General features: G+C 30.9%; 8 protein-coding genes, 1 long non-coding RNA gene and 1 pseudogene across 15 annotated transcripts in view; 6 read left to right on the top strand and 4 right to left on the bottom strand.

The window, feature by feature from the left end:
- Window positions 1-1080, top strand: part of LOC108824256 (vesicle transport v-SNARE 12) — a 1313-nt gene extending 233 nt beyond the window's left edge. The window contains exons 2-5 of the mRNA XM_018597643.2: window positions 124-182; window positions 266-454; window positions 532-702; window positions 776-1080. Coding sequence (XP_018453145.2) covers window positions 124-182; window positions 266-454; window positions 532-702; window positions 776-928 — 572 coding nt within the window. The 3' untranslated portion in view covers window positions 929-1080. The remainder of the gene's footprint in view (window positions 1-123; window positions 183-265; window positions 455-531; window positions 703-775) is intronic.
- A 15605-nt stretch (window positions 1081-16685) lies between these two features.
- LOC108843360 (expansin-A1) lies at window positions 16686-18260 on the top strand. Its single transcript, XM_018616545.2, has 3 exons — window positions 16686-16820; window positions 16908-17374; window positions 17495-18260. Exons 2-3 carry the CDS (start codon window positions 16932-16934, stop codon window positions 17799-17801), a joined length of 750 nt encoding a protein of 249 aa, XP_018472047.1. The 5' UTR covers window positions 16686-16820; window positions 16908-16931; the 3' UTR covers window positions 17802-18260.
- Window positions 18261-18837: 577 nt separating this feature from the next.
- On the bottom strand, window positions 18838-21549 carry LOC108843359 (uncharacterized). 5 transcript variants are annotated; one of them, XM_056997517.1, is made up of 12 exons: window positions 21396-21549; window positions 21151-21226; window positions 20941-21077; window positions 20773-20853; window positions 20541-20607; window positions 20310-20455; window positions 20030-20228; window positions 19787-19956; window positions 19601-19718; window positions 19381-19514; window positions 19236-19291; window positions 18838-19138 (listed from the first exon to the last, which is right to left on the bottom strand). In XM_056997517.1, exons 1-11 carry the CDS (start codon window positions 21398-21400, stop codon window positions 19276-19278), a joined length of 1149 nt encoding a protein of 382 aa, XP_056853497.1. In that variant the 5' UTR covers window positions 21401-21549; the 3' UTR covers window positions 18838-19138; window positions 19236-19275. The 5 variants fall into 5 exon arrangements, with proteins under 5 accessions (XP_056853497.1, XP_018472043.1, XP_056853500.1 ...); XM_018616541.2 differs by having other exon boundaries at window positions 18839-19138; window positions 19240-19291; XM_056997520.1 differs by having other exon boundaries at window positions 18840-19103.
- Window positions 21532-22868, top strand: LOC108832085 (expansin-A1). The gene is given in 4 exon segments (XM_057004018.1): window positions 21532-21542; window positions 21739-21968; window positions 21971-21992; window positions 22113-22868. Coding segments are annotated over 4 exon segments (570 nt in total). The 3' UTR covers window positions 22420-22868.
- A 1261-nt stretch (window positions 22869-24129) lies between these two features.
- LOC108832075 (agamous-like MADS-box protein AGL30) lies at window positions 24130-25469 on the bottom strand (annotated as a pseudogene).
- A 4112-nt stretch (window positions 25470-29581) lies between these two features.
- Window positions 29582-31302, top strand: LOC108840430 (uncharacterized). The gene is made up of 5 exons (XM_018613261.2): window positions 29582-29788; window positions 29854-30025; window positions 30090-30158; window positions 30766-30889; window positions 30964-31302. The coding sequence occupies exons 1-5, from the start codon at window positions 29632-29634 to the stop codon at window positions 31006-31008; spliced, it is 567 nt and encodes a 188-aa protein (XP_018468763.1). The 5' UTR covers window positions 29582-29631; the 3' UTR covers window positions 31009-31302.
- Window positions 31303-46111: 14809 nt separating this feature from the next.
- On the bottom strand, window positions 46112-46557 carry LOC130508439 (putative defensin-like protein 184). Its single transcript, XM_057003958.1, has 2 exons — window positions 46497-46557; window positions 46112-46363 (listed from the first exon to the last, which is right to left on the bottom strand). The coding sequence occupies exons 1-2, from the start codon at window positions 46555-46557 to the stop codon at window positions 46191-46193; spliced, it is 234 nt and encodes a 77-aa protein (XP_056859938.1). The 3' UTR covers window positions 46112-46190.
- Window positions 46558-47779: 1222 nt separating this feature from the next.
- On the top strand, window positions 47780-49905 carry LOC108820087 (carbamoyl-phosphate synthase small chain, chloroplastic). The gene is made up of 8 exons (XM_018593070.2): window positions 47780-47970; window positions 48049-48181; window positions 48255-48343; window positions 48430-48558; window positions 48630-48868; window positions 48930-49277; window positions 49450-49615; window positions 49729-49905. The coding sequence occupies exons 1-8, from the start codon at window positions 47847-47849 to the stop codon at window positions 49776-49778; spliced, it is 1278 nt and encodes a 425-aa protein (XP_018448572.1). The 5' UTR covers window positions 47780-47846; the 3' UTR covers window positions 49779-49905.
- A 5228-nt stretch (window positions 49906-55133) lies between these two features.
- Window positions 55134-57181, bottom strand: LOC108829296 (uncharacterized). 2 transcript variants are annotated; one of them, XR_001945938.2, is made up of 7 exons: window positions 56692-57181; window positions 56553-56582; window positions 56372-56463; window positions 56172-56287; window positions 55793-55906; window positions 55622-55699; window positions 55134-55549 (listed from the first exon to the last, which is right to left on the bottom strand). It is a non-coding gene; the product is annotated as an uncharacterized LOC108829296 (long non-coding RNA). The 2 variants fall into 2 exon arrangements; XR_001945937.2 differs by having other exon boundaries at window positions 55134-55464; window positions 56692-57172.
- Window positions 57182-68029: 10848 nt separating this feature from the next.
- Window positions 68030-69925, top strand: LOC108822453 (myb family transcription factor PHL8). 2 transcript variants are annotated; one of them, XM_018595534.2, is made up of 6 exons: window positions 68030-68506; window positions 68598-68674; window positions 68777-68825; window positions 68978-69074; window positions 69170-69239; window positions 69320-69925. In XM_018595534.2, exons 1-6 carry the CDS (start codon window positions 68362-68364, stop codon window positions 69866-69868), a joined length of 987 nt encoding a protein of 328 aa, XP_018451036.1. In that variant the 5' UTR covers window positions 68030-68361; the 3' UTR covers window positions 69869-69925. The 2 variants fall into 2 exon arrangements, with proteins under 2 accessions (XP_018451036.1, XP_018451046.1); XM_018595544.2 differs by having other exon boundaries at window positions 68372-68512.
- Window positions 69926-71193: the final 1268 nt, after the last annotated feature.

Raw genomic sequence — 71193 nt, 5'->3', positions numbered from 1 at the left:
GAATCACCAACCTTTTCACCTGGGCTTTTAGGGTTTCGTTTGTATTACCTTTGTTATCTAGAGATTTAGCTATATGAGATTCAAAGTTTACATCTTTAGATTGGTGATCAACTTTTTGTGCAGATGATAAGAAAGGGAAGCTTGGTGAGATCAAATCTGGAATTGATGAAGCTGATGTCTTGGTAATCTAACTACCCCTTTTTACTTCTCCTTTACACAAAGACTTGTGAGATAACATATAGGTTTCATCCTTTTTTTTTTAAAGATCAGAAAAATGGACCTTGAGGCGAGGAGTTTACAGCCGAGTGCTAAGGCTACCTGTCTTGCTAAACTCAGAGAATACAAATCTGACCTCAACCAACTCAAGAAGGAATTCAAGAGAGTTTCTTCTCCAGATGTTAATCAATCTGCACGTGAAGAGTTGATGGAATCTGGAATGGCAGATCCCCACTCGGTAATACATTTTTGATCCATTGCTCCTTTCTCTCTGCTCTTGATTGACTTAAGTTACTCTTTTTTTTTCCTGTCCAGGTTTCTACTGATCAAAGAGAGAGGTTGGCAATGTCCGTGGAGAGGCTTGATCAGTCTAGCGACAGAATCAGAGAGAGTAGAAGAACCATGATGGAGACCGAAGAGCTTGGTGTCTCCATTCTCCAAGATCTTAGTCAGCAGCGCCAAACTCTCCTTCACTCCCACAGCAAGGTACGGTCCTAGACATTTACAGCAATTGAAGTTAACCATGAAGTTCAGTACCTTTTTCTCTATTTGATTGCAGCTTCATGGTGTGGATGAAGCCATTGACAAGAGCAAGAAGGTCTTGACGGCAATGTCGAGAAGAATGACGAGGAACAAATGGATCGTTACTTCAGTGATCATTGCTCTCATTCTCGCCATCATCCTCATCATTTCATTCAAACTTTCTCATTGATATATGCTCTCAGCCGTTTGTGTATAAGATTGTTGGTACTTTCCTTTGTAATGGGCTGGGATCTCTTTGTCTCCCACAGGTTTCCACTTGTATGACCCAAAAATGTGTTATGACATGTTTTTACATATTACTATTACAAAGTGGTGCATGTCCTCCCTCTGCTTCTGAAACTGAAACATTTTCTATTTTGTAAACCATCAAATTAACCACCAAAACTAAACAAAAAACAAAACACATCTCCAACAAGGCAACAACCAACACATATGCATAAGATCAACATTGCTGAAAATATAAACTCAACAAGCCCAACACCACCATATCATAAAATTCTCCAGCTCAAACAGTTTCGCTATTGCAAGTCCCAAACTTAGAAACTTGTCATTACCGAGAGGTGCTTATTATGCCAATAACAGCAAAACATTAAAGCTTGATGCTTCTTCTAAACAAACGTCTTGTAACACACGTCTTCTATGAAACACACCAGAATGGATCTCCCTTAGTGCCAATTCGATGCATGTTCCTTGGGCCCTTTAAATAGTTATATGGTGTATCAACTTTCTGCCTTAGGAAAATGCAAAGCGCTGAAAAAAAAGAAACATTCAGACTCCACTCAAATGTTACATATTGAATTTAAAACAGAAACATTCCGCAACATCTTTTTATTTTCTTTTCCAGTTTTGAAAACAAAACAATTTCAGTAGATTTTTTTCTTAATATTGATGGTCCGGGGACTGGAGGAATCTAAAGTTAACTTGCTCTGAGAGCACTCAGTAACGCTATTACGCAACTGTCATTCAAGTTACAATATAGACGAACCAGACTAATCCTAAAGGTGAACTGACTAGATGAGAACGCCAATCCACCAAGTAAACAACTAGCTTTTTTGAGTAATTATGTTCGGTTTGTGAGCTCTTTTCAGCGTTTAATTCTCTAGACTATATATTGCCATGGAGATACATTGCCTCTCCTACGAGTAGATACGTGTATAACTATAGGTGATACACATTTCTAAAAAGGTTATCTTATCTTAGTAAACTCTCCACTTTTAAAATATCAAAAAGAAATGTCATTTTAAAAAGTGAAGAGTTTAAGGATTATCCCCTAAGAAAAGATAACAAAAAGCACCACTTCTCATTCTTCTCACAAGATATGAATGATGTGGCCTTCTTGCAGCCTGAAGCAACGGGAAGCAAGGAACAAAAGGTTAGGAACATGTTACATGTTCCCAAAGTTGCACATGAGAGTGAGTTTCACGTCGTTGTCCTTTCGACTATCCCACGACCACCCTTTAGTTTTCACGTATATACCAACGCTCCTACTTGTTCTTTTTTTTTTCTCTTTTTCACGTATATTACCAACGCGGTTTATATGTCATATTTCCTTTATTCAAAAAGTAAGTAAGGTCTACTATATATGTCATCTTTAGACTCTAGTAATAGACAAATACTGACCGATCAATTGATCTAAAAGGTATTTTACACAAAGTATTCTCTCAATATGTTAGTTAGAATAGTTAGTCGTCGACACTCTAACAAAACAATATGTTAGTTAGAATAGTTAGTCGTCGACACTCTAACAGCATATTGAAAACTTTTTTTTGTCAAAAAAACATACTGAAAACTTAATATATACTAGATTTTGACCCGCGCTTTAGAAGCGCGGAATATTTTACAATGAAAAATTTCACTAATAACTTAACAAATATTTTGGTAACTTTTAAAGAGTGTGTATTTAAAATATTTTTGCATTTAAATCAGTGTTTTTTTAATTCAACCCGATTGTGATTATACCGGTTAATCTGAGATCTGACAATTCAATTTAGGTTTTAAAAATATTCATATTAAAAAAATCATTAAAATTCGACATTAACCGATTGAACTGTTGGATGACCGATATGTAATCTAATTTGATTTAAATTGTAATAGTTTCATAATTTGTAATCTTATAATCCAAATTTTAAAGTTCATTATTTTGCAATTTATGAAATTATGACGTTTCTACAAAATTTTAAAGAGAAAATGATAGATATAAAATAACTAAGATTAATTATTGTATTGTTTGGAAACATTGATAGTAGTATAAAAATTTATTGTTTGGAAACATTGATAGTGGTATAAAGAAATAAGTATATTGTTTGGAAACATGAATAGTAGTATAAAAAAAGAAAGATTAGTGATTTAATGTATGTTAAACTATAAAGTATAAATGTGTATTTAATTTAAATACTTACAAAATAAATGTTAGGTTCAACAGAATGTTTCTGTTTTAATAAGATAGATGTACACACTAATTTACAATATATTGATCGATATCAATCTAAAAAGCCGCTTGATGAAAGGAATATGATTCTCTCCATTGATCTTTCAAATGGATAATGGGCCTAATTTGTTTCGAATATTACACAAAATCTTAGGAATCGAATATTAAAATATTACAAAATAGGATAACAATATTTACTAACGTCGTTTTTGCTATAAACGAAAGGATAATGGTTTAACATGTGATGATTTGATGAGAATGACTAGTTTGTGGCTCTCCCTACGAGAGAAAAAAATACATAATGTGTGGTTCCTTCTGTTCGTTCAAGTGTCAAGTGTTCCACGATATGTAGGGACCAATTTTACTTGATTCCACGTGACCTGTGTTGGCATGTGCACATCAGAACTATTTATATGAAATAAGAGATCACTGAAAATCCCTGTTCTAAAACTCGGTCTCGGCGCCCGTTTAATCGGCGTAAATACGTTCGACGGTGCTTCACCGAAACGAGTTGAGTCAATTCGGTTAAAAACGCGGAGGCTTGAAAAAAGATCTTTCTTATATTTTGTTTTGTTTAGAATCTAGTGCGTTTCCATTAGATTTATGAAATTGTGATAAAATCTTTAAAAGAAAGTGAAAGAAAATGATTTTTACGATGAAGAAAAATGAACGGCTGCACATTTTTAGGTTACAGGCCACATAGGTAAAAGATGAAGTAGAAAAGACGTGTTTATCTTTTATTGAAAACAAAAAAAAAAGCAAAAATTACCTTATTAATTATCGAACACGTGACCAAAATGTTGAAATAACATTGACGACCACTATACCAAAGTAAATATAACTGTCTACCTATAAAATATATACAATATAACTCTTAACACTATACAAAAGCCCTAAATTTACGCCCCGATTAATCCACGCATAATCCCCGATTATTTGATTCGGCGCTAGGCCCTATCCGACCGCACGCGTTACGCCTAGCGCAATCTTGAACATTGCTGAAAATGAATAAAGTAATATATTTTATTGAAAAGTATTAGACCTATTCGTGAAATATTTGTCCGAAAACATAGGCTTGGCTTATGGACTTCGCCTTAAGTCTCAAAGGAAACGATTAATATTTAGAACGTTAGTTAGAATCTTATCTAAGACTTTATGAAGAATCAAAATAATTGACATTTCAGTGTTCAGAAAAATTCATTGACATTTCATCAAAGAAAGAAAAATTGATGGAAACGCTTTTATTTAATTGGTCCCAGCTTATGTAGCCATGTTCGTAGGGTCATCCATCTTCGATTTTTTTTTCTCTCTTGGTTCAATTTAAGAGGTGACGAATATTCACATCACAAACGAAAAACAAAGATTTTCCGCAGATATTGTGTTAGAAGGAAAAAGAATATGGAAAGGAAAATTTTATTTTTGAGATACAGATTTTTGTGTTTAGCAGAAAAAAGATACATATTGGTGGCTTTTCAATTACAACACTTATATACATAAAAGTGGAGGTTGGAGAATTATATAAGTTGTAAGCCTATTGTGTGGAGTATTTAAACAATAGTAATTAAACCCCTCGATATAATAAATATTAACAAAATTAAAATTGATGATTCATTTTGTAAGAATTTTAGTTGAGAGTTATTTTTTAAGATTTATTTTAGTTGAAAGATTTAATTACTAAAACCCCTATAAATAAAAGGAATGGTGAAATGTTAATTTGATTATTCGTCTTTGACACAATAAAAACAATCTGATTATTATTTTCGACATTCACACGGATATAGACTTTTGCTTTAATTTTGATTCATTTGTAAATCTGGTGTGGAAAACCTATCCGTGAGTCATGTACCTCCCAAAAATTAGTATGGATCTGCTTAGACCTGAGATTTATTTATGAACTATATAAAAAAAAGCAAACAGAAAGTAAAAGGTACAATTAGGGTTTAAGCATTAATGTGTTGCGTCGCTATTGGAGGTGCAACTTGATTTTAACTTAGGCATGTGCCAACATAAGGCCAATATTTAAAGAGCCCTTTGAAAAGGAACCTCATTATAAACTAAAGACTACATCACTCAGAAAACGAAATTATGGATATACAGTTATTAATCGTTATCTGAACCTAACGTTCTCATCGATCTAAACCTTTTCTGCTTAGACCAAAACATTTTATATGAGAAAACTAAGTTCTATCTTATCAGGAAAAGAACAAACAAAAGCTAACCTAACTTTATGCTGTTACCGTTAATCAGATTTTGAATTAGTTAGGTTTTGATTGGCATTACAAATATTGTTACCGTTATGTCTAAAACAAAATTGTTTTGATTTGCATCTATTTAGTTAAGTTTAGTTTTATGTCTCTCCTTGAAAAAAACGTATTGTGTCTTGATCATTATCCAGAATTCCAAGTAGGTATGTGAAAGTAAAAGGAATGGAGCGGTAATATTCAATCCATTCGGATCATTGATACAGCAGCACTCAAGAGAGCCCGTCTTCACCACCATTCATCTCAAAAAGAAGTTTGACTAGTCAAAAACAGGGTTTGGTTGACATAACATTTGCAAAATCATGATGCCATTTATTTTTTCCATCGACAGTTATTAAAAAAAAACATTTACAATATGCTAATTTTCTACTAATGTTTTCTTTGCTCGATGTTTTTATATACAACTTTTTGCGTCACCACCATTCATATCAAAAGAAGTTTGGTTTTTCAAAGACAAGGCTTGATTGACAAAACATTTACAAAATCATTATGCTATTTATTTTCCCATTAACATACTATTTCTATATCATACTGTTTATACATCATCTCTACCAATTCGAGATAAATTTATATATACAAATAATTAAACAGATTTAGAGATACCTTCTTTTGTCTTCTCAAAAATATTACAGCCAATATCACAAAACATCAGAGTCAACTGAGAGATTAATTTATTTATCTTCCGTATATTTTAAAATATGAATCTATTTTTAATATTAATCTAATTTACCATTCGGTTTATCTTGGCGATTATCTGTGTAATAAATCATATATGTACATCAAAATGCCACTGTTACATGAATAAAACAAACACACACAGCCGAAATTTTGGGCAACCTCAATTAGGTGATGGCATTTTCTTTGGTGATAGCAAGCTGGATTCAGTTACTCAAATAGCTCTTTCGCTATTTCTTAGTTCTTTCTTCCATATATTTGTTCACATCTTCTATTTTGGGCGTTCTACAAGTTATATTGGTTTAGATTCACGTAATCGGATGGGTTAAAATGTCGAACAAACAAAAAACGGTATAATGCAAGATATGGATAAGAAAGTAGCCAGTGAACAGCCATCCTTACAAATTATTTAGAAAAGATAAAGTATAACTTACAGACCTACAGTTACAGTAACGAAAGTTAACACGAACTCGATGTAAAAAATTACTGGTTCGTGCAGCTTAACGAAGTAAGATTCATATGGGCTCAAACGTAGAAGGCCGGGTTAAAAAAAGAAGAACGAAGATATTATTCAAAAAAAATATTAGTCATAAAAAAGAAGAAGAGCGAAGATATGACTTTCGTTTTTTTAGTTTGGGTCGGGCATGAAGAAATGATAAGCGACGAGACCTAAAATTATTTACTGAAAGTAGGTATGGTTTGTGTTGCGATGTTAATGGTTTACATGTGATTTATGTGAGGCAGTGAGAGAGGGAAATTGGGTTAGTTGGGAATTGGTTTTGGGTTGTTAAACCAATTTAACTTATTAATTATTAGTATATTAAGGAGAGTAGCATCCATCCATATACACTGATATACGTACCTGTCTAATCCAAACTTTATGGTTATTTTTTTCTCTCTTACGATGGCCACTGTATAAAATTCGGTGAGCTATATTCAACTTTATATTATCCGATTAATACGATATTATTTATTTTAAATTTAAGAGGTTGACTGGCATAGATTTATTTTGGGGCTTCTTGCCAAAAAACCTCGACTAATAGAGTATTTTTTGTCTAATTATCCAATATGAAATTTAGTTTGATATTTCACATTCTTTTCCTCAAACTAAGGATCAAATTCATTTCTTGTCTCACAACTGATTCGAAGGGTTTTATTCATATATCGAAGGATATTTTGGTTTTTTTGTAGAATTTTGTCAATTTACTCTGATATCAATTGTTGGGATTGTTAAAATTTATATCCAACTCTTTATTATTCTATTAATATAATATTATCTATTTTGAGTTTAAGAAGCAAGTCCGCATGAATTTAATTTTGGACTCTTTCCCAAAAACTTCAAACTAATATAATTGAATTTCTTTTTATACATTAGACACTCTTTGTCCAATAATATTTCACATACTCAACTATTAATTTTCACTTTTTAGTTTTCTAATATTTTAATATTTTATTTTTAATTTTTTTTGATATTTTAATTTTTAGTTTTTTATTTTTTTTAACTTTTAAAATCATATACGAAAATATTATTTTCCATATAGAAACTAATCAATATCAACATTGACAGAAGTAAATTAGGTATTTATGAAAACCCCAATTTACAATGTTACATGATTATGACTTAGGGATATTAATATTAAGATTTCATACATCTCACATGGCATCACAATGGTGATAACGTCACCCACGTTTCTAAAAGTAAAATATGATTTACTTTTTACAAATAAAAGATATAATTGAAGACTTCGAAGTCATATATTTCTTTGTTCGTTTTAATATTTTCTACATTTGAATAGCTTGGTTGACTTATATATACTACGGTCTTGTTAATTTATATCACTGTATAAAAGGTGTATTTGACCAATTTCCGTCGGATATTGTGGTCAGAAATGGAACTATTTCTTATAGTATAATAGAAGTGTATACATACACTCACTCTCAGCTCTCCACGTTCTGGAGGGTGGTTTCACCTCTTTACCGGGAACCCAATGTTCTGAAAGTCTGAATACAATGTGGATCCGTGGCACTCATTATTGGTTCATATAAGAAAGTTACGAAGGGCAACGTATTTTTCGTTTAATATTCGTTGCAGCGCCTTGTTTTAAGCGAATGTTAGTTAGTTAATTAAGATGCGTAATGCGATTTGCCTAATCTAAAAGTTAAAGAAGTCGTTTGTAAAAAGTGAGAGAACATAATATACATAAGAGGAGGACGCATCTGCATAAAAAAATTCCAAATCCTTTCGAAAGAAATTAGGTGTCAACAAATAAATGGAAAAGGACTCAAAAAGCAAGAGTCTCGTTAAAGGATCCCCAGCAGCAACAGTAGAATGGAATTAAGGGACTAGGGTCGGTTAGTCGGTTACCATCTAAGCTGATGGAGATAAACGTAAGAATACAATTCTTATATTTCTGTTGTTTGTAATATTAGCATGAGGTTATTATTCTTACGTCGATGATAAAGTAATATTTCAGTTATCTTATAAATTTATATATTTGTCCAAACAGAAATTAATAATAAAAATCAAATTTATCTAATATATGTGCGGGTTTAAACCGTGACAATCAAAATATCATAGTTCTAAGAAAATTAAAATATCTCATCAACTCTTTTTATTACATCGTGTAAAATTATTATTATAGATAACAGAACGTGAAAAATGGAATATTAGGAAAACTCAGATAATTTTAAATAATATTGAGGAGAAAAGTTAAATACAGCAGCTGCTTAATTGATTATTCCTTTTACCATTTTACCCTTGCTCCTACCATCACGCTAAATGTTATCGATATTTCTTACACGCAGACAAACATGCGCAAAGGGTGGTTGTCTGGTTTACATCTGACTAAGAAAAAAACACATTATTATAAGACTTATTCTTGGGTTCACCCCCTAGGGTGAACTTTTAGGTTCACCAACCAATAGTGTTTGAGTATTTGATATTTGATATCTTTTAAAAAAGGTAACATAATTGAATTTCCAAATTAGATTAAAATAAAAAAATATTAAATACATAAAAAAATAGTAATAGTTACAAAAATAAATAAATTAATATTATTAAGCTTTCAATAAAATACTAAATCCTATACTCTAAATCCTAAAACCTATACCCTAAATCTTAAACCCAAAAATCTCTATAATATTATTTGAGAAGTCAGTTTCCTATGTGTCGCGCTTACGTTAACTCTCACGATGGTTGATTACATTGATACCCTTAATGAATTAAAAATATTACATTTAATACCTATTATTATTTTAAATTTCCTTTTTGAAATTTTCCATACAACATATATATTTTTTGTCGGCCATATAACATATATATTAAAAAGGAAAATTTGTATTAAAAATCAAATTTAAAAACGAAAATATATGTATATATAATATGATTTCATTAAAAAAGAAAATTTCACAAGATAATAGTATTCTATTTTAAAAATATTTTAAATAACATAAATTATAATTTTGAAGTAATAAATACTTACTTTATATCTATTGTTTCTTAGATGAAAAATATATTTGCATATAATGTGATTTCATAAAAATAAATTTCAGAAAGATAATCTTGATATTAGAAAAAGAAATATTATTTATTTTAAAACATAATTTTAAACAATACAAATTATATATCTATCTATAATATAATTTGAGAAGTCAATTTCCTATGTGTCACACTCACGTTATTTTTCACGATAGTTGATTACACGGATAACTTTAATGAATTAAAAATATTACATTTAAATATTATTATTTTTTAGTTTTCTTTTTTAAATTCTTCATATAACATATATATTAAAAAGGAAAAATATAAAATTTTAAAAATCGAATTTAAAAACAAAAATATATGTATATATAATATGATTTCATTAAAAAGGAAATTTCACATTATAGTAATATTATATTTAAAAAAAAAATTAAATAACATAAAATATACTTTTGAAGTAATAAAATACTTACTTTATATCTATTGTTACTTATATGAAAAATATATACATTTGTATATAATGTGATTTCATAAAAACAAATTACAGAAAGATAATTTTGATATTAGAAAAAGAAATATTGTTTATTTTAAAACATAATATTAAACAATACAAAATATATATTTTCAAAGTAATATAAATATTTTGATATATCTATCTAATTTCTTAGATGATTACATAAAATAATTAAGTAACATAAACTAATCAACCTTGAATCTAAAATAATAGATTATATTAAAATTAAGGAAGACAACAACCAACCTAAATGCAAATAAGAAAATTAATTAAATTTTTAATATATTTATAATAAAAAAATTATAGTTGAATTCAGAGAAATAAATACAATCCAATATACCTAAATGATAACTAAATCGACTAGATATAACATATCTAAAATCATATGTTTAATTAAAGTAATGTAATATTATTAATATAAATTATGCATAAAATTTATAAATTAAATTTAAAATTAAAGTATATAGCAATCAACTATCATAGTATATTTATTTTATAAATATTTATGCCCGTGCATGAGCACGGGAAAATCAGCTAGTTTTAGGTAAACTCTAAGTCTTTTGATAAATCATGAACCCTAAATCATAAATATTAAAAACTAAATGATAAAAACACTAAACCCTAAATTCTAATCACTAAACCCTAAACCCTTGGATAGACCCCGAACCCTTGGATAATTCATGAACCTGTAAGTTCACCGACCAATATATAATGTTTGAGTTTATGATTTATCCAAGGGTTCGGGGTTTACCCAAGGGTTTAGGGTTTAGTGATTAGGATTTAGGGTTTAGTGTTATTATGAGTTAGATTTTAGTATTTGTGATTTATGGTTTAAGATTTATCAAAAGGTTTAGGTTTATCTAAAAAATTTGGGTTTAGGATTTACCTAAGATTTTAGGGTTTAGGATTTAGGGTATAGAATTTAATATTTTACTAAAAGCTTAATAATATTAATTAATTTATTTTTGTAATTATTACTATTTTATGTATTTATATCTTTTATGTATTTATATTTTTTATTTTAAAAATATAATATAGTTTGAAAATTAAATTTTGTTTCCTTTTTTAAAAGATATCAAATATCAAATACTCAAACACTATTGGTTGGTGAACCTTGAGATTCACCCTAGGGGGTGAACCTAAGAATAACTCTTATTATAATATCAGGACATGACTTTATTATATTGCGGAAAGAATTTTAGTTCCTTTTTGTCAAGAAAGAAGTTAAGTTCCAACGTAGTTTTATATGCATGTATAATTTGCATATTTAGCACATTTAGAAATACAAATCCACATTAATATATTGACACGGATATAAAAATTCACTGTTTATCCAGACGAAGAAAATTTTCTTTGTTTTTAACGATCAACTAGAGTTTGATCGATGCGACAGCACAAAAATATTTATTTAACAATTAATATATATCATACATTTTTGTTATTGTCATGTTATATTTTTTTATTAGATCTGTGTTGTATCAATTATATAACTATACAAAAAGATTAGTGTACATATATATTAATATACTATGTTGGATTAAATTTATATTGACAATTTTTCATATTTAATTGTATGATTTGAAATATATTGTTAGTATATTATGTGTTTGGATCAAACTAAAAATAAGTTACAAATATGTAGAAAATCCAATTGGACGGTATATAATTTGATTCGTCTATTTTAACAAAATCCATAGGAACAAAGTTAATTTAATCTTCAAAATATGAAGTCGATATTGTTGGAATATTCTTTTTTTTGTTATAAAAAATTGATGATAATATTCCAAAAAGTCTATAATAAAGAAGATTAAAAGTTAAAACACAAATAAGTCACGCTTAATATATATACAAAATACTTTATTGGTAAGTTATAGTAATAAATATTAATTTTGTTTATATATGATAATGTTTACATATTATAAAACCAAAACGTGGAAGCTAACTTTTAATTTCTTTTTCCAAAGTTGTTTCAATAGTTTGTTAATATAAGTGTATTTTTAAGTTGATTTAGTTATGTTTAATTTAAATTTATTTAGGGAAACACACATTAATCTAGCTGAAAACAATAAACATTAAAATAAAAAAAATCAATTTAACTATCGCTGATATAGAAATGTAAATAAATATGAAAATTTAAGAGTATTTTTTATTGAATACTTCTCTTTTAATGATAGAAATCGTTGCTGTCGATATGACAGTTATGTGTAATTAGCGATAGTTCAGTAACATCCATTTTTCTGACAATTAAATGTGTTTTTACTACAAAGTTAACTAGTGCAAACAGCAAATCAAATGTCTAAACAAGGTGGTCTTCTTTTTAGTCGTTGTGGAAAATTTTCAAATCTATGTTAACAATACTTAGGAAATTAGTTATCGATATGTACATATAATTTAACTAAACATAGCTGATGTTAGATGCTTGCTCTCACTTATGTTTGTTTCCTTTTGCAGTTTTGCCATATGTAGTTACACATTTTCTATGCAACTATTCGAAGAAATTTCTTTTGCAAAAAAATTATTCGAAGAAGTTTTTCGAAATATGAGGACAGAATTTACTTGTTTACATAACTCCAAACAAATGAATAGATTGATAAGTTCATACTAAGCATGAATACGTGTTTAAATTTTGGGAAGTGAGGAGATATGAGCATCGGTGATTAGTTACTCTAATAATTCGTTGATGAAACCATTTAACACCAATAAACAATTGAAAGATGATGGATTCGTGTCAATTTTCTACTGCTTATCTATCAATAGATGCTTACAACGTTAGCTTTTACATAATAATTTACTTATACATATGTTTTGTTTTTAAAGAAAATAATAGAAAATTTTATTTTCTGGTCTGACTGGAAAAGTTCTCGAATATCTAAAAGTAAATATAATAAAAAGGTATATATACATTTTATTAATATTTTGAAATATAAATTCAACTGTATTACTAGTTATTATAAAATGATTATTTCATACATTGGAGAACTAGGAAAATAGACCGACCGTCCATGCTACTCTGTGGAGTCATGTTTTGAGCTCAAATTACGGAAAGTTGGCCGTAGATTTATGCAGTTGAACTTCTTGACCTTATTAAATTTAAGATGTGCATTTATTTTTTCGATGCTCAAAGTTAAAGTCGTCACAAAATCTAGACTCTTAACAAATCTCAAGGGCAGCTTCATTTCTCTTCTATTTTTTCCATGAAAATAGAATAAAATAGAATAAAAAATACTCCAATCCTAATTTTTCGTTCTATAATGAAGTTTAGTTCCAAAAATAAAGTAATTTATTTTTATTTGTTTATCGCTCCATTATAAAATGGGAAATAAAGTTGGATCATAACATTTTTATTCCATATTCATTTTTATTCTATTTTAAAGGAAGAAAAAGAAGTTTTATATTTGAGATGCTTCAAGAACAATATCAATGGTGTCAACTCACATTGGTTTCTTAAAATAACAAAATATTAACTTTTTAAATAAAATTTAGTTACCTAATTAAATTTGTTTTTCTTTTAAAAATAAAACAAGTGAAAGATTGACACTTGAACACTAAAAGCATCCCCATTCGTAAACTTGCTCATTCTCGATTCTCAATGTTATTATAATAGTTTTTTATTCTTTTCCATTTGATTTTTTTTAAAAAGCCGCTACGTGTCAATAGGGTCCGCGAATAGTGTCGATACGCATTCACTCCAGTGAACTTACGCGACGCGGATTCATCAATTAGACATTAATATGTTGATTTTTTTTGGGAATGCGTGTGAACCCTTCATAACATCCCCCGATGGGGATGCTCTAAGGTTAGTATAAGGTTCTAAACCTCTCAATTTTAAGAACTTTCTCATGTTCTCTCTTTTCCTCTTTAATATTCTTTCTCTATTTTGAAGTATTAGATACTTATAATATCCCCTTGTTAAAGATATTCTAATAAATATTTCAGCAGAAACACCGAACAAGCTTCTTATATATTAGATATTTCGTAACCAAATATAGGTTTTAGAAAAGATCGGGTTTCCGGAGTATTTTAGGATATCTGAATTCGGATATGTGATTTCCGGTACCCGAGTTTCAGATATCCGTCCCAATATTGGATTCATTCCCTAGAGTGAACATGTAGGTTTACCAACCAATATGATTAAATTATTTTAGATTCAATATATTTTCAAAATAAAACAAAATAATAAATTTATCAAATTATATTATGTTTTTAAAATAAATAAAATAGTATTAGTTACAGAATTTTTTTTAAATATTATTAACGTTGTCAACAAAACATAATCCTTAGCCCTTGGATAAATCTAAAACTTTTGGATAAATCATAAATCTTGAATAATAAACATTAAAAACTAAATCTTAATAACACTAAACCCTAAATTCTTAACACTAAACTATGAACCATTGAATAAATCCTAAATCCTAAATCCTAGAGTTTAAGATTTATCCGAAGATTTATATTTTACTCAAGGGTCTAGGGTTTAATTTTTATGATTTAGAGTTTAGTGTTTAGGATTTAGGGTTTAGGTTTAAGATAAGAATACATAAAATAGTAATATTTTAAAAAATTAATATTTTAGCGCTGTCAGCAAAATAGTAAATCTTAAATCATTAATATTAAACTTTAAATCTTCGGGTAAACTCTAAACGCTTCGATAAATAATAAATTCTATGATTTAGGATTTACCTGAGGGTTTAGAGTTTAGGGTTTAGTGTTTTTAAGATTTATTTTTTAATATTTATGATTTAAAGTTTAAGATTTACCCATATGTTTAAGGTAGGTTTAGGGTTTAGTGTTTTGTTGAAGGCATTAACAATATTAATTTTTTTAGTAGTAACTACTATTTTTATTTATTTTAAAGATATAATAAAATTTGAAATTTTTTAATTATTTTGTTTCTTTATTGAAAAGATATTGAATCTGAAGTAGCTTTTTTTTTGGTTGGTGAACTTACATGTTCTCTTTAAGGGGTGAATCCAAGAAATTTTTAATAACGTATTATCGGCGAGTATCCGGATCTGGAATCGAATCCGTTAAAAACATAAAAATAATTGATTTTTTGTAAAAAAATTAGTGCTAGATTTTTTAAATAATATATAATTAAATATTTATACAAAATTTCTAAAAATATAAATATATATGATTATAAAAACATTAAAATATTATATTATAAAATAATATTATTTATAAATATTAATATATCAACTATTGTTATCAATAAAAATTTAATTTAATATTTTTAAAAATATGGATACAGATCTGAATATCCAGATTTAAAATCAAGATATCTGTGACCGAGAGATCTAATATTTTACTATCTGGATCCGGACATCTCAAATATTTTATTTTTGGAATGAATCAGTATTAGATTCGGATCCGGATAATAAGTTTGAGTCCTAAACTCATGTAACTTTTTCTTTTGTCTTTTTTTTTTTTTTTTTTTGTCACGGAACTTTTTCTTTTGTCATTATTAAGTATTTAAGTGATAAAATATAATGTACGCCAGCGACAATTTTTCACATAAGCCAGACACGACTGCATTGATCGTACGTAGATTTTTTATATTTTTTGGAAATAAATATAGTTACGAGTGTTACACATCGAAGTATAGTTTTTTTTTTTGAACCTTAATACACATCGAAATATAGTTATATACAAGATTGCGATAAACGAACGACAAAGCTATACGTTTCTTGATACATCTAACTCAAAGCAGACCACTGTGACCCACTTGGATTCCAACTTGAATTTTCTTTGTCTTTATTTATTTTCTTGCTTTTTCATTTCTTTCTTTTACTATTATTCAATGACAAATCCGCCCAGTTATGAACGACATTACACCAAATACAGTTTTTACACTTCCTAATATTTAGTATTCTTTTTTTTCTTAACTGTTCATTGAAAATTGCAGATATTCCAAGTGAAAATTTGTGTGTTTGAAGGCGCCTGATAAAAAAAAACACACACACTGTCGCATGTGTCTTTGCTTCCATGATTTTGCATTCCATTAGATATTAAGATTTTTGGTCCTAAGACTCTAAGTCCCAACAATAAAATATACTTCCTCCGTTTCAAAATATTAAATGTATTGGTTTTTCACATAAATTATTACAAAAAAATAAGTATTAAATACATAATTTTCTGTGATTATCTATTTTCTATGATTCTAAACCAATAAAAATTCAGTAAATGTAATTAATCTTTCTGAAATTTACAATTAATCATTACAAAAAATATATTGGAAATATAAAAATATATCTTTTTAAAACAATTTTTTTTCCTAAAATATGTATCTTTATGAAACGGAGGAAATACAATATTTTTACTTTATACTCCGTTCGTTCGTTTTACGTTTAAATTAAACATAACATATAGTTTATTTTATACATGAAAACCCCGAAAAATAAATCGCACTCCGAGCCTTGGCCTTGTTTTAATTGAAAAGAATAACAAAAATGGTTGCACAAAAAAAAAAAACAACAAAAATGAACCTAAAAGGATGAACTAAAGACGAGTGCACAGAACTGGTAGTAGGTGATTAACCAGTGGCAAAAGCGTAATTAGAAGCGTAAATTTATACACATTCATCTTTTCTATAAATTGAGCTACTCGCCTCCTCTGCTTTGTCCAATTCAAAACCAAACAACAGCTTCTCATAATCATCTCTCTTCTTTCCTCTTTAAGAAAAGGAAGATAGATCAAAGCTTCTACGTAATCATTCTTCACACGTACATTACTAGTTTTAGCTCCTTTCAACAAGAATGCTATAAACTAATCAATCTTACTACTTATTTGCAGGTTTTAAAAAGGGAAGATAACAAGATGAATCTTGCCGGCTTCTTGATTATAGTTGTCCTCGGAGTCATGACGTCACGTGTGAATGGATACGGTGGCGGTTGGGTAAACGCACACGCCACATTCTACGGCGGTGGTGATGCCTCAGGAACAATGGGAGGTGCTTGTGGGTACGGAAACCTTTACAGCCAAGGATATGGAACCAACACGGCGGCGCTGAGCACTGCTCTGTTCAACAACGGGTTAAGCTGTGGTGCTTGCTTCGAGATACGATGCCAGAACGACGGCAAATGGTGTCTCCCTGGCTCAATCGTCGTCACAGCGACTAACTTTTGCCCTCCTAACAACGCTTTACCTAACAACGCAGGAGGTTGGTGTAACCCTCCTCAGCAGCATTTCGATCTCTCTCAGCCCGTGTTTCAACGCATCGCTCAGTACAAAGCTGGCATTGTCCCCGTTGCGTACAGAAGGTAACCATCATCTTCAAAATCCTCTGTTTTAAATTCGAAACAGAGTACAAGAAACAGAGCTGCTCTGTTTTTACTCTGTTTTAGAATCTGACTCTGTTTTTGATTTTTGTTGTTTTGAAGAGTGCCTTGCGTGAGAAGGGGAGGAATAAGGTTTACTATAAACGGTCATTCTTACTTCAACCTTGTTCTGATTACGAACGTCGGAGGAGCCGGAGATGTTCACTCGGCGTGGGTTAAAGGGTCAAGAACAGGATGGCAAGCAATGTCGAGAAATTGGGGACAAAACTGGCAGAGTAACTCTTACTTGAACGGACAAGCTCTCTCTTTCAAAGTCACAACCAGTGATGGTCGGACCATCGTTTCTAACAACGTTGCTTCTGCGGGATGGTCCTTTGGCCAGACCTTCACCGGCGCACAGATACGCTAGGAAGGGGTGATTTCGTAAAAAAAACTCATATATCATTTGACTAAGTGAAAACAAGTGGTTCATGTGTGTTGTGGAAAGATTGGAAGAGGGGCATATTAGTAATTGGGTCCGTTGTTACCTAAAAAGAAGTGGTGCGTCGAGTGCTTGATTTTCCACAAAGCCTTGATGACGACTTCTTTTGGGATCTTCTTTCTATTATTGGTAAGGTTTGTTTGAAGTTATACTGATGCAGAGGTGGAGTTAAGTACCACCCGCTACTAGTAAATTTCTCGTGTAGTTTGTATGTCCCCTCTTGAAGCGAGAGGGAGAGTTTCAGCTTTCAAGAATTGGTAGATTGTATTATGTCGTTAAGTCATCATCTATGTTGTAAATTTTCAAAATTTTCAAGGAATATTGGAGATTTGTAAATTTCAAAAAATATATATTGGAGATTTGTTATTCTAATTTAAAATGGAAAAAGCAATAGGTATTTGTCTATATATGTTCACGCCAGCGCCGGACTAACCTTTAATACTGCTCCAATCAATAATTAAAATTATGCCTTTGTGCAGATTTATCAATATCGCAAACGGAAGAAAATGACGTAAATATCATTAGAAAAATTAAAACCTACAATATGTTTATAAAAACAGTGATATTATATACATTTATTGTTAAAAATATAGTTTTACTTACATTTTTCTACAAAATCATCCATTAGAATCATATAGTCAAGTCATAAAACCATAACCATTCAATTGATAAATATAACTAACTCATTTAATTTTTTTGGTTATGTGGAAGACCGAAAATAAATCTTTATTAACATCAATTTCGAAAAAATTCTCTCAGCTATGGCGACTACACCTAAATGGTTAACAACATACGATAAACAATTTATGTGTTTTGATTTTTTCGGACATTGATTATCGAAAAATCTTTAATTTTTAAAATAAAGCATCACCAATTATATATGAAAGCGTAACATTCCTTAAAGAAACTTCCAGATTCAAACATGATGCCCTCAAAATATCTTCGTTTGCATCTATTAACTTTTTAAAAATTAAACAAAAATCCAAAAAATCATAATTTTGGAATTGTTCAAATCTAAATTCAAGAGAAACTAGAACTAGAGATTTAACAAATTTTATTCTAACTAAAAAATGCCTTATAAATTATATTTTAATAAGAAAACCTACGAGATTTATTTACTTATAGATACAACAATCTTTTAATTAAAAATATGCCCCACTAATTTGGATGCCCTAATCCTTTGTTTGGGTGGTTTGCCTTCTGGGCCGGCCCTAGTTCACGCCCAGCATACTATAATGGAAACTCTATAAAATAATTAACTTGAACTGCATGCGAAAACATAATTCTTAATATATTATCATTTGCCATGAAAATCAAACGTTAAGTATCAAAGCAGTATGCAAGAGAGACGAGCACACTCACTCACCGGTTGCAGGGTTGGAGCGCCGAGATCAGTGACTCATCAACCCTCAATGCCGCTGCATAATCAGTGACTCATCAACCCCCAATACATAAGAGATCATCATCATAGGATAGAAAAACTTAAAAATATCCAATCATGTCTTACAAATTCGTGGGATAGAGCTCAAAATCCTCAGAACCATCACTATCAGTATCACTGTCGTTCAAGGCAGAGTACATCTCAGCAGGAGGAAGAGTCCAGACCTTGGTCTTAACTCCACTAGCACTCACAAGCATGTCCTGCAAACAAAAAAAGACAAAAGATGATTTCAAGGCATTTGACAGAAACCAACAAAAGGATTTAATTTAATGATATTTTTTAAAACCTGAGTGAAGTTGAAACGAGGGACATAAGGAGCAGGTTTCTTGATAAGCTTGTGTTGTTCCAATCTCTGCCTCCTCTTCCTCTTCCTAAGGTAGTTGAGCTTGCAATGTCTGGTGAAACTGTCAATCAAACGATGTCAAAAGAAGAACTAACCACAAAGAGACACAAGGAACTAATCCATACATACCCCAAGGTTCGACCATCTGAAATCTTCTGGATATGCTGTGCTCTATCACATGAGTCACGGAGAACAGATTCATGAGCACTCACAAACGTGTCCTGAGCGATGCTTTCTCCTTTTTTCAGGAACCCGAGTAACGCTTCCTCAATGTCCGGTGGGGTTGCACAACCGTCTTCCTGAAAACAAGATGATTATGTAAAAAAATGTCTCTAGATTCAAAAACTGAGAGAGCTGCTAGAATGTGCAAACCTTGATTTCGGCTTCCTGGATAAGCACATCGGCAGATTCAGAAAGACCATTCTTTTGGAGGAGAGTTGCTATCGAACGGAACATAAGTTCCTTCTGCTCCATAGAAAGAACAGCTCCACTGTCATCTGAAACTTTCTTGATATGATGTGCGCTAGAGTTAGAGAGAACAGGCCACCCATGCGGGTTATAACCACAACCGCTGCATAATCACAACACCGAGAATATATAATCAGATAAAAAAAGATATAATAAAACAATTTATTTTTTCTTGTAGTCTCACAATTCCCTATGTATGAATTCATTAGACTCATCACTATCTTCGTTCGAGGCAGAGTCCATGACCGGTCCGTTCAAGGTAGCGTCCATCTCATCAGCAGGAAACCTCCAGGCCTTGGTCTTAACTCCACTAGCACTCACAAAAGTTTCCTGCAAACAAAAGATGATTTAATAAACTTTTGACAGAAACCAATCTTGGTTACAAAAAGGGATTTAATTAATGATAATTTTTAACCTCAGTGAAGTTGAAAAGAGGTTTGTTCGAGACAAGAGGAGCAATCTTCTTTCGAGATCTCTTGATTCTATCAGATCAACAGATAAAAAAAGGAGAGAAAACATGTCAAACTACAGTGATAGTGATTATGATAGTGATGGATCTGATGATATAATCCTCTTTTAATGTCAAAAGATGAACTACTAAGCACAAAGAGACACAAGGAACTGATAGACAGAAGAAACATACATACCCCAAGTTTCGACCAACTGAAACCTTCTGTTCTCTATCACAGTTACGGAGAACAGATTCATGCGGGTCAAATCCAACACCGCTGCATAATCAAATCAAACACCGAGAATAATCAGCTAAAAAGGTATAACAACACAAAAAAAAAAAAAAAAATTCTTAGTACCCTTACAATTTCGGATAGCGGATTGCATCATCAGATCCATCACTATCAAAATCAGTATCAATGTCGTTCATGACAGAGTACATCTCATCAGGAGGAAGCGTCAAGACCGTGGTTTTAACTCCACTAGCCCTCACGAACGTTTCCTGCAAACAAAAACAAAAACGATCTCAAGCATTTGACAGAAACCAACAAAAGGATTTAGTTATATTTTAACACCTTAATGAAGTTGAAACGAGGTTTGTTGGAGACAGGAGGATCAATCTTCTTTCCAGATCTCATTACTCTCTTGGTGCTATCAGATCAACAGATAGAAAATAATAAAGAGAAAACATGTCAAAGCTACAACACCAAACATCTACAAACTAAAACACAGTCACAAAGGAGACGATTAGCCAAACTAAACATTCAGAGACCGGCACAAGGAAGAAGGAGAAGGAACTACGAGACGGAAGAAATCGTACCCCATGTTTCTCTACGAAGGAGACGATCAACGGCGAATGGGTTTTTCAGCAACGGTTGAAAACCCTAAGATCATTCTAACAACTTCCTTTTTTTTTTTGATCAACATTCAACAACTTCCATTTATATCAAACTAGTATGGTTTTCCCGTTCATTGTTTTATTGTTTTATATGATTTTCAGTGGAAAAAATATTATTTTGAGGTTATATAATTTACAAAGAAAATAATTATTGCTAAATTTAAAAATAAATTTAAAAGCTTGTTATTTATATCTCCAATACATAATATGTTAATCGCTTTTCTAGGCCCAAACAAAATCATACATATGAAAAATCAAATTGAAGGAAAACATATCCGCAGCATAAAACAACGGCGGCGCTGAGCACGGCTCTGTTCAACAACGGGTTAAGCTGTGGTGCTTGCTTCGAGATACGATGCCAGAACGACGGCAAATGGTGTCTCCCTGGCTCAATCGTCGCCACAGCGACTAACTTCTGCCCGCCAAACAACGCTCTACCTAACAACGCAGGAGGTTGGTGTAACCCTCCTCAGCTGCATTTCGATCTCTCTCAGCCAGTGTCCCCGTTGCATACAGAAGGTAACCATCATCTTCAAAATCCTCTGTTTTAAACCCGAAACAGAGTACGAGAAACAGAGCTGCTCTGTTTTTACTCTGTTTTAGAATCTTACTCTGTTTTTGATTTTTGTTGTTTTGAAGAGTGCCTTGCGTGAGAAGGGGAGGAATACGGTTTACTATAAACGGACATTCTTACTTCAACCTTGTTCTGATTACGAACGTCGGAGGAGCTGGAGATGTTCACTCAGCGTGGGTTAAAGGGTCAAGAACAGGATGGCAAGCAATGTCGAGAAACTGGGGACAAAACTGGCAGAGTAACTCTTACCTGAACGGACAAGCTCTCTCTTTCAAAGTCACAACCAGTGATGGTCGGACCATCGTTTCTAACAACGTCGCTTCTGCGGGATGGTCCTTTGGCCAGACCTTCACCGGCGCACAGATACGCTAGAAAGGGGTGATTTCGTAAAAAAAACTCATATATCATTTGACTAAGTGAAAACAAGTGGTTCTTGTGTGTTGTAGAAAGATTGGAAAGGTGGCATATTAGTAATTTGGTCCGTTCTTGCCTAAAAAGAAGTGGTGCTTCGAGTGCTTGATTTTCCACAAAGCCTTGATGACGACGTCTTTTGGGATCTTCTTTCTATTATTGGTAAGGTTTGTTTGAAGTTATACTGATGCAGAGGTGGAGTTAAGTACCACCCGCTACTAGTAAATTTCTCGTGTAGTTTGTATGTCCCCTCTTGAAGCGAGAGGGAGAGTTTCAGCTTTCAAGAATTAGTAGATTGTATTATGTCGTTAAGTCATCATCTACGTTGTAAATTTTCAATTATTACAAGGAATATTGGAGATTTGTAAGTTTCAAAAAAATTTATATATTGGAGATTTGTTATTCTAATTTATAGTGGAAAAAAGACAATAGGTATTTGTCTATTATGTTCACGTCCGGCATAATATAATGGAAATTCTAAAAACAATACTTGAACTGCATGAGAAAGCATAATTCTTAATATATTATCAGTTGCTATGAAAATCAAATTTGTTAGTAGTATTTTTTTTTTTTAATTTTCTTCTCTTTGTATGAATCTTTTTTTTGTACAACTCCTCTTTGTAGGATAAAAAATATTTTTAGAACGAGACACGATTAATCCATTAATTATCAAAACTAACCAACCCATCAAAGACATTATCTCCGACCAGGTTTTAATATACCTGTATTGCATTTGCATGTGAGGTGTTAAGATGTGAATAGAACGACTCACTTCTATTAGATGACTTACAACAGACTAGATATATATACATCTTAGAAAAATCATAAAAGTTGGAATAAATAAGAATTTACATATACAATGTGATATTGAAGCCCTGTTATATTTACAAAAGAAATTAATACTCCTCTAGTGTATAGAGATTACAAATATCTAACTTGTCACAAAGATAGTCGAATGCATGTATACGGAGGGTGAAAATGTTTGTAAATATATTACATTTGTGGGCCGAGATATGAATATATGATGTAAATTGTAATAATTTCACGTTTTGACTACCTCATCTTCGATATAATGATAATCTCGTTCAATGTGTTTAAATAAGTTTTTCGTTCATAGAATATGGGGTTGGCGGCAATGTAAAGAGCATGTTCATTATCAAAAAAACCATCTTCACTGATTTTTGCGGTTCGCCACGTCTAGAAAACAGCTCGAGTATCCATTTGAGTTCTGAACATGTGAGATTTAGAGACTACATGTTGCTTATTCGTCTTCTAAAAAGCGCTGATGCAAGCACCTAAATTCGACTCATATTGCTTAGGCTTAATATGAATAACCGTCAAAAGAAGTTACGTGCAGTCGTATCAACTATCAAGGTAAGAAGAAAAAACAAAACTTTCAGTATGCATTTTGGAGAATGTCATGAGTTACAAGCAACTTAATATGGTATCATATATATTTACAGTATTTTTTTTTCCTGTAACTTATCAATCCTAGCTTCTTCAGCATTCTCCTGACTACTCAATACAAGTGTTTTCGGATCAAAGCCTCGTGTTTTCCGTAGCTGCTTATAAGTCTGGCTGCTGCGTGTTCAGATATGTCAAAAATTCAGAAAATAAGAGCTGCAATAACAAAACTGTGAAGCAAATGAAATGGTGAGCAAAACCATTGTTTTACCCGTGAAAGCAGAAGAAAGTTAGCGTCTCAGAAGAAGCCAAGTTTCTTCCAAACTGAGGCCTATAATAAGATGCTTCCAAGATCTGGCTAACATAATAATACGTGGGATTTCCTAATAGATTCCACTCAGCTAGTTGGTGAAGCTTTGGATCATTTAGGGAGCTGAGATTCTTGAATAGCTGGCTTGGATCAGCCGATGTCCCTGGAATGCTGCTTGTTTCTATTTTTGGTGTTTTGATATTTGAGCTTTTACCAAAGAGTCCCGAGTAACTTTTAAAAGATGAACCTTCGGAGCAAGTTATGCCGCTGTAACTATGATAAAACTGCATATTTGGGTCATCTTGTTTTAGAGGAACATTCATGTTTTCATCTGTATGGACCCATGAGAATTTCTCAAGCTGTTGCTCCATATCCACTCTATAATCTACCTCTATTTCACTTTTCATCTGCATATGAACGTATGCTTTTAGTACATAAATATCCAAAGGATGATGTTAACTGCTTAAAACTAATTCTCTACCTGATTTTTGCATTCAGTGGACATAAGTTTGCTGATGTTTCAGCATGTTCTCCTGTATTTCGCAATATGATGCATAAGTTTGGTAAAGTGAGACCTTAACTAATCATATGGGCACGCCTGCATATGGGAGATTGATTATTTGATTATACCCTATGAGCACGGATTTGATACAAAGACTGTCTTACTGAATTTTCTAGTAGCTGCAAATCATCTTCAAGAGTAGTATTAATGATTGTTTAGGACATGAGAAGATAAAGAGACTAAACAAAAAACTACATACTTCAACATTTTCCAACTTTCTCTTTACCTTTTCTTGTTGAGGAGGAACTTCTCCAGAAAAACAAAACATAAAAAAGACTGAACATTGTTTAAACTTTCTCTTTACTTTTTCTTCCGTAGCACCTTTTCTTTAACAAATTTAAATAACTACTTCTTGTTACGGCTACCGAAACAGTATAACCGTAACAAGAAGGAGTTGTTTAAATTTGTTAAAGAAAACGTGCTACGGAAGACACAAGGATGGCAAACTCGATTCTTAACAATGGCTGGAAAGGAGGTTTTGATAAAGTCTATTGCATATGATATGCCAGTTTTCTCTATGAAGTGTTTCCAACTTCCAGTGGAACTATGCAATGAGATAGATAGTATTATATCATCTTTTCGGTGGGGCTCAACGGGGAACATTGCAAAATGAGTTATGTTGCTTGGAAAAAGATGACAGTATCTAAACTGGCGGGAGGAATGTGATTTAGTTAACTAAAATTTAATCAAGCTCTCTTAGCAAATCAAGTCTGGAAAATTTCTCAACGTACTCATAGTTTAATCTTCTGGGTTCTCAAACATAGATATTTTCGAAATGGCACTATTTGGAATGCTACAAAAGGGTGTCAACCTTCCTATGGATGGAGTTCTTTACTATTTGGTCGAGAGCTCCTAGACAAAGATCTACAAGTGCAAATCGGTAGTGGGACTACTACACAAATGAATGATCATTGGTTACCAACGATTCCACCTAGAGCTCCTTCTCTACTCCCTAATACGAATCCATTATTGGAAGTTTCAAGTTTGATTGACCCGGTTACAAATCAGTGGGATCAACAACAATTGATCGATTGTATAGATTATAATGATCATCATTTAATCCAAAGGACCTACCACATGTTCCTCAACACGATAACGTTGTCTGGAGTTATATAAGAGATGGTAATTATACTGTTAAATCAGGATATCATATGATGACATCGACTACACTCTCTGATACTGACCGACGTCCGCCTCTTGCTCATCATCCAGACCTTGCAAAAAAAATTTGGACTATTGATGCACCACCGAAATTAGAGCACTTCCTATGGCCGTTTTTATCTAATGCTCTTGGAATCAAGTCTACCCTCATATCTCGTAATATCAACGTAAATCAGATATGTTCAAGATGTTGTTTAGGAAGAAACAAAGGATCATCTCTTATTTAGCTGTCCTTTTGCAAACATGCTCTGGCATTTAACATGCATACCTATCACATCTATACCGCAAGTAGATATTCAGTTTGAAGATAAAATAAGAAACTTATTAAAGATTATGGAAGATGAGACGATACCAAGATCAACAAGACTGATACCTATTTGAACATAATGGCGTTTATGGAACTGTAGGAATGATTTACTATATTCTGCAAAGGATCCTTCCATTCAAAAACCTTCCGACTGTATTAATGTTGATATAGTTGAGTGGGTGAGTATTATGCGTCTAGATCCTCAACCTTCTGCTGAGAGTAGAACTTCTTCGAGACAAGCTTCGAGATGGAAACCACCACATGTGGGATGGCTTAAGTGTAACTACGATGTCTCGCTTACACAGTATTCAACATCTGGTATGGGTTGGGTTATTCAGAACTCCGAGAGTATTTTACTAAACTGTGGAATGGGTAAATTTGAAGGTTGGTATACGGTTGAAAAGGCAGAGGCCTCAACATTGATATGGCCAATGCAATGTGCTTGGTCATTGGGATATTGTCGAATAATATTCAAAGGTGATAATTTAAACCTCTGTCAACACTTAGTGAAGCATTCAAGTGCTCCAAAACTCTGTATATTTCTTATGACAATCGAAGCATGAAAGCAACAATTTACATCAACGAATTTTCAACACACGGGACGAGAAGGAAATACAGTGGCATATAATTAGCTAAAACAATTCTTTTGCCACATCAAAATTGGAGTCTGTTCCATACTTGTCCGTCTTTTCCAAAAAAATTTGTAATTTGTGATCAATAAAATTTTTTAAGTTGGCAAAAAAAAAAACAGTTTTATTGTAGTATAGTAATGAAGAAAATAGTGAGGCTTTGATGTAAGCCCAAAGTAAAGGTTTAATGGGCCTAGATCGATTAACATTATCATATAATTTGGAAGCTGTTAAAAATAAGTTGTTGAAAATAAAGCTATTTCAAAAGCTCCACATGTTTTGTAAGCTCTTTGTTGGAGACAGGAGGAGTAATCTTCTTTCCAGATCTCATTACTCTCTTGGTGCTATCAGATCCACAGATAGAAAAAAAAAAGAGAAAACATGTCAAGCTACATCACCAAACATCTACAAAACTAAGCTACATCACCAAACATCTTGCATCGAAGAGCTTACAAAGCATGTGGAGCTTTTGAAACAGGAGATATTGTTTTCTTGGATAACAAAAACGGGAGCTCTTCCTCACTATACCCAAAAAGTTGGTATGTTTTACTTCACTTAATAATTTTGTTTGCTTTTGCAAGTTATTCACGAAATTTGTATGTTGTTTTGCAGGTGAATGTTGGGTTGCGGCCCTTTCAACAGGCCATGCTTATTACATGGCTGCCAATGACATAAAAGGAAAAGAATTAACCATCGAAGCCCTCCTCGATGGTGTTTCTAAGGAGCATCTAATGGGTTCAGGTGGAATTGATCGACTGGAAAACGCAAGGGACTTTATGGTCGATAACGACTATGTCAAGGACATGATTGTCCATAGGCGTCATTCAGTTGCTGATAAGTTTGCTGGTTATGAGATCCTGCTTGAGAAGCTGCTAGCGAGAGGCCCTATGGATGTTGTGTTCGATAATTAGAGTAAGTGTTGATGTTTTCATTGCCATGACATAGGAAGATCAGATAACAAGTAAGGAAGACAAACAACTTAAAACATATGTGTAAGTAATGAGCTCTTAGGTTTTCATAGATGATTGGGTAATATCCAAACGTTTAAGCACACAATGAATATAACAGAAACATTTGTTTGAGCAGTTTTTGTTCAGTTTGATCATGGCAATAAAATAACTTAATTGTACTATCAAGTAAACATTTCAAAGTGGAAGTTTATTGTCAACAAATACGAGACTAAAATGACTAATAGTGGAATCTCAAAGAACATATCGAATTTTGATATTTTTTCTGCAAGTGAGCATAATCTAACCACTCATCATGTTTAAAATATATTTTTTAAGTATGATTACGTGTTGGAGTCTCTCATATATGTCATAGCTTTTACTTTGCATGACTGATATTATATCTTTTAAGCCCTTTTGACATTTAAGATATTCTTAACATTTTCAGATTATATTGGACAAGTAACAAATGTTGGCGGGTTTAATACATATGTATTAGTAATGAACCATCTCTTGTTTACAAAATCATCTTAATTACTGTAGTAATGAATCTTCTTTTGTGAAAACAATAGAAATTGTTGAATCCTAGATCCGCTAATCAGGTTTAAGGATCTTAAAATAAACAAATGATATTTGCCTCAATCAAACATAGATGTTACTCAATGATCTGCGAGGTGTCATGGATGTGAGATTTAGTGGAAACTCAAACCCCACGGATTCAAGTCTTGAATAGGCAGCGTAGCTTAGTTGATACTTCCCTCCAACACCGGCAACAACCTTAGCCATCTTTCCCGCCATGTTTAAGTTGTATGTTTTCCCATCCTTGAACCTTGTTGTTTATGTTCAAGGGAGTATAGTGAAGAGTCGTGGGGATAGTTGACTCATCTTTTGTGCTGACACTCTCTTTATGTGGCGTGATTTGATTGAGTGTTCTCGTGTTTCACGAAAAAGAGTCAGTAAAGCGTTGCGTTTTTTCAATGATGGTGTTTCTGTTGCTATAAATTCTCGGTGCCGGCCCTCTAAACCAAGTTTACTTTTCTTTGGTTTGAGTTCTTCTTTCAGTTGTTCTCTCTTTCTTTGGCTTGAGTTCTCCATTGAGAGTCTCCACATAAAATTTTTAAGGAAAACCACCAATCTAACATGTCAAATCATTACAAAATTTTACTATTTTCTACAATGTCAAATTTCCAAAATAATTACTTTAAAATAACAGATTTCTATAGAACTTAAAGTAAACTAAAAACTCAATTAAAAGAATTAACTTGATATATATACTAAGTCAAAAATTTAACATAAAATTAAATATATTTTAAAATAATAAAAAATTTAAGACTCAAAACTACAATTAAGAATTTAAGCACATATATTTTAAAAGTTGCAGCTACATAAAATTAAAATATACACAAATAATTTTAAAATATCAATATTTTCAAATAAAAAGTATTTTCTAAAGAAAAAAAATATCAAATACATACAAACATGATTGTAATCTCACGAATTCAAACACCTACATTACTTTATATTTCTTCAAATACAAAATTGCAAACTCAATATCAAGGTGGTCTAAATTTAAAATTAGCTTGCAATAATGCTCCTAAACCGGAAAAAGTAATTGGTCTTGAACCAAAATATACAATTGAGCCTTTCGATGTTAGGTAAGTTAGGCCCATTTAAAGATATATAAATAACACTCATTACACAGGTATATACGGGCCTCAATATCTGCTAACATAGGCCCATTTACGGTTAACAATTTTTCGAAGTTGAAGATATTTACCGTTCACTTCTGCAAAACCCGGACTCAGCAATTAATAACCGTCGGGAGCGCGAAGAGGGAAGTTCGAATCGCCGCCATGAATCCAGCAAATGCGACGGCGATGGAAGCCGAAGGTGGAGGAAACGGTGAGGAGTACGAGGTGGGGAAGATGTACGAGGTGAAGCTGACGACTGGAATCGAGTTCAAGGGGATCGTCTTGGCATACGACTCTGATCCGCATGTCGTCATCTTCCATATCCTTTCGATCTTACTCGTTTCTTTATCTCTTTGCTACATCGTCTTCTCATTTGAATTTTACAAGAGGGAACGGCGCCGGAAACCGGTAAATCGATGACTACACGGACGGTGAAAACGAACTTCATATCCAAGGCTACGTTTCTGGCGAAGTTAAACGATCCACTCGCTTCGAACAAGAAGAAGCGTTTCGTTGATCTCAGTGGACTCAAAAAGAAAGAGGCAATCGCTATTAGGTGTTGAATGATTCACTCGTTGTGATTGATTGATTGATCTTACTGAGGAAACGGTATTATGCAGGAAAATCGAGAGCATTGGTGTTGGTGTTACTGCAGAGGCGCAGAAGATCTTCGACGCTTTCTCTAAGACGTAAGGATCTGTTTGTTCTTTCAATCTTTTAGTGTGGTTTAGGTTAGTTCTTGTGGCAAGAAGATAATAAAAGCCTTGGTTGATTCTAATTTGATTCATTGATTGTTAAACAGCTTTTACGAATGGAAAAGAAGGTCTTGAGAGGTTGCTTGTTTAAGGAACTGTGAATCATTAGGACTTCTCTTTTAGTATGTTTGATCTTCTCGATTCAATCTGACGTGTGTGTTTCTCTTGGTGTGCTGAAGATGCATACTTTTTTCTGTATTTGCTCTATTAGTCTTGCCTTCAGTGTTTGCTGCTATGAAAATGCATTTAAATCAGCTTCAAACCTCAAATATTAACTCTAGTCTTCTTTCAAGGATCGAGTAGAATGTAAACAGCTAGTTTATGTTACCATTGGATGAGTTTGCTTATGTCAGGTTCGAGATGGTTATAGGCTGCCTATGTTGTGTACACTCAGATTTTTTTGTTTCAGTAATTAAGAACCGGCCATCACGAATGGCAGTAGACTCTTATATATGTCAGTTGATACAAGTTTCAGGGCAACAAAACCAGCAACATGTAAATCTCTTTAATTGAATGCTTATGTGCTGCTGCATCATTCCAGGCATCGTGTCAAGTGGGATAACAAAGACATAGTGATAAATGAAGATGTGCGTATTTCTAGCCCTTACCATTCTGATTGTGTCACTGGAGGAACTCGTGCTGCCAATGATCAAATTAAGAAAGTGGTAAGTGTCAGTAATACCAAAGTACATCCTTGTATTTCCCCGTAGATGATATTAATATAGGTTTTGTTTCACAGCTGAAGATCGTGAGAGAGAAGATTCAACGCAGTAGTGACACATGATGCAACTGAAGGAGTTGTCCACTGAAAAAACAGCAAAAGGGTAAAGCTGTTACTATAGTGAATAAGTGAATGTATTTGCTTATAATGGTAGAAGAGATTGAGTGTGGGTGATGACAAGAACATAGAGAGAGTTTTGGTGTTTTCTTGTGTATATAGCAAATTAGAATCCTCTGGACCAAAAAATCATACATGTATAGAAGAAGCATACCTATTCCCTAATGAGAAGGAAGACATTTTTACATTTTCTTTTCAATACATTGAAACAGAGAGCTGTAGTGGATTGATTTCTTGATCTATAGTTAAGACTTAGGATAGTAAATGTTGCAGATCAAGAATATTATGGACCTTTCGTACACAAGTATTGTAGTTTATGTTCTAACATCAGGTTTCACTCCTTCTAAACGAAGCCTCGTTTTATCTGGACATTTTTTGATTGCATATTCCCTGCTAAAGCAAATACAGCAACTCTTATGGTTTCACTGCTGTAACATGAAAAAGACAAGCACCCAAAAATGATCATACAAGTAATCAAACAGCTTATTTATAAGCAAACAGCCTTATTTCCAAAGCTACCAATTTACAGGATCCAAAGTTACCTTAACTTGTTTTCTCCTTCAAACCGTCTTAACGGTTCCTGGAGTTGAACACAGTTCTAGCAGATCATTTCCTGGAAGAGGAACAGGGTCTATAAGCTGAGGTACGTCAGCGCAATGCCTGCTTCCACCAGATCTTCATTAGAGAGCTCCTGAACTGATTTGGGAAGCATCTTGCTAAGACTGAGCAAGAAGTTCATGCATGCATGCTGTACTCAGATTCTGGTTCTTTGCACGAATCTCAACTGTAAGAAGTTCATGCATGATGTCCTCTAACAGATTCCTCCCCTGGCAGTAAAAACAGAAGTCACAAAGCGTTTGAGAGAGCACTCTCCGGAGATAAATAAGAAGTTTCCATCATTCTTTAGTGTCTTACCTGTGAAGGAAGAACTTGAAACCCATTGACATCTATGCTTTCCTTTACTGATGATGAAGTTTTCTCAAGCAAATATTTAGACTCATCTAACGTGCCAATAGCTTCTGGAGCCTCAACACCAGGAAGCCACCATCTTTGTCATGGAGTTTGGTAAAGGGGAGCATTCCTGATAAACACCAACCAGGAGCTAACCAAATATTTTGTCTCTGTACAATCTTGTAATAGAAATATGCAGGAATCTCAAGTTACCTGAGCAGATGGGAAGAGCCTTACTTAGGTCATCGTGACTTGATACTCAGCATAACTTTCTGATCATACAAGTAATCAAACAGGGTATTTATAAGCTCGAACATCTCCTTTCCAAAGTTACCAATTTACAGGATCCAAAAAGAAAACACACCTCCCAATCAGATAACTACTACACCATACTTGTTTTATAATCTGCAAAAGGTGTTCTTCCATACGCCATTTGGTACAATATGCAACTAAGTGACCAAATATCTGATGGCCTCCCATATTTTTTATTCGTGTTGCAAAGGAATGCCTCTAGCGAGGCCTGTTTTTAGGTTGCCATATGTTCCATTGCCTTTGTCTAAGAGGGTTGAGTTTGTTAAGAACATTTTGTTGGTGAGAGAGATGTTCAGGCTTTGGATGATGATGACTTTATCCTAATTGGTCGATATTAGCATATACTTTCTTGAATATTTGCGTTACTTTGGTATTTAACGAAGAAGAGAAGCGTAGTAGTGAATAAGTGAATATAATGCTTATAATGGTGGCAGAAATTGAAATTGGGTGATGACAAGAAGTACAGTGAGTGTTGGTGTTTTCTTCTGTATATAGCAAATAAGAATCCTTAACCAATACACGGAAACTGAGAGCTGTAGTGAATCTTACGTGGTTGTAAAACACATTGTTTATCAGTAATTTTGACACACCTTTTCTCATGTACAGACACCTAAAACTCCTTTTAATAGACGATGTTACCAGGTCCATTCTCTGATCCTCTTCTTGTTTGTGTGTTTCCGGAAAGTTGTTATCCTTCTACTAATGATACGTTTGTTACATCTAAACATACATACGTAGAATAGATTCCTATATCATCTACATTACAGATTATGTGGTGAGGTAAGCCCCCACAGATTTGGTGGAAACTAAGAGATCATGCGCATAATCTACAGGTAGGAATAGGATTTAATATTCTTCCAAAGTCAGTAAAACTTGTTAATATGACCATTTGATACAAATTCAGGTGCATGCATACACGTTTAGGGATGAACACGAGTACTTACTACACTTCAACTTCAGCCAAGACTCGTATAAGGAATATATAAGAGTACTGGACCAATGAGAATGGAGTTGATGGACTCTTCACCGATTTCACAGGTAGCCTCCATAGCTTTCAAGAATGGACATCTCCATTACCTGAAACGTCCAGCTCTCCACGACAGCTCTTTGGTTAAATTGCTTCATTGGTCCTCCCTCTTGAAGTACCACAGTGTATCCATTGACTTTTACATCATTCTTACTACAAACAGTTACCCACGTTTACGGAAATAGTTATTGAATCCAAAATAGAAACACAAAGGAGTCTTGGAGATTGAATCAACTGACTTCTATGATGCCAAAAAAGAAGAAAAACTCTTTCTCTATCAAGAAAAACTCCCTCAGAAAGATCTTTCATTTGACTGTGTGAGACGTGAAGTAGAGAGTATGACATTTGAATGATGCAGACCGCACAATATTCTGTTCGATATTTTCACTTTCTCAGTTCCAAGTATATAAATCTCTATAATATTATTTGAGAAGTCAGTTTCCTATGTGTCGCGCTTACGTTAACTCTCACGATGGTTGATTACATTGATACCCTTAATGAATTAAAAATATTACATTTAATACCTATTATTTTTTAAATTTCTTTTTTGAAATTTTCCATACAACATATATATTTTTTTGTCGGCCATATAACATATATATTAAAAAGGAAAATTTGTAAATTTTAAAAATCAAATTTAAAAACGAAAATATATGTATATATAATATGATTTCATTAAAAAGAAAATTTCACAAGATAATAGTATTCTATTTTAAAAATATTTTTAAATAACATAAATTATAATTTTGAAGTAATAAATACTTACTTTATATCTATTGTTTCTTAGATGAAAAATATATTTGCATATAATGTGATTTCATAAAAATAAATTTCAGAAAGATAATCTTGATATTAGAAAAAGAAATATTATTTATTTTAAAACATAATTTTAAACAATACAAATTATATATCTATCTATAATATAATTTGAGAAGTCAATTTCCTATGTGTCACACTCACGTTATTTTTCACGATAGTTGATTACACGGATAACTTTAATGAATTAAAAATATTACATTTAAATACTATTATTTTTTTAGTTTTCTTTTTTAAATTCTCCATATAACATATATATTAAAAAGGAAAAAAATATAAAATTTTAAAAATCGAATTTAAAAACAAAAATATATGTATATATAATATGATTTCATTAAAAAGGAAATTTCACATTATAGTAATATTCTATTTAAAAAAAAATTAAATAACATAAAATATACTTTTGAAGTAATAAAATACTAACTTTATATCTACTGTTTCTTATATGAAAAATATATACATTTGTATATAATGTGATTTCATAAAAACAAATTTCAGAAAGATAATTTTGATATTAGAAAAAGAAATATTGTTTATTTTAAAACATAATATTAAACAATAAAAAAAATATATTTTCAAAGTAATATAAATATTTTGATATATCTATCTAATTTCTTAGATGATTACATAAAATAATTAAGTAACATAAACTAATCAACCTTAAATCTAAAATAATAGATTATATTAAAATTAAGGAAGACAACAACCAACCTAAATGCAAATAAGAAAATTAATCAAATTTTTAATATATTTAGAATAAAAATATTATAGTTGAATTCAGAGAAATAAATACAATCCAATATACCTAAATGATAACTAAATCGACTAGATATAACATATCTAAAATCATATGTTTAATTAAAGTAATGTAATATTATTAATATAAATTATGCATAAAATTTATAAATTAAATTTAAAATTAAAGTATATAGCAATCAACTATCATAGTATATTTATTTTATAAATATTTATACCCGTGCATGAGCACGGGAAAATCAGCTAGTATAAATTATTTGTGACAAATTTTATGTATTAATTGATGTGTAATAAAATTGGTAATAAGTTAAAAAAATTAAAATCAGTAAAGTAACAATATTATTTTCTCTCTGGTTTGATTTGGCTTAAAAACTTGATATTCGTACAATATTTCTCAAGCAGATCTGATTTTCCAGACAATACGTTGAATAATTGCACTAGACCATTCAGATTGAAGGTTGTGGAAGAGTAAGCAGATCAAATTAAAAGACAAGAGACTATAGACAAACACATTATAGATTTCACTTTTGAGATAAATTTATTCTCTGGATCACATATGATTTAACAGATAAACTGTTTACATAGTATCGTTTAAGACGAATCTTTATTTGTTGTACGTATAGAGATATTAGCACGGATAATAGCAATTACACTGGGGAGGAACTATAGGAGCAGTGATATCATCACACCTTCCAATTCCTTTGTATTGAGCCGCACACTTTTCTCTGCATTTCTTTCCTCTTTCACATGTCCAAGTTTCAAAACAATCCTTTGCTTCTCCTACCATTTTCTTGTTTCCTATTAATTATAATCGTAACAAATAGAAAAAAAACAAATATTTACATTTACATTAACAAAAATCTCAGTTAAGTTAAGTATACAACATAATTTTGTTTTCGGATAAAATTTTCAAACAAATAATAAAACTTTACCTGAAGAAGAAATGATGAAAACGATCATAAGTACAAAGAGAACAGAAGAGAAAGAGATCTTTATTTCTTTTTTATTTTCTTTGAGTTTGAGATGATTGAAGAGAATAAGTTTAACTGATAATCTACCTTTCAGATTATCTTATATTTATAGGTAAATATAACGAAAATGTGTAACTTTTAGTCAAAGTAATATTAAATTAGGCAAAGTAAATATATAACTCCTAGTCTAAGTAAATGCATATATATTCTTATAGTAATGTTTACTCCCTCCGTTTCAATTTATTTGTCGTTCTAGACTTCGGCACACAGATTAATAAAACATTTAATTTTGTATATTTACTAGATAAAAGCATCATTACCAATACATCTAATTAGATTTCAACCAATAGAAAAATAGATTAGATCAAAAAGTCAATAAATTTTGCATTGAAATCATAAAACGACACTTATTTTGAAACGAAAATTTTGCTCCAAAACGACATATAATTTGAAACGGAGGGAGTACTTAGTTAGTAATTTTTATTTATTTCTTATTACCAAATTAAATAAATTAAATCTTGAATAATTTTGTTTGAAATATTCAATAAAACTCATTGATTACGTTCCAGATTTTATGATATTCTTAGTCAAAGTCAATATACATTAGGTGTTTTTCCTACACCATGTGCAGTGATAAATTTTAAAATTTTAAATCTATCTTATTAAAACAGAAGTACACATATAGAATACCCATTAATTTTCAGTGTTATTTACAATTGCATGCCACTGAAAATTAAATTGAATTTCCTATTTTAATGTTTGTCTTTTTCAGTTAGATTAATGTATTTTTTTCTTTTCTATTTTAATGTTTGTCTTTTTAGTTAGATTAATGTATTTTGTTTTTTATTCTTCAACAATTAATGATATTTTAAAGTTGTTTTTTTGTCAATTTAAAGTTGTCTAAACTATTTGAAAATATAAAAAAATAGTCAAAAATAAACATATAAAGTAGATAAATAATAATCAAACACCAAAAATATTTAAAATATATATTTATTCTCCATCCAAATATTGAAGTTCAACCTGTTTTTTAATTTTTAATTTAGGTATTTTGGCTTACATTACTCAAATTTATATGTTTTGAGAAATTTAAAGTATATATAAATTTTTAAAATTTTAAAATAATTCAAACGGGTTATCCGTATCCGAACCAAACCCGCAAATACCCGAATCAAACCGAAACCAAAATTTATAAATATTTGAATGTTACTGAAATCTTTAAATTCGGGAATCTCAAACCCAAATAGATTTTAACCGAATCAGTGGGTATCCAAATACCGTTCCCTAAGTAGTCAATGTAAAACGATCAATTATTACAAATACATCATTTAGTATAAATAAATAAAAACTAAAACAGAAAATTAATATCCGTGCGGTCGCACGGATCAAGATCTAGTTATAATTAAAATGTAATTTATTAATATTATATATTTTATTATTTTGACTAATAATTAATATAAATATCATTTAGTTAAAGCATAAAATTAAGAGAAAGTAATTATGTTTATTTTAAATTACATTTAAAAATATATATGTATATATTTAAAGGAATTTGCACCCTATAACCAAAAAAAACATAAAACCACCATCTAACCAAAAATACTATCTCTCTCTCTCTCCTTATTTCTCTTCCTATTTCTCTCCACTCTCTCTATTAAAATCTAATTTTCCTTTTTTTGGTTATTTGGCAAATAATCCCTATATTTAAAATTTGAATCTTAGATAATTTTTTATTCTATTTCTTTTGGCTAAATATATTAAATCAATTTGTACAAAATTACTAAAAATCATATAAAAATTGTATAGTTATAAAAAATAAAACTAAACAACATTTATAAAATTTGTAGATATCTAAAAGAAACTAATGATATTACGATTAAAATTTTATAATTTTTTTAGAAATGCAGAAAATTTTAGATTTCAAAAATTTTATAATTATAAAAGTAAAATTAATTAATATTTCGAAATTCAAAATGTCATATTTTAATATATTTATTTTAGTGATGATTTATGAGTTATTACCATATTCTAAAAAGTTTTCCAAAAATATAAATCAACATTAAATGTAATATATGAGTTATTGCCATATTCTAAAAAGTTTTCAAAAAAATATATATCAGCAATAAATGTAATTGTCCATGTCATATTTAGCCATATGATATGCCATCAATCTTAATAGCCATGTCACATTTTTTTTTCAAAAACGATTGTAGAGAAGACATGTGGCAAATTCCTTAGCAAATAATGTCTAGGGGATTCATACATTAATTCATAGTCAAAGTAAATATACATATAATGTTGTTCCTATTTGCTTACTTTGGTATTTCTTAGTAGTACATATAATAATTTTTTCTATAGACATTAAAAACACATCTAAACTATTAAAGCTGAAGTACAAAAATGAATTAATCCTTAGAGTTGCACAAAAATTACATTCAAATGCAACTGGCATTTAACAGCCGTTTTATATTCACTGCCTATCTAAATTATAATTTCGCTAGATCATTAATCCGCTGAACATTACTTTCTTTTCGTTATGCATTGTTGTTATCCCTCGGTTATAAACTAATTTACATATATATGCCTACAATCTAGATCTCTTGCGTGATACACTCCACAAAATCTAACTATTAAATACAAAAATAACAATGTTCCATATTGATACGCACGAGTCACAGCCTTATACATTTACATTTCTTCTACTTACAGAACAGACAAAGAACAATATGGTAGTATGGCACCAACCAAATTTTTGTTTTTCTTAAGGAGATGAAACCTACAAAACCAGTTCGTGTGTACAACGTGAAGTTTTTTTTTTGAGAAAAAAACAATCTATTTATTAAAAGTGAAGTACAAATAAAAATTCACTCTTCTTTTTAATATTTACCAACTTGTGCCATTAATATTAACTCTTCTTTTAATAAAATCGGAAATTAGTATAATTAATGGAATATCTTTTTAAATGTTAGTTACCTTAAATTTCAAAACAAAATCTTAGTAGATATGCACAATCTCTCTGACAATAACTAAAATATGGAGCATAAATAAATCATTGATTAAATTGTTGGCTACTAATGACCTGATTGGCTGATTCCACTGCATCTATAGTTTTTATTATAAACAGCGATTTCATAACAATATATAGGTATTTACTATTTTTAATTTATATTATTAAAATTGAAGTACAAATTAAGTTTGTTTGGAAACATAGATAACAATTTTTAAAAGATGTTTGTTTGTAAATTTGGATAACTGTTAAAAATAGGTTTGTTTACAAACATGAATATCAATTTAAAAAAAATATGTTTATTTGGAAACATAAATAGCAATATAAAAAGGATATAATATTGTTTGAAAACATAGATAACAGTATATTAAGAAAAAAAAATTATGTTATTAAGAAAAATTGGAAATCTACTATATTATGAGAAACTATATATTTGTATCAATTTTAAAATATACGAAAATGAGTTAATCTAATTATCTAAAAAACATCATTTCTCTAAAATAATCATAAAACAAAATTTAAACTTTATATAAGTATTTCAAATCAAAATAATAATTTAAAGTTGATTTATATCAAAAAATGATTTAAAATATACATATATTCAAAAAAATATTTTTACTAAAATATTTTCCAATAATCATTATAAAAAATGTTTTCAATATATGTGATTATTGAAAATATAATATATGTGATTATTTATATGATAGTACGTATAAAATACTATTAATCATATGTTTAATGTGTTTTTAAAGGAAATAATAGAATGTGAATTAGGGGTGGGAATTCGGGTACCCATCGAGTTCGGTTTAGGTCTGTTTGGGTTTTGGTTTTTCGGGGTCAAAGATTTCAGTTCCATTCGGATATTTATAAATTTTTGTTCGGATTTGAATTCGGGTCTTTGTGGGTTTGTTCAGGTTCGGATAACTCATTTAAATTCATTATATATTTTAAATTTCTCAAAATATATAAACAAAATAAGATATTACATATAAATTTGAATAACATATATCAAAATACCTGAACTTAACATATAAATTGGTTTGATTTAAATATTTGGATAGAGAATCAATAATTATGTTAAGTATTTTTGGTGATTTGAGTATACTTTAACTATTTTAGATATTTACATTTGACTATTTATATATATTTTCAATTATTTAAACCAACTTATAAGTACCATATATATTCTAGATGTTTTTATATACAAGTATATAAATCTATTTGAAATACATTCAGGTATCTGAGATACTTCGGTCGGATCGGAATCGGTTTCAGTTCTCTAAATACCAAAATTTTGATATTTAATCAATTTCGGTTCGGTTTTGTACTTCTTTTTGGATCGGAATCGGTTCGATTTTTTAGATTCGGATTTTTTGCCAAACTCTAATATTGACATGAAAACAACATATTTCATAAAAATATACACCCGCACGGGCGTGCGGGTCAAAATCTAGTCTAATCTATTAAAAGAGAAGTACATTTTGTACTTAACCCTCAGTTTTCCTCAATATTTACCTCCTCATGCCACTGATATTTTTTTTTCCTTCAAAGCTTCATATATTAAATTGCAAGTGACAAAGGGGAACAAAACCAAACGCCCTACAGAACCGCCCACACTGTTTTAAGATTCGTTAAAACAGAAACTAAACAAAAGGAGACAAAAAAACAACAGACGACTCCCCTCTGTTTCAGACCAGAGTACCTAACATAGCTCATCAAACCCATCCTCTCTCTTCGAAGGAAAGAAAATCAGAGGAGCCTACTTTCATTCACAAATAGTTCAAAAAGCCACATTGGGGGACCAGCAGCTACGTACGAGTTCACTCTCCCCTCTCTCGTGACACTTTGTGCAATGATCGTTGCTCCTCTGTTTTCCTCAATCCTCACATGTTTTAGTTGAAACTCTTCCATCAGTCTGAGTTTTCTTACCACCTCCTCCACCTGAAACCCAATCGCCGGCCATTGGTGCGGCTTTTGCAGCGCCAGGAACATCTCTTTAAAATCACCTGAAAACACAACCTTGTTGTAGCGAAGGCTAGTCATACTCTCAACAGCCCACAAAAGAGTTTCAAATCTAGCATCCTCCAGACTGTTAATGCTTGCAAAAGCTCTTCTACTATGTAACAGGACCACTCCTCTGTGATTTCTTACCACCCAAGCAACTCCTAATAGCTTTGAATTTTTATTCCATTCAAATGCTATGTTACAGTTCAGCCATCCTTGAGGCGGTGGTGTCCATCTGCGCTTTGGTCTGCTTGCACTTCGTAGCTCCTTCTTGACCGTTTCTTCTTCCACTTCTTGTGCAAGAAACCATTCCTCAGCATCCAAAATAGCTTTCTCTTTAATCTCCTCCGGGTCCCATCTTCTGCCATTAAACAGGAGATCATTTCTGCTTTTCCAGATAAACCATAGTACCCAAGGCCAAGCTCTTTTCTCATCAGCTACCTCTCTGTTACTCGTTTTAACATTGAGAAGGTAGTTAATATTTGAGAAGATGCTGCCATTTTGGAAGCCAAATTGCGGGTGAGGAATTCGCAAGAGAGCCCATGTTTGCCTCGCTGGATCACAATCAAACAGCACATGATGTATCGATTCCCCTTCCAGTCCACAAACCTGACATCTGCTGTCAATTGACAACCCTCTTTTGGAAATCAGGTCCACCACCGGGAGTGCCTCACTGAGAGCTTTCCAAATGAAGGTTCTGATTTTGGGAGCCGTAGTGATCTTCCACACTCTCTCTTTTATCGAGTTAATTGATGGCTGCATCAAAACCTCAGGGTACAGTTCCTTGATCTTCATCTCTTGTGCTAATTTATACGCCGAGCTAACCGTAAAATTGCCACTTCTCGTTTGTGTCCACACAAACCCATCTGGTCTAGACGTCACCGGCTGATTCTCCAGTATGAGTCTCATACTATTAACTCTTCTTTATTTTGAGAAAAAAACAATGATTCTCCAGTATGAGTCTCATACTATTAACTCCACTGATATTAAACACAGAGTTTTGTTTTAAAATTAAACCGAGATACACAATTATTTTATTAATAACCCATAAAATTATAAAATCATTACTAAACTACTTGATCATCGGTTGCCTTGCCTACCTATCTTTCTATACAATTAATAAAACACAACATTGAGTCTTATTACTAAACCATACAATCATACATAATCAAATCACATATATCCAAAACTCAATTCAATAATTTATAATTTTATATAGCAATTGTATATGTATTTCAGAACCAATTCTTTCTCGGTTTAGTGGTATCAATAGAATCAAATCCAACATTTTGGGAATTAATGGACTACTTTTCATACCAAGTTTGTAAAATGTACCACATAATTTGATATTATATATCATGATTATTCATATTATCCATTATATATCATACTAATTTTTGGTTCCTATTTTTGTCACATTTGTGTGTTTCTAAGTTTTTCTTCATAATATTTTATAACTTTTTTGCGAATATTTTTTTTATTATATCCAAAATATATTTAAAATTCTAAAATTGATTGATTAATCTAAGAAGATATTTTCTGCCCACAAATCTAAACTAATGACTTCGTAGGGAAATCAAATTATTTAGAAAACATTTCCTATTTTAAAGCAATCATCATAACTAAAAAGATATCAATCTTACTAAGAATAACTTTGTATTTCTGTTTTAGCTAATAAAACGTATATATTGTTACTTCAAGATTCAAATCCGATTAATTGACACACATTAATCCTTGCAAATCACGTTTGACTTACCTGTTATTCTCTTAACAATAAAAAGTATATTAAATTATTCAAAATATATATTCTGTTATGAAAAAAGTAACAGGAACTTAATGGGCTAATAACCTTAAACTATGTATTTCTATTGTCCAAATTATAATTAACTTTTAAATCGTGTTTGGTATGATTGTCATTAATTTTGAAGAAAATTTATTTAAAAACTATTGTTACATGTTTTAAAAGTATTTTTACTACATCAGTAACAACATAAAATCACTTGGTTAATATAGATTTCGTAATACCATTTTAAAAAATATTGTACATTATATTTATTAAAATAAAATGAACATTAATAAATTATACGATGGTACGTATAAAAAATATAATTTATATGATGGTACATATAAAAATATTATTTATATGATTACTTATATGATGGTACATATAAAATATAATTAATTATATGATGACACATATATGATGTATAATAGTGATTAAGGATGGACGTTCGGATACCCATTCAGGTTCAGTTTGGGTCTTTGCTGGTTCGGTTTGTGTTTGGATAACCCATTTAAATTATTTTTAAAATTTTAAAATTCATTATATATTTTTTATTTTTCAAAATCTATAAACAAAATAATATGTTACATATAAATTTGAATAACATATGTCACAATGCCCGAACTTAACATATAAATTGGTTTGGTTTAAAAATTTGGATAGAGAATCAATAATTATTTTAAGTATTTTTGGTGTTATGAGTACTTTAACTATTTTAGATATTTACTTTTGATTATTTGTATATTATTTCAAGAATTTAAACCAACGTAAAAGTATCATATATATTTTGGATGTTCTTATATACACTAAATCTAAAATAATTAATATATAAATATATAAATCTATTTCGGATATATTCTGGTACGCCAAATACTTTGGTTTGGATCACATCCGGTTTTGGTTCTCTAAATACCAAATTTTTGAATCATTTAGATATTTAATCAATTTTGATTCGGGTTTGGTACTATTTTTTCGGGTCGGGATCAGTTCGGTTCTTCATATACGGATTTTTTTCTAATCCTAATATTGACATGAAAAACAAACAGTAATAAATTTTTGAAAAAATACAGCCGCGCGGGCTCGCGGATCAAAATCTAGTATAAATTAAATTTCAATCTTTAATGTCTAAACATTAAAAGTTCTACAAAAATTAACTATGAAAGGCTAAAAAGATATCCACACATGTGTGGTTTAGCGGTATGCAGATTTTAGGAGTTGTGATCCGGGTTCGAATCAACTATACACACTAAACATGTGTGGCGACATTGATATGTGAATCATCTTTTGAAATAAATATTCGAAAAAGAGCTAATCTCTAAAATGTATCTTCACTTGAGAATTAATATGAACTGGTCCAGGTGAACACTTTGGGTATTTTATCGGTTTGGTTTGGTTTGGTTCAGTTTGGTTAATTCGGTTCTAGAATTTTTCTAATTGAAAACCATAATTAGTTTGGTTTGGATCGTTTTTGTTTGATTTTTATTCGGGTTGGTTTGTGTTTTGGTTTGATTTAATCGGGTTCTCTTAGTTTTATTTTTTTAAGAAAAATAATTTTAAAACATAAACGCATGGTCATGAAATAATTATGTAGGTGACTATGAAAACATAAACTATGTAAATTATATCCAATATGAAACTGAAATAAAAATATTTCGAAAACGAAATAAAAGTTTATAAGAAAAGAATCAAATCAAAGTTACCTAAGAAAATAGAAAAGAAAACCGTTAGTAATGCCTTTTAAAAATAAAATATGTAAATTAAATCCAATATAAAACTGAAACAAAAACCTTAAAAATCCACCATACTTGTCAAATTTATCCAAGTGATCAAGTGAATCTCCCAAAGCAAGACCATGGTACTTCTTGTTTACAATCATGTTGATCAAACTGGATTTGATCTCATAGTTGCTGTTCTCCGCAGCAGGTACTCTAATATCCGTCCTATTCCTATGGATATGGGGCTGATCATAGGTGACAATAGCTCTACCTTGGCGCTGTGGATGTTGTGGTCTAAGGTTGGCAGCTCCTTGGCCATTGCCTTCTTCATCTTGAGGTTGATTCTAGTGCTGTTCCATATCCATTCCAAAATCTATATCTATTTCACCCTGCATCTGCATGAACGTATGCTCCAGTATATAAATATCCAAAACTAGTTCTCTGCCTGATTTTTGCATTCAGTGTACATAAGCTGCTGACATTGCAACATATTCTTCTGTGGTTTGCGATATGATGCATAAGCTTGGTAAAGTGAGACCTTAACTAATTATTTAGGAGAAAGATAAATATACCTTATGAGCACGCTGCACGGATTTGATACAAATATTGTCTTACTGAATTTTCTAGTTGCTATCGATCTTCTCGACCTCGGTCCAGTAGCTATATCCAAAACCTATATTATAACTCAAAAATGAGATAGCATTTACTGAAAGTATGCACACAATCTTAACATGAAAAGAATATCCAAATACAACGATTAGCAAGGGTAAAAACCACAATCATCAACTTAACTTTTTAACCTAAAATTTCTAAATTTCGGAAATTTAATTTCCCAAGCATAATAGTTTTCTGTTAATTTCATACAAAATTAGAATAGTTTTTTTTCAGTTAATTTCACCACCATATAATTTAATAAAATATACAAAAATCTGTATTTTAATGGTGGAAGATAAATCTGCAGTTCTGTTTTAATTATTTATAGTTAATTTATAAGATTTTTACTTACATAAAATTTATGCTTTTTAATTTGCCTCTACCCCTTAAAGAGGTCTTCGCACTCTGAGGCCACTGCCATTAAGATGGCAAAACATCAAGAAAACGCTGCAAAGCTACAGTTTAAGTGAATCAGAGTTATTACTTTGCAATTCCAGTTACATAAATGAATCAGAGTTATTACTTTACCAAACAAAAAATTCCGGTTACATAAGTCTTTCCTTCCTTAATCAAAAGTTAGACCGGATTTTAAAGAGAAACATATCAGTTATTGTCCATTTTCTAGGTGGATTTCCCTAGCGGTGAGGAATGTTACATATCACCTCAATAATTTGATTCTGTGAGACGTGAAGTAGAGAGTATGACATTTGAATGATGCAGACCGCACGATATTCTATTCGATATTTTCGCTTTCTCAGCTCCAAGTATATAAATATAAATTATTTGCGACAAATTCTATGTGTTAATTGATGTGTAATAAAATTAGTAATAATGATAGAAATTAAAATCAGTAAATAACAATATTATTTTCTCTCTGGTTATTTGGATTAAAAACTTCTCAAGCAGATCTGATTTTCCAGATAATACATTGTATAGTTACACTAGACCATTCTGATTGAAGGTTGTGGAAGAGTAAGTAGATCAAATTAAAAGACAAGAGACTATAGACAAACACATTATAGATTTCACCTTTGAGATAAATTTATTCTTTGGATCACATATGATTTAACAGATAAACTGTTTACATATTATCGCTTAAGACGAATCTTTATTTGTTGTACGTATAGAGATATTAGCACGGATAATAGCAATTACACTGGGGAGGAACTATAGGAGCAGTGATCTCATCACACCTTCCAATTCCTTTGTATTGAGCCGCGCACTTGTCTCTGCATTTCTTTCCTCCTTCACATGTCCACGTTTCAAAACAATCCTTTGCTTCTCCTACAATTTTTTTTTGTTTCCTATATATTAATTATAATCGTAACAAAATAGAAAAAAAATATTACATTTACGTTAACAAAATTCTCAGATAACTTAAGTATACAACATAATTTTGTTTGCGGATAAGTTTTTCAAACAAATAATAAAACTTTACCTGAAGAAATGATGAAAACGACCATAAGTACAAATAGAACAGAAGAACAAGAGATCTTCATTTCTTTTTATTTTCTTTGGGTTTGAGATGATTGAAGAGAATATGTTTAACTGATAATCTACCTTTCAGATTATCTTATATTTATAGGTAAATATAACGAAAATGTGTAACTTTTAGTCAAAGTAAATTTATTGATCAAGAATAATATCCATTTACAATGACTAAAAGGCTAGAGGAAATTTCTGTACAACTTTAAGAATGAATGAATATTGAGAACTCAACTTTAAGAATGAATGCATATATATTCTTATAGTAATGTTTACTTAATTAGTAATTTTTATTTATTTCTTATTACCAAATTAAATAAATTATATCTTGAATAATTTTGTTTGAAATATTAAATAAAACTCATTGATTACGTTCCAAATTTATGATATTCTTAGTCAAAGTCAATATACATATAATATTCATACACTAATTCCTAGTCAAAGTAAATATACACATAATGATGTTCCTATTTGCGTACTTTCGTATTTCCTAATAGTACATATAATAATTTTCATGAATAATTTTGTCTGAAACAAGAATATATTATAGAGCATCATTTGTTGTTACATACTATATACTAATTATTATTTATTAAAATATCGAGTCTATATATATATTAAATATATTATTTTAAATATATATTTTTTTACAATTTTATCACATTAAATTTGATTTTCAGTTGATTTATTTTGGAGGTGGGTGTATTAATTTATTATCGTGACAAAATTAGTTATTGTAATAGTATTAGAATCTGATATTATTTATTCTTATTTTAGATTTTCTTCAACTATATAAGTCCAAAAACTATAAATCATTACATTTTGTTTAATTTTTAGTTTAATAATTTCATTTTCTCTAATAATAAAAAAATCTGGTATTTTCAATTCAAACCAACAAAATTTAATAAATTCACGATATAATCTTAAAATAAAAATAGATTATATTTATTATTTTAAAATAAAGTAAATTTCAATTTTTTTTATAAAATTAAAAATATTTTAATACAAAATAGTTTTACTGTAAAATCACAATGTCCGTAGGGTGGACCAATCCTTGTAATGCTAGAAAAGAAAACTGCATACTGAGGCTATTCATATCCAAAGATGGGCTACCAATATCAATCAAATTTTGTTCAAACCAGAAACATGCCGGTTAAGAATTCGTCCAGATAACCGGTTCCAAGCGTAACTAAACCGGGTTTAAGAACATTACCCAAAAAAGGACCAAAACCCTCAGAGCTCTGTACGCTGTCCTCGTCTCTTACCCACACTTCAGTGTTGTCGAGAGTGAAAGAACACAACAATGGCGGCTACCACGACTCTGGGCTTCGTTCTACCGACTGGTTTATCTCCCCGTCGCGGTGGCTTCAGAGTATCACTGATCCGATGCTCCGCTTCTCCTCTCACTACTAACTCCACCGCCTCTGGTAAGCTTTCTCTTCGTCTAAAAAGGATAAAGCTTTCAACTTTTTTTTTGAAAAATGAAGCAAACCCTTTCCTCGTAGGCCTTGTGGAGAAGCCTTGGAATACATATGACGCTAGGCTTGTGTTAGAAGACGGCTCCATCTGGCCTGCTAAGTCATTTGGTGCTCCTGGAACACGTATTGCTGAATTGGTCTTTAACACCTCATTGACAGGGTGAGAGCTTTGTTTTTTGTTTATTGAATCTTTTGACTAGAGTTTTGATGATTCTGTGTGTCTTTGAAAAAAGGTATCAAGAGATTCTGACTGATCCTAGTTACGCTGGGCAGTTTGTGTTAATGACAAATCCACAGATTGGTAACACCGGTGTGAATCTCGGTAAGTTTGGAAATAAAGTCAGAGACTTTTTTGAATGTAATGCAAAAGTTTCTTTCTTAATACTTTTATATTGTTATTTATTACAGATGATGAAGAGTCTGAGCAATGCTTTCTTGCTGGTTTGGTGATAAGAAGTCTAAGCATCAGTACCTCAAACTGGAGATGCACTAAGACACTTGCTGACTATCTAACCGAAAGGAACCTCATGGGAGTTTGTAAGTTCCTTGCGGCTTTTGTTCACAATGCTTTGTAGATTTTGAAAACATTCTCTGGTGTTTTTGTGTAGATGATCTTGACACTCGTGCAATAACACGTCGGTTAAGAGAAGAAGGCAGTCTTAACGGTGTGCTGAGCACAGAACAAACCAAAACTGACGAAGAGCTTCTGCACATGTCCCGTTCTTGGGATATTGTAGGTATTGATCTGATAAGTGATGTTTCATGCAAATCTCCTTACGAGTGGGTTAACAAAACAGACCCTGAATGGGATTTCAACTCGGCTTCACGCGACGGGGCATCTTACAGAGTGAGTATTACTTCTCTTACTTATTCAATAACCATCTTCTTACTCTTAACTTTCTATGAAGGTTATTGCATATGACTTTGGCATCAAACATAACATCCTGAGACGCCTATCCTCTTACGGATGTCAAATCACGGTTGTTCCGTCGACATTCCCAGCTTCTGAGGCGCTTAAAATGAATCCAGACGGGATTCTGTTCAGCAACGGTCCTGGAGACCCTTCTGCTGTGCCGTATGCTGTTGAGACGGTGAAAGAGCTTCTTGGTAAAGCTCCTGTGTATGGGATCTGTATGGGTCATCAGTTGCTTGGCCAAGCTTTGGGTGGTAAGACCTTCAAGATGAAGTTTGGTCATCATGGTGGAAACCACCCGGTTCGTAATAACAGAACTGGCCAGGTGGAGATCAGTGCTCAGGTATATGCTCCAAAGTATTCAACTTTTGCTTTATTTCACATGGAATAGTTTAGGTTCCAAGCATGATAACAACTTAGGATTTATAGTTTTAAGTTTAACATTCAAAGCTTGGAACTTTAACATGATTGTGCTACTTGGAGTATCATTGTGTGTTTTATTTAATTCTTGGCAGAACCATAACTATGCGGTTGACCCGGCTTCACTACCTGGAGGTGTGGAAGTGACACATGTTAATCTCAATGATGGGAGCTGTGCGGGTCTATCTTTCCCGGAGATGAATGTCATGTCTCTCCAGTACCACCCTGAAGCCTCCCCTGGACCTCACGACTCTGATAACGGTAACTTTTCTTTTCTTTTTTTATCAGACGGTGAACGCAAACTCTAGTGAAAGTCACTTGTTGAAAAAAAAAACAGAAGTGATGGTTGTTTGTTTGTTTGTTTGTGATTGCAGCATTTAAAGAGTTCATAGAGCTTATGAAGAGATCGAAACAGAGCTCCTGAGGAAAACAAGTCTTTGTTTTTGTTTACTTCGCACTTAAATTAAACACGTGTTTTTTTTTTGTTACTGACAATGGAGTGAAACTATTGTTCTGGCTGTGTGATCATGTTAAAGGAACCATTCCACACTTATGAATTAGTTAGGAGTTTGTAAAAGGTAAAGAAAAGAGTGGGAGGGCATGTCTAATGTGAGATACTCACAGAAATGAGGAGAAGTATTGGAGAGAGCATCTCACCGATAAAGATAAAGAAAAAAGTATGAGAGAAAGAAAAATGAGTATTCCTATGTTAAATTATTTGTAAGAAACTATTTATAATACATTTTTTTATATTAAATTTGGCAAAACAATTCTCAAATCAGGTGTGTAATTTGGTACTTGATTTAATATAATTTCGTCATATCATATAAATTTAGCATGCTATTAAATAAAATAACATGATACTGAGTCTTTTGTCCACATATCATTTTAAAAATATTTATTATTACATACATTATTAATTTAAAGAAATTTAAAACCATCAAAATTCAATTCTATTACCTCTATTTATAACAGGTAAAATCTGCCAAAAATCTTCGTAGAATACATAATTGTACAGCCAAAAATTTATCACAATTGAATATATCTATGTAAAATTTTAAAACATTGTTGGACCTTTAATTTGTTTGTTTGAGTTTGAGTTAATTTGTTAGTAGTAGTTATGCAGACATATTATTATATTGTTTTTAGACAGTGAAATATTAAATAATAGTTATGTCAATTTTAATAATATATTTACATGAATGTATAATATTATTTTTGCAATTTAATGTGATCATAATTTGTGAAACAATTTGTTATCATATAAGAATACATGTATATTTTTGTTTTTAAATAATAATAATCATCCAGAAAATAAAATAAATAAATTTGTGTACATTTTAATTGAACAAAAAGAAATAAATTATATATTATCATTATCTAAAAATTATTAGTTTAAAAATATTTCTTTTCTCCGGCAATTCCTATTAACAAAAGTAATCAAATAATCATAAGGGTGGTTCATGTATCTTTTTGTCAAAGGTTGAAAGTGAAACATAAAAAATGTGACCAAATGAAAATTTTCAGAAATATGCTAATAAAATTCATACATGACCATACCTAAAATCTTCTATATAACTCTGAGAACGTGACCAAAGAGCTCTTTTTATTTGACTTGCACGTTACATCCTGATGCAGCGTAGGAAGACAATCAGATCACTTCCCGGTGCCATCACGTTAGAGCTAGGTCACGTGTTTGGACTGGTATTATTATGGGCTTTATTAATTATTGCTTAGTTATTATGGGTTTAGTTATTTACGTGGCTTTGTTAGTAGATTAGGGTTTTTATTAGTTTTGTTATTTAAGTTTTGCCTTGCAGTGGTAATCGAATAACTTTTGACGTTTAATAAAATATATTAAGAAGTTATCTCTTTTTACCTTGTTTTCGAATAGAGTTAGACTCTCAACGATTTCAAGAAGGCAATGTTTCCTAGATATTCTAAGACTCAATAGATTACTTGTGTTATCCGTAGCTACGTTTGCAATAATTAAAAAGGTTACATTGTTTTCTAAGTATTACTTGTGTTATCCGTATTCTAAGGCAATGTTTCCTAGGTATTCTAGGAAACATTTTTTTTTTGGTAAAAGGTTAGATTTTAGGAAACATTGTTTGCAAACGTAGCTACGGATAACACAAGTAACCTATTGAGTCTTAGAATATCTAGGAAACATTGTTTGCAATAATTAAAAAGTTGTGATCGTTAGATACATTGTATTATGGTAGTTTTTTTGTTCACCATTGTATTATGGTAGTATATTACGTGTCATTTCTAGCTAGTGAAATAAGGAGGACCATATCTTTTTCTCTTATCCCATTTACTCTTCTCGATCGTTAATTTCAACCATAGTTGCGTGTTAGTTTCTCGTTTATACAGTGAGGAAAAAAGTAAAAAAAGTTTGGAGCAAAATTTTACTAAGAATGTGATGTTTTATGCATAAATAGAGTTGGAGTTACAGTTTATAAAGTTTATCATGTTTGTAATAAGTATGGCTCCAATTTTTTTTAAAAATAAAATTATAATGAAATATAAGATTTTTTGGGAATGATATGTTTATGTTACAATAAACTTCTTTTAATTGTTTTCTTATAGCCTCATTTAATTTAGAAGACAATTTTTATCTAGTTAATTGAGGTTCATAATTCTATGAAGTGTGAATGGACTCCAAATTCCAAAACATTGTTAATATGATAAACTTCGTCATAATCTATTAGGAGAGATTGAGTTTAGAGACCAGCTTAAACAAAAAAATGGAAATGGGAAGCTATGGATTGGTTATTGGATGGAATATGATGAAGGGGTTATAAGAGCATCTTGGAGGAATAACTATACTTTTGATGTCAACATCATGGTATCTGACATTATTGACGTGGAAAATGGGTCATGGAGAAGGAAAAGGCTTGATGATTTATTTTATCCGGGGTGATGTTGCTTAGATCATGAAAATTTAACCAGATTATACATATGATGATTTCTGGATTTGGAAATATAACAAGAGAGGGGACTTTTCAATAAAGTCAGCATATTGGTTATCAACTCAAAGAGCCAAAGGGGATTTGCAAACAGAAGCTGATTCTCTCTATCACTTAACTTATTGAAAGAACATCTGTGGAAGTTGAAAACTGAGCCGAAGATCACAATTTTCCTTTGGAGTCTCTTAATGACGCTCTAACAGTGGAAAATGGTTTAAAAGAGAGGTCTGAATTCATAAGAGATATGCCCGACATGTAGTGCTAATATAGAAACAATCAATCATGTTCTCTTCAAGTGCCATTTTACAAGATAAATATTGGTTCAGATGAAATCCCTACCAAAAAAAAAATTTCGTTAAAAACCTCCAAAATGTTCATTACGTCCACTTTCTACCATCAAACTTTAAATTTTCATAATAAACTGAAATCCCTACCAAAAAATGGTTTTGATGATTTTTCTATTTTCTCTATTATTAATGCAGTGATTAGAATAGGCAACTGTTAAGATACAGGCATTCAAAGAAGAGTGGTGTTTTTTTGGAACATCTGGAAAAATAGGAACAAATTAATAATTGAAGGTGTGCCATTGTTGCGGCCATTCACTTTCCCAAAAAGTTTAGACGAGGCTGAACAATGGTTCTTTGCTCAAACTTATGAGTTGAATTTTCAGGAAGAATAGAGGAAAGTTGAAAAGGAATGGAAGAGAGGTTAGAACTCACCTCCAAAGAACGGGTAAAATGCAACATTTGTATGAAGAAAAAAAAATAGAGTAGGAGTGGCATTGTGGAATAACATTTTCTTTGGTTTGGAATGAAAATATGGCTAAACTTAAGTTTTCTTTTGGGATGGGATGTTAAAAGTATGCAAGCACATAGAGTTAACAAGATGGATTTTTTTCTTTTGGGGATGTAGCTCTAGTGGAGGCCTTAAACCATCGCACCAAACATTTTTGTTGGAAACTATATTATGTAAGTGAAGTCATCTTTTGTTTCAGATGTAGGATTGGAAATTTATGGTTGAGAGACCTTTTGCTAACAGAGGTGTCTTTCTCATCGCTTAAAGTGTGAGATGTGAAGCTTTGCAGTCTTATGTGGCAGCCGGTAATCCGGGTTGGCTACACGAACTGTTTTTTGATGAGAAACGTCTGGCCTCTTTATAGTTATTGTGTGTGATTTCTGTTTTTTTATGATCTCTGTAATTCTGCTGATGGAGCTGGTGCTTTGTAGTTGCAGATTTTGGGTATAAGATCTGTCTCTTGGTCTTTATCGTTAGTTGCTGGTGATATTTAAGGGCACATGGGTTTTGGTATACGACCAATGTAAAGGTCTGTTGGGTCTGGGAGTTAGTTGTGTTGTAATCAAATGTTTGTGTGATGTATTTTTGTGTATGCATTGTGATTTCAATATATACTCAAGTTGACCCAAAAAATGATAAATTAAACATGAGAAAGTTCGTACTAGACGGGCTTTGATATGACAAATCGTGTTGTACCTAGGAACAGTGTAGGCCTATTGAAATTAGGAGATGCTCATTTCATTTTCTTAAGTCAAATTGAACTAATCCTTAATTATACAGTGATCATCTATAGTTTACTCAATCTCAGTTAGAAGTGTCAAAATGAGCTAGCTCGCTCAACTCATTGTGAGATCGACTCTTTCATGAGATAGCTCAGCTCAGCTCATTTATTATATGAGGTTCAATATGTAAATTTGAATTCGGATCATCTAGATCATGAGTTAAATGAGCTAACTCATGGTCAATTTTTTTTTTTGAAAAAAGATCTAAAATAATTAAAAATGATATATAGAATAACTTTTTATAATATAATTTAAATATTAAAAATTCAAAACGTTAATATTAAACACTGAATAAAACCAACACCTAATAATATATTAAATCAAAACTAAAATCAATAATCCAAAAATATATTCCACATAAGAGTCTTGTGATGATTCATTTTCAAACTCTTTATCAATTCAAATCGTAAAGATATATATTCTACATGAGAGTCTTATTAATATTTTGTTTTATATTTTAATTCTAAAGATATATGATATAAGCACTCATATCAATATTCTTTTACATTTTTATATATATTTAAAAGTTTTTGGTTTTATATTTAGAAGATAAATATGATTAATATAGAAACTATATTTTCTTATATAAGAAAATAGAAGTCATATATATTAAGTATAAAAATTACTAAGCTCATGAGTTAACTCATGTTCATTAAATATCGTTCATATAACTCGTGATCTAAGTTAAGCTCGATCATTAAACTCACTAGGGGCGGAGCCCCGCGCAAGCGTGGGGACGTTAAAGATAGATGTTCGTTATATGTGAAAATGTTGCAGGAGGAATATACAGTATTATATGTTTGTGCGTCAATGTTTATGGAGATTTTATTTGTTGTAATTAGCATGTAGTTTACCTTTGTTATAAACTACCTTTGTTATTGGGTGGTATTAAATTGTATGTTATTAATAAACGGTCTAATGGGCCACAAGAGCCTGCAGAATGTACTTCGAAAAGAATAATGCAGAACTAAAATTTAAAATGGCAGATATGGGATTGCATTGGGTCATAGACCCGGTTCGGAGGAGACTGTACTGTAACGGTTCCAGCCATTTGTTCCATTAATAAATACTTCGGCCTAATGTTACTTTCCAAGTAAAACATAGCATTCCTATTTTAGAAAAAGACACGGACAACGGTATGAGATTCTAGCTTTCTTAGTTGTATGAAGTCCATGCATGTCCATTGACGTACTATCTCAACCTATCCATGCTTTGAGCTACAACAGACAATTGTTTGCAAAGACTTAAGTAGCCAGCTTCCCTTTAGTAAAATCGAAATAACATTGCCCCTAGTTGGAGTTTGTTTGCAGAAAATTTTAAAAAGCCAAAGATGTAAAACGAAAAACAGAGGAAATTGATATGGCTTAAAGTTTCTAACGAAAGAAATCTTAAGTGGGAATGACGGCTCGCTACCCTTCCAACTTTCTATTTGTCTCCGATACTGGGTGGTGTTGGTTGATCCACAACCATCACTTTTGTAGCCATATCCTCTGGGTTTCTGCCAGAACAGGTGGTTGCTCATTTTGGCCTACAGCTTGTGACTCTGTGCTGCTGCATTCACCTTAAAAGTAATAGGACTAAGTGTTATTTCAGATCACCCCGTTGAGATTGTTAACCGAGCAAAGCTTAGCTTATTCTCTGTTAGTCTTCACAACCACATATTCAATAATTACAAACAGTGAAGGTGCGGTGGTTGAGAGTGAAATTGTAGGTGTCACCTGAATCTGAAAGAAGCATCGCGTGCCAACAAGTTCTTCTAGACAGTATGGGAGCTCCGAGACTCCACCGTTAGTAGCCTGTTATACATGTACTTATATTTTGTTAAAAACAATATCGCTAATACTTACAAAAACGCAAGATGAATGGAATGTATGTGAGTGGAAGCAGACCTCCTCGAGACAGTGAGGCTGCATCTTTTTTTGGTCGGTTCCATTATCTCCGTGTCAAAAACAAAAAATGTTGCACCGTCCTTGAGATCTTCAACAGCGAGCTCAACACAGTACCTGAAAAGAAGTGCGATGCGTTGGAGCTCAACTTGGATATGGTTATAGCTGAGATTAAGTACAAAATTTTCTCTGTCTAGAATCAAGCTAGCATGTGTCAACTTCTATTGTTACGACAAAAGGATATTCTAGTTCTAAATTTTAAATTAAGAAAAAAATACGAAGCGTTTACCTCTTGGAGAATCATATATATAATGAGGAAAATACAAAATATCAGAATTTCATAACTCTTCATAACATAAAACAGAGAGATTTATGTATATACCTGATGCAAAAAACAATAACTGGCTTCTCACCCAAGAGGAGTGTTTTCTCATCTTTCAACTTGAGTTCATTGTGCTTACACTGACCGTGAACACTGGCGTACTTAAACTTTTACGTCTACAACACAACAAACATATTCAATTAAACTAAGTAACACACAATCAAACACATCAATGTGGATCGAAGTAAAGAAACTCTAACCATGTACTCGGTGGTGATGAAGGGATCGTCAACAGCGCCGAGCTCAACATCATTCCGCTGAAGGATCACTCTAGCCACCATTCTTCCGAAACCTTAACCAAATACCATAAACACTCAGATTCCACAGATTATTAGCTAAACAAAGTTTATGAAAGAAACGGTTCAAAATAGAAACACTCACCGTTGATTCCAATCTTAATCTTCTTGTCAGCTACACAAACAAAAACACGATCAGATTAGAAACCATAACAAACAAAAAAAAAGCATCAATGACGAAGATAGAAATCGAAGAAACGTAGATCAAAAACGAAGAATCTCACCCATCTTTGAGATGACGATAAAATATCAAAAGAGATACCGTTTCTTTCAAAACAGGAACCTTTGCTTATCAAAAAAAAAAAGCAGGAACCTAGACCCCCTGGTTCTGAAGATCCATCCAAATCTCAACCCGCTCATATTTATAGATTTGAGATGAAGGAAACAGAGTCGTCGACATTGTGAATGGGTTTAATGTGAATAATAATTATTCAGGAATTAAAAGAAATACATTGAACAAAAGGGTAAGTGAAGAGAAACGAAAGAGGAGGTGAAGAGATGAAAAGAGATAATTATTTTTGCAGATCATGAAAAGCGAAACCGGCGGATTGAGTTTTGTAAAGAAGGAAGACAACGATGAAACCCTAATAGAATGAAGAAATCACATTACGCAACGTTTTACAGATTTAGGAAACCTAACGCGAGAGACACAAATCAGACCAAACTACAATCCTATTCCTACACACTAAACCGAACCAAACTACTAACCGATACGACCAAACTAAACCAGACAATAAGTGGGTCCCACAGCCATTAAAATAATCTGACGTGACTACTCTTAGAAGAGAGAAAACTCAGGCACTATATATATGATTTATTAAATGAACCTAAAAGTAGAGATCATGCTCATGAAAAATCGAGCTGAGCGAGCTCATGAGCTGTAGCTGTTTTTGACACCCATACTTAGGATGGCACATATGGATCAATGATATGATACAGAAGATCTCTAAATGAGGTATTAGAAATGATTTGTTATAACTTTATAAATTTGCTAAATTATTCTTTTGGGAATTTTTTAAAAAAAATTATAAATCGAATGTCAACGGTTAAATAATTAATTAATATCTATATTTTTGTTACATCCAAAGGAACTAGACAACTGATTCGGAAAAAGTATCATTGTTTTAAATGGTATCAATGTGTGTTTAGAATAATATTTTTTTAACTCAACGTAACATCCACTTTTCATTAACCAAAGAAGAAGGGTGCACATGATTTTACACCACAATAGTGTTTCAATCACACTTACAACAAAGAGACTAGTATCATCAAGAATCACTACATGGATCGTACACTACCAATCTAAACCTTTGTTGCAATTTTAACCCCACTGAACACGACACTTTTTTACAACACAAGAAGAGTCATTTCTTAGACCAACTAATTGAACCACATGAGACAAAAGCATTGTACACCGTCGATAATAAACAATAAACAAGTTACATATTTGATCTTAGCATTGGTCTCTTTAGGGTAAGAGTGAAGCACGGGAGCAACACTTCTCACCTTTTGGTGCATTCTTGGTTAGACTCATCATCTCTGGTTTGGATGCTCCGCCCCTAAACTAAAAACGGAACAGTTCAGTACTGAAAGATGGGTGGAAACAAATTACCTTGAAGTGCAAGGATGATATTTAAACTGTAGAACTAAAGAGATTTGGTCGGCTCCAACAAAGTTTCCAGCCTATTAGCCTCCATACTGTGTGATTTCAGCTTGTGGACTAACAGGACCTCGCCTAGAAGGCGCATTTCAACCAAAACTCGTATCCTCCAGCCAACGCCATCCCGACCTTGAGCCATGAGCTGAACAAGACTGTCAGAAATGAAAATCGGGCCTTGATATTAGTGTCACAAGGACTCCAGTTCACAGCTTCAAAGAGAGCATAGATCGTAATCCGGATTCGATAAGCATTTATCCGCCATGCATCTCCGGCAAGGACCTTTTTCTCAGAGGATAAATCCGTCGTCCAATATCTTTGCCGTGCGTCAATCTCGAAATCGGAAACCGGATCTCTTTTCGCGGCCTGCCGCGTTCTTCCTCTAATAGTAAATATCCGATTTGTATTGCTTAAAATGAAGCTTCAGAAAACTTCATAGGGAACATTATTTTTTTTAAACCAAAAAATGGTAACTATGTTCCATTAGGCTAATTTCTATTTTGTATAATTTCTACCTCTAATACCCTTTAGTATTTTCGAAAATAAATTAAATAAATAGTTTTATAAAAAAATTAGAAAATAGTAATTAATGATGAAATACCTATATCAACTTAGTGGTATTTTTCATTTCTAAAATGAAATCCGTTATTTTCATTGAATTTACTATGTTTAGAATATGTGATCTCCATAAATAATAGTACTTTAAAAATATTTATAATACACATTTCGTGCTTAATCTATCGCTCTAAAATCTGTAGAAATCGGAATTTACATGTTACTATAAATCTAAAACATGTAAACATCGAAATCTACACATTACTATAAATCTAAAAACCTGTAGAAACCGAGTTCTACAGATTTATTGTATTTTACGGATAAGAATAATCAGTTCCAAAAATTATGGAAAGAAATATTTGGAAATATTTAGTTTCCATATATGAAAATAAAAAAATTATATTTAATGTAAATTTTATTCAAAAAAATACACTATAAACTATAAAATTCTAATTTTAACATATATAACATTTTTCAACGCTAATACAATACTTTATAAAAATAAAACTATTATGTACTACTAATTTTGCTAAAAAGATATTAACCTATCATATGTAAATTTATGAATTATATATTTTATTTATTCAATAAAATATAAATTTATTTTATATCTATTAAAATCTAGTTTAGTACTCCCTTTGTTTCAAAATAATAAATTTTTAGATTTTTAACACATATTATAATTCAACAATAAGTGCATATTTGTTTGTAATTATATATTTTCCATAATTTCAAACAAAAAAATAAGAAAATGCAATCATTTTTGTCAAATTTACAATTACTCATTATTAATTGACAAAACATGCATAGTAAATATAAAAACCTATTTTTAAAACATTTTTCTCTAGTATATGTATATTTTGGAATGGATAGAGTATTATTCAATATTAATCTATAGTTAATTTATATTTTTCTATTTTTTAAATTATAGATAAATTTTACAACCAAAATTCTACAGCTATAACAAGAAAATCAGCATTAATTCTATATTAAATAACTTAAAGCTACAACTTTTGCCAATCACAGCCAACATTGATAACTGTAAGTTTAGAAAATGTTTGTGGTCTTTGTATTATTTTTTATTATTTGGTGAAAAAACTAATTATGTATTTGGTGTAAGAAATTCAACTTGAAATTACAAAATGATACAAATAGTTTTTTTTAACTGAAAAAAACGATTTTCTTTTGTAAATTAAAATTATATTATATTATCCATACATATCAATTCTTCTTCAACAATAAGAAATTTTATTACATATGAATATCCTACAACAAATAAGGAAACTTATTACGTAGACAATGTCTTTATTACATGTATATATATACAAAATTCACTGGATTTGTTGCCATCAAATGACACATGAATGATGTCACTTTGTTTTTTTTTTGTTCACAGATATTACTTTTGTTCAAACAAAGGATTTACGGGTTTAAATTTTTTTATTTAGATGTTCTTTTGTGTGCATTTGGATCTGTGCATTACAAGCACATTCGAGTGAAATTGGGCCCTTAAAGCTAAAAGAGAATAATAAACGATGAGGCATCTCTCTTTCAGACTGCTTTCGATCCAATTTCAACATTATTCAAGAATCTCCTTTTGTTCTCTTCTTTAATAGCTTTCATCATGTATCGTTTATCAATTTTATCTCATTACAATGGATGAAAACTATGTTATCTTTCTAATAGTAAAGTGTTTTTATTTTGTATAAATCAAAGAAGAGACGAAAGCAATGAAGTCTACTGTATAAAAGTTAATGTAAGACTAGCATTTAAGTCATATATACTTTCATTTTTCTCTTCTTTACTTCTCTATACATATATGAAAATAAATGTCCAACACAAAAACTAGATGCTATGTTATCGACCTTGTCGCTGTCATTCTTGAAAAGCATGCAGCTCTTGATTCTTATTTATACAGCACGTAACGCTTCATCATGAGATATGATGTATCAAAGGTTGATTCCATTAATTTAATTGGTTTGGGCAGCGGTTTTCAACAAGTTACTAGAGAATATATGTTTCTTTTAGCATCAGAGAAAAGTATATTAAATAGGTAGTTAAAGAGAAAGTGTTATGATCATTATCCTCTCTTGGCTTTGCTGGATTGCTTTGCTTGTTTTTCAAACATTCGGGCCACACATATGAATATATGATAAGCTCTCTCTCATTCATATGCATTTATGCATGCATGTGTGTCTATGAAGTTGGATTGAATGATTATTAATATTCCTTCTTTAAGAAATGAACAAACGAAAGATGTTCACTTGAACAGAAACTCGTAGTAGGAGAAGATGCTTCTCCACGACATCAAGCTACCTCATAGGGTCCCCCGTTTTCCCTTAATTATATCGATTTATTTTTCAGAAATTATGATTTGTATAATAACAAATCTATCACTGTTATTGCAAATGAAATCATTCCTTACATAGGTCGATAAGCCCTTAATTTCTTCAACTAGTTATGATAACAACAATGGTTTATTTCTTATTTCTTTTTCATTTTATGTCTATTTTAGAGTATATATGGAATTAATAATTTTTAGATCAAAAAAATATCAACATTTAAATTACTGCGTAAGTTGATCATATTATCTGTGTGTGTATATATATATATATATATATATATATATCAAAAAGGGTAAATGTAGTATACGGCATGAAGAATTAAAATGTATATATCAGAAAGAAAAGAGGGATTAAGAAAATAATCATTAGATTTTGATTCTAAAGACTAAAGCCCAAAAAAACTAAAGCTCAATCAGATTCAGCTTTTACGGACAGCTTTTTTATTTGTTTTATTAAGGAAATGAAAATTTGCGAACATTTCCAGAAAAAAATCATCTTATTGCTAAGAAGTTATTCCTTAACTTTAACAGTTTGTTTGCCAGCCAACAGAAACTTTGAGAGGGATTTGTAGTCCAATAGTTGTTGATTGATCCTTCAAGTATCACTTCCTTGAACCAAGAGATCCACAATGAATCTGGTCCGAAGAAGAGTAGCTATATCAAGCGCACATCATGCTTTATTCCAAGTTTGAAGATTCTTAACCCCTAATCCGCCTGCTCCTTTTTTTACCACAGTTAAACACGCCACCAGTGCGGTATTGTGGTCCTCTAAGTTTTCTTTCCGTAGAAAAGTACTGTATAGATTTTTGAGATATACAGTTTTGGTAGTACAAAAATATGATATAATTCAATAAGATAATAATATTTTGAAAACTATTCGGTAAGTAGATGGTCCTATTAAAATAAAATAAAAAATTATCATATATGTAAATTTTATATAAACATAAAAAAACTTTTTGTTGTTTAAAATTTTCAAAATAAATTGTATCCCTACTTTATTTATAGTTTTATCAGATGACAAAAATGAAAAGAAAAAATATTTATAAATTTATCAAACTATATATATAAATAAATATGTATGCTATGATATGTAATCATCATACATAAAATGCATCAATAATCTAATATAATACTTAAAATTAATCTATATAAACTTTAAACAATATATATAATATCATAAATGAAATATTCTTTCAGTTTCTACTCTAAAAATAGTTTAAAAATTATAAATCTAAAAACGAAAAGTCATTTAAATTAATAACTCTGTAAATCAATAAATTATTGAAGTCCCAACATTATTAATATATATACAGTTTTTTTACTGTACATATTTCTTGCCTGTACAACAATACATGCTCGGAGAAAAGATTTATGCGAAAGAGAAAAGGTAATTTATTTCTATTTCTCTAAAACAATAAATTTAATTTCTTTTATATGGTTAGAAAAGGAGAAAAATAAGTCGAACAACTTTGACAAAAAAAAAATAAGTTGAACAGCCAAAAACACGATATACGAGAGCTGTAATAAGTTTCTGATAAAGTCCACTATCAGTACTTGTAGTTTTGAGTGGCTAATACTATTAGTGTCGTATCGTGTATTGTGGCATACTGGCATTACACATAACACCAAAGCATGTATGTGTACGAAAAAGAATCTTAAGCTTTTGATTATTCAATGATTGAATGTAATTTACCGTATAAACGATGCTGATATAAGTTACAATAAATTATTCCTTCAGTAAATAAAAATTAGTACATTTTCTTAAGTTTATACACATAAAACTGGCTGTGCTACGTCTCAAGCTTTTTGGTGATGAGATTTTACAGTATGTGCTAAAAATATATAATCATACAATACTAAAGCCAAATCAATAAATATTGGCTGGCGAAATCTGCTTTAGGCTCCATTGCAGTTTGCAATAGCTTTTAATTTATAGAATAAAGTTCTTCTCCGACAAACAAATCTTGTGCGTAGTGTTTGCTTTAAGTCACCGAGACTATTGTTATATATATATATATATATATATATATATATATATATTGAATTTTTGATTAATTTAATGGTGTTCCAAATCTATTAAAAATCTCAGATTAATTACAAAATGAAAATGCAGTCTACAGATGAATCTTCTCTCTGAATATTCAAATGAAGTCTAAAACATGATCTTGATATAGTGAGGTTATTTCAAACATGGATCTCTTCAAAATCGGCCTACACCTAAACTACACTGTATAGTTTATATTTTAATATTTATCACATAATACATAAATAATAGGTTGAAGTAATACATATCTTTATATATAAAGTAGGCTTTTTTATCTCCTTAGGGAGAAAAATGCCATGTGGTATTTTCTTTTTAACCATTAAAATATTTTCTCAACTTATATTTAATGGGTTTTAATTGTTGTTAATTGTGAAAGACATTGAATTTTTAAACTTTCTTTCATAAATGTCCACGAGTTTATAACAGTGTTTTAAATCCGATCCAGATCCGCGGTTGAACCGGTATATTTGGTGACCCAATGTAAATCGGATTTTTTTTTCGACAGCAAAATTTAATTCATATTAATCAGATTTAGGTTTTGTAAAAAATCCAAAATTTAAGAACCAAAGAAAAAATATTTGATGGAATTGTAGTATTTTATAAAACTATTATTTTTGATGTTTAAATAACATTTTAAAATATTAACTTTAGTTTTTATATATTTATTTTCATTGCTAATATATTATTATATGATAAATTTAATTTATATTAATCAGCGGTTGATCATTTGACCCAACGACCCGGTAAATCGTCTGGTTCAGTATCCGAATCAAATTTCAAAACATTGCTTCACAGGGTTTCTTAGAATTTGATGTTGACGATGGAGAATACGACCTCTACGATTCTCCTTCTTTAACACAATCGACGTAACCGTTCATGAATCCAGAAATCCCACTCATCCCACTCTCTCATATTGAATACTTATTTAATTCATGATTCCACAGCTTCATTGCCTATGTATAGACGGTGTGAGAGCTCGGGTGGAAATCCCTTTACTTTTTCCATTTCAGATCATGTCGAAGTCCCAGTTTCATTGTTCAGAGTTAAAGACAAACCGGTATAGAGATGTTGTTAAGACTAGGATACAACAATTTTGGCAAGCCTGAAATGTTAAGAAAAAGGCAAGCTGTTGGGGTTGATATGTTGTTGCTTGATGGAAAGGTAAGAAGATTTGGTGAAATGTTCCACTACGGTTAAAATAGAATTTGTCCATTAAATAGAAGAGTTTACCAAATATTTATATTTTTAGCTAAAAAATATATTTAAATTTATGAAGATTCGTGGATATTTGCAAATAAAGGTAGAGAAACAAGAATTTCGCTAACAGACGGACATAATCTTCCATTATAACAAAACTAATATAGAAAATAAATTTATGTTTTTTATTTTAAAATACATATTTTTTAGAGGCCTTCAAACTAAACTAACACATACAACTCGCACCTCTATATTTAAAAAATAAACGTGGTAATCTGAAAAGTATATATTAATATTCATCAATTAGTTTACCAAAATTTGATACTTCACCCTTATTTTTTTATAAAATTTATAAAATATAAAACTTATTCTATCTTTCTATTCTTTGAACTACATATATTAGCACAAGTTTAATAGTTCATAAGTATTCTAATAATTAATAACATAAGTATGTTCTCTAAATAAAATATCAACTTTGCTTTTTCTAACTAAATTAAATTTGTTACGACTATGAGCTTTTTATTCTATTTTTATTAAATCAATTAGTAACAGCCACTTATGTTATTTCTCTTTGAACTAAACAATTTCAAACAAAGTAATATACTACGTTCATTAACCACTATCAAAAATATTAGAAAATATCATTTTCTTTTAACATATTTTCATTTTCATATTTTTAACATATTCTCTTTACTAAAATCATATAATAAATTATAAATTCATGTAAGAATAAAACATACAGACCCGGCGCGTAGCGCCGGAAAACCACTAGTATTTCAATAAACTTGCAAGATATTGCGGAGAACATCTGAGAGACTTCTCAAATAGATATTCAAATGAAATCTAAAACATGATCTTGATATAGTGAAAATACTTCAAACATGGATCTCTTCAAAGTCGGCCTACACCTAAACTATATTGTATAGTTTATATTTTAATATTTATCACATAATACATAAATAATATGTTGAAGTACATATTTTAATAAACTTGCAAGATATTGCGGAGAACACCCGAGAGACTCCTCATATTCATATAGTGTTGGGGTGCCATCTTTCTATCTCACTATATGTGGTTGTGGACATGTTTATTTATTTTTTGGGAAGTCAGACCATGCACTGAGTTACTGTTTTCACTTAAAATATTTATTACGTTAATCCAATAATTTATACGAAATCTGACTGGATTCACTATATAAAGAAGAAAATAAGGCAGAGCAAGGGATTTTTCTCTTTAAAGTTATATTGAGATTAGATTCCCTCGCATCTACATACAACCAAGAGAATCTGCCAATCACTCCTATGTCCCATCCTTTCTTTCCTTCAAAAAGATATACATATATATATGCTTGATTATAGAGCTTTACAAGAACATATAAAATTTTCGAACGGCTAAATATATTCATGAACAATATTTTGCATAGAAGTGAATATATATATATATATATATATATATATATATATATATATATATATATATATATATATTAATAAATATCCATTGTGAATCCGTTATCTGATTCATATTCAATTAATAAGAAGTACTTATCTGATACCATGTATCACACTATTCGTAAACTATATATGAGACGTACCAATTATGTACCCTTTTTTGTTAAAGTATATATTACCAATTATGTACCCTTATACGTATCATATTTCTTAAAGAGTTCCTCTTTTGAATTTTATAATCATGGTTTTGAACTGCATATCTGTTTCGGAAGTGTGATAATTACACCGTTTCATCCTTATTTTGTCGGTAGATGCAGGTAGTTGCATGTAGCTAGATTTTTGTGTGTATCAAAAGCTTGATTTGGATATAAGATTCTTTCTGAGAAAATAAACACAAAAATTTCAAAGTACAAATGGTTTAGAGCATTAATGATGAAAATAAGTAAAAGTTTCAAAAATTCGATTTGACGACAAAAGAAACTAGCCAACAAAAAGAAATTTAAACTTGACAAAAAGAAGAAATTTAAGCTATACAACAGCAAATTATTTTCTATCACGTAACTAAAATACATGTAAGTCATGATCATGAGCATCATGAGTACGATGCATAGTAGCTTAGTAAATATGTAAACTTTTTTACGAAAAAAAAGAATATGTAAACTTACGACATGCATACATATAGTTTTGGTACCATGCGTATAGGTAAGTTCATTTTTTAGCCGTCTTCGACGTCGTCGACTATATCAACATATATATCATTAGTCTAGGGGCAGTTTCTTGGGATTTGACGTATATCCACATCAGTCATGAGTTTGATTCTTATTAAGAACAAAACTATTACTATTTGATTAGTCTAGACTTAGGTTTTGGTCCAAGTGGTTTACATAGTGGACCATAACAAATTTTCGATTCATTCTCTGACATTAGTCGGAAGGTATTCCAAACTCGGATTAAGCAATGCGATATGCTTTTAGAATAGCCAACTCTATAGTATTAAGTATGTTTCTCTCGGAACCGATTAGATCAGCTGATAACGTTTACAAAAAAAAATATTGCTCCATTTTAAAATGAATAAGGTATATGAAGGGACATATAATGTATATGTAGGCAACATTACCGAAGACTAGGCCAAGATAGAGATGAGACACAACACAAAAAATCTTACAATTTTTTCTTATCACTTTTTAGGAGGATTCTTGTATTTAGACACCCTTACTTAATTATAAAATGCACCACTATCTATCCTGTAATATTAACTTGTGCAAACTGTCTTATAGTCATTGCTTATCATTAAATAAAAAGAAAAATTTCGTTAAAAACCTCCAAAGTGTTCATTAAGTCCACTTTCTACCTTCAAACTTGAAATTTTCATAATAAACCTTCAAATTAGTAATATTTTAACAAAGAATATGAAAGTGGCTACTAAACCTTCAAATTAGTAATTATCACTTTTTAGGAGGATTCTTGTATTTAGACACCCTTACTTAATTATAAAATGCACCACTATCTATCCTGTAATATTAACTTATGCAATCCATCTTATAGTCATAACTTATCATTAAATAAAAAGAAAAATTTCGCTAAAAACCTCTAAAGTGTTCATTACGTCCACTTTAAATCTTCAAACTTTACATTTTCATAATAAACCTTCAAATTAGTAATATTTTTAACAGACTATGAAAGTGGCTCACGTATTTTCTTTATTATTATGGTGGAAATAATTATAAATGACGTGATATGTTTAATTCCATTAATTTTACTCAAACGCATATTTTATTAAAGTTAATTAATTTGTTACTAAATATTTTAATTTAATTTATAAATAATTTAATTTCAAATATCTAATTGGTTTGTTGTGTAGAGCAGTCGTAAAATCCGAAAAGAAAATATTTTTTTGCTGAACAAAAAAGATTTCTATAATTCTAGGTTGATATAATCTTTGTATATGAATTGTTTATTATGATAAATTTTATGGGTGATCAATTATTATGATAAACCTATAGATGTCGATATTTATAAAGCCACACCTAATCATATATAACAAAACAAAAACTCATTTACACATAAGAAGAAAAACAAGAAAGGAAAGTAAAAGTAGGACCATGTTCAGATTTGAGAATATAATATATAACGGTAATAAAATTGCAAACACAGAGAAAATAGGTATGCACATACGGTATGTGTCCATTAAGATAGATGATGTCCAACCAAAAGCAAAGTGTACACAACCTCTTTTTTGGTCTGATCTTATTGCCTAATAGATCGAAGAAAAAGTAACACGGCACTATAAAAGGCAATGTATATAAAAAAGTGGTGTGAAATGGGGATATGATCGAAGAACACGACAGTTAATAATGAAAAATTTGAAGAAAGAAAAAATGAAAAGAAAGAGGAAAGGGTCAAGAGAGCATATATTCCCTTCTCCAACAGAGCCCCACTCATGTTTCCAGATATGGAGTGAGAGAAGAAAGAAAAAGAATAACATCAACCACTCCAAGCTTTGTATATAAATCCTCCATATCTTTGCCAACAAACCCAACAATCTTTGAAAACAAATAACTCTTTAGTTTTTTTTTATTTATATCTCTTGCGTGGTTGTTCTTAATTGTATACTCTAGAGAGAGATTTATATGTGTTTATATATCAATGGAGAGCAACACTAATAATGATAATAATCTCAAGACAAAGGTGAGTCTTGTGTTGTCAACAGATACTAAGCCCAGACTCAAATGGACTTGTGAGCTTCATCACAGATTCATCGAAGCCGTTAATCAACTCGGTGGACCTAACAGTATATGTTCTGTGTTTTTCCTTCTTTTAATTCTAGTCTTTTCTCATTAACTATATTTTTTGATGATTTCTTTTTCGTTTGTGTGTTGCAGAAGCAACACCTAAGGGTTTGATGAAGGCTATGGAGATCCCTGGGCTTACCTTGTATCACCTCAAGAGCCATTTACAGGTAATTAATGTTCATCAGAATTTTTGATTGGATCAGTGGCTTTAGTTTTTAGATTCTTAAAGATCAAATTTTGATGCTTTTATATTGATCATCTTTCTGCAGAAATATCGGCTAGGGAAGAGCCTAAAATTCGATGATAACAAGCTAGAAGGTTTAAGAATCTTTTTTATTTTCTAAATTTTTTCCATTTATTATAACAATTGATCATGAATCTTGAATTTGAACTATGATCTGACCTAATAGGGTTAATTAAACTTTATATATTATTTCTTCTTATTTATGATTTACTTGTTGGTCTAGCAGTTTCCTCAGCTTCAGAAACCCAAGAAGCTGAGAGTAAAAACGATTCTAGAGATTTTAGAGGCGATGCCAACGAAGAAAACAACGATTCAGCTAACGAGTAATTAATAATCAGATCATCAGAACAGTAATATCTTCCATATGTATATTATTTCAATAAATTGAAAATTAATTGATTGTTTTATTTCCAAACAGAGGCTTGAAAATCACGGAGGCTCTACAACTGCAAATGGAAGTTCAGAAGAAACTTCATGAACAAATCGAGGTAATAAACATCAATAAGATCTCCTAATTATGCCAAAGAAATAAATATCTCTTTGGGATCTTAAAATGATTTGGTTTCAGGTTCAGAGGCATTTGCAAGTAAAGATTGAGGCACAAGGAAAGTATTTACAGTCAGTTTTGATGAAAGCTCAACAAACTCTCGCTGGCTACACATCTTCCACTCTTGGCATGGAATTTGCTAGAAGCGAGCTCTCTAGATTAGCTTCAATGGTGAATCCGAGTTCTTCCTTCTCAGAGCTAACGCAAATGGAAGATTACGAAGAAGAAGGATTCTTGTGGTGCAAGAAACCAGAAAACAGAGGAGTTGGACAGCCAAGACGTTCAGTTGAGAGCTCGTTGACATCTTCAGAGAGCTCAGAGACAAAACTGAATAATAATAACGACGAGAGGAAATCGATGGAGCTTCCATTGATGGAGATCAAATCAGAAGTGATGATGGAGAAGCAAAAGAAGAGAAGCTTAAACGACGTCCTTTGTGTGGAACATCAGCCTCTTAAGAAAAGAGATTTTGGAGTTGACGATGATGATGAGCAGCACTTGAGGTTGAGTTTGAATAGTTACAAGAAAAACATGGGGACATGTCCGAACATAGGACTATGGTTCGAGTGAGAAAAAAAATCAGTTTATTAAGATATATAAATATTTTAATAAAATCCAATATACAAATATGCGTAGATTTCCATAGATGATATAAAGTCAGGGTGAAGAACGCATGGGAATATTCTACATGAGTCGACATATTTTATAATGTAGAAAAATGTGTGATATGTCATATGTGTGTATAGTTTAGGTGGGGAGGCTTGTGGATGTGGTAAAGGCGGGAACTTTTTATGATCAATGAAAGTAGCAAAATGATTAGAGTAGAGTGAGCTTTTATTATTATGTCCCGACCTTGATAAGCATGTTGGCTTCTCAGTGGTTATTTTATGACAAGACAAACCATATTTACTTGAGGTCTCAAAAACAAATTCGAATACCTTAATTATGAATGTTTAAGTTTTCTTCGGAAACCCCATGTGAAGGTGGTAATCAATGATTTTAAATTCGACCCGGACATTAAACCAGATTACTTTCCAGATTACTGAGTTATTAAATAAACCATATGGCAAACCGCATGTTAATAAATAAATTAAATATAATAATATATTGAAAATATAAAAACTTTTTATGTTTTAAAAATATTAAGAAAATTATTTAATTTTAGTTTTCTTTATTTTATTTTGTTTAACATGCAAAGTATCAAAAAATAATTTAAACTATTTAACATTTTCTGTAACGAGTTAAGAGTTATGATATATAAGAAAAAACTAAGATTTGAATCAATAAATATTGAAATATCTAATGTGAATAATAAAATTAATTTTTAAATTTAAAATAAACCAAAAGTAAAATATCAAAATATAGCAGATTGCTGAAAAGTAAAATATACTAATACTAAATCACATTAGCTAATTTCAGTTTTTCTATCATTGTTCTCTTTATTTTTTTCAGATGGTATAGTAAATTTTTTATCAAAATCTAAAACTACAAATATTATCTATTAAATCAGAAGTCGTGGTTTTTTTCATGTGTGATCTTTTAATTTGGATCATTCCTTAAAAAATTGTTTCAATTAATTGGTGTATAAACATTTAAATTAATTAAAATATAAATACATAGTCCATTTTGTTTCACTTCTTTCATGTGTGATCTTTTCATATTTTTTTCTCTTTTTCATATCTTTTTATTTACAATATAAATACATAGTCTATTTTTTCATTACAATTAACCTTTTAAGTAATTTCGTTTTTATTTAAAATAAATGTATATTTCATTTTTCACTTAAAAAGAAATTTTAAATATTTAGTTTTCATGTTTATTTTAAAACTAAATTTATATTTCATTTTAACTAAACAAACTTTTAAAATATTTAATTAATTTTGTAATTATAACTA

Source organism: Raphanus sativus, chromosome 2, assembly GCF_000801105.2.
Source record: "Raphanus sativus cultivar WK10039 chromosome 2, ASM80110v3, whole genome shotgun sequence".
Taxonomy (NCBI): domain Eukaryota; kingdom Viridiplantae; phylum Streptophyta; class Magnoliopsida; order Brassicales; family Brassicaceae; genus Raphanus; species Raphanus sativus.
The sequence above is the reverse complement of the archived record's forward strand: the minus strand, read 5'-3'. Positions and strand labels throughout refer to the sequence as shown.

Excerpts from the sequence above, each read along its gene's own strand:
- LOC108843360 (XM_018616545.2), top strand. The coding sequence starts at position 16,932 with ATGAATCTTGCCGGCTTCTTGATTATAGTTGTCCTCGGAGTCATGACG. Across the intron at positions 17,375-17,494 it reads GTCCCCGTTGCGTACAGAAG|AGTGCCTTGCGTGAGAAGGG; the intron begins GTAACCATCATC and ends GTTGTTTTGAAG.
- LOC108843359 (XM_056997517.1), bottom strand. Across the intron at positions 20,608-20,772 it reads TCAGTTGGTCGAAACTTGGG|AATCAAGAGATCTCGAAAGA; the intron begins GTATGTATGTTT and ends TTGATCTGATAG. Across the intron at positions 20,456-20,540 it reads CTCTTTTCAACTTCACTGAG|GAAACTTTTGTGAGTGCTAG; the intron begins GTTAAAAATTAT and ends TTTTGTTTGCAG.
- LOC108840430 (XM_018613261.2), top strand. The coding sequence starts at position 29,632 with ATGAATCCAGCAAATGCGACGGCGATGGAAGCCGAAGGTGGAGGAAAC. Across the intron at positions 30,026-30,089 it reads AAAGAGGCAATCGCTATTAG|GAAAATCGAGAGCATTGGTG; the intron begins GTGTTGAATGAT and ends GGTATTATGCAG. Across the intron at positions 30,890-30,963 it reads ATGATCAAATTAAGAAAGTG|CTGAAGATCGTGAGAGAGAA; the intron begins GTAAGTGTCAGT and ends TTTGTTTCACAG.
- LOC130508439 (XM_057003958.1), bottom strand. The coding sequence starts at position 46,557 with ATGAAGATCTCTTGTTCTTCTGTTCTATTTGTACTTATGGTCGTTTTC. Across the intron at positions 46,364-46,496 it reads CGTTTTCATCATTTCTTCAG|GGAAACAAAAAAAAATTGTA; the intron begins GTAAAGTTTTAT and ends AATTAATATATA.
- LOC108820087 (XM_018593070.2), top strand. The coding sequence starts at position 47,847 with ATGGCGGCTACCACGACTCTGGGCTTCGTTCTACCGACTGGTTTATCT. Across the intron at positions 48,344-48,429 it reads TAACACCGGTGTGAATCTCG|ATGATGAAGAGTCTGAGCAA; the intron begins GTAAGTTTGGAA and ends TATTTATTACAG. Across the intron at positions 48,559-48,629 it reads AAGGAACCTCATGGGAGTTT|ATGATCTTGACACTCGTGCA; the intron begins GTAAGTTCCTTG and ends GTTTTTGTGTAG.
- LOC108822453 (XM_018595534.2), top strand. The coding sequence starts at position 68,362 with ATGGAGAGCAACACTAATAATGATAATAATCTCAAGACAAAGGTGAGT. Across the intron at positions 69,075-69,169 it reads AACAACGATTCAGCTAACGA|AGGCTTGAAAATCACGGAGG; the intron begins GTAATTAATAAT and ends ATTTCCAAACAG. Across the intron at positions 69,240-69,319 it reads AACTTCATGAACAAATCGAG|GTTCAGAGGCATTTGCAAGT; the intron begins GTAATAAACATC and ends ATTTGGTTTCAG.